We start from the raw sequence: 72089 nt of genomic DNA, 5'->3' as shown, positions 1-72089 counted from the left end.
CAGTCGTCACAAATTACAAGCTGTATTGATAGGCATTTCGAAAATTTCAAAATGTATTTTGGCAACGGAACACAAAAATATGAGAATAAGTATAAACACGATCGGAACTCTAATTCGGGATAGCTGGATCTGCATATTTTTGAAACCACAGGACTGTCTGTGTGTAGTTTTCTTTCTGACAAAGAATTTATAACATCAATCTGTACACACCTATACGCACAAGCTTGGCTCCGATGGAGGGCGCCACCAACGATCAATGTCGGAAATTTATATCAGAGCCAGAAATTCTCAAATCAAACTTTTAAACTGCATCCTACACAAATGAAGATTTATTTGAAGTGAGGGTTCTAAATATCACCGATCTACTTCGCAGTTTTTGTCAAGGAAACATTTTTTTTATTTCTGTATTCATGCACGGGAATTCTGGGATATATTTTACAAATATTCATAATTTCCAACTCTAAAGCATACAATTGTAGGATTCTCTTAGTTTCCAAACACCTTTAACTATCTCCTGATCATTAGGTTATAATGTTTGTGTATGTTTAACCCTTTCACCCCCAGTTCCCTGTATACAGGTCCAACTTTACCATAGAAAACAATGGATTTGGGACAAACCATGGCGGTGAAAGGGTTAAAACGCAGAAGTGTTTACCTACATTTCAAAGATTTAGAGCATCGTTGAAACAAATACGGGATGTTGAGAAAAGTAATGGCAAGAGAGAAATTCATGACGTAAAATGGTCACCACTGAAAGATGTGTAATTTTGTGTTTCTCAATGCTGGTTACTCTTTTACTTGTTTCGAATTGTTTTGATGCAACTCAATTGTATGTATTTGCTTAGCACTTCAGTGGTGTTTCTTTACTTTGTTTCGAAAACAAAAAATGGTAATAGCAATCGATAACCTGACTTCTGTTTATGAGTGGGGTCACTTTGATCAACAAGGCCCAGGAACATGAATTTCATGGGACCTAAAGTCTAAAAGGCAAAGCCGTGAAAATAGTTTATTTTGAGAAAATTTGTGAAGAGATTTGACAAGCTTCAATTCTAATGTTGTTTCTCTGAAACAACATAATCTCGCCTATGGTTGTGCATGCTGTAAATTTTGCATTTACTTCTGTATAATTTGTTTAACAATGGTTGTGACGTTGATTAATCGGTTTTAGGGTGGTATTTTGGTAGTAAGCGGGTTATTGAAGCTTTTGTATTCCTCAGACGGGTTGAAATATTAGCTTCTCATTACCACCTCTGTGACGGTGAATATGAGGCTATCCGTGTGACTGCTGTTCTGTAGACATACAATGAAAGGGCGCCCCCACTCATGAAATATCCGTTCACAGACGCGTCGAACGTCTATGGTTAGATTCAACTGAAAAGTCCATTGTACGATAGCTTGACTAACAGAGAATAAACAAAGTTTCATTCCTATGGAAAAACAGTATCGCAGCATAGTCTGTGACACCCTTCTGATTACCATCCTAAGTTTTGAATCAACGCTTTTATGACCAGAATACAACAGTAGCCCATATTTGCAAATACAGTCCAGACAGGTCAGCACTCGCAAAGTTCAGACTAGATAAAGAAATCTCGATGTTTTTACAATTTTATGAGATGAAACAGTTTACCCAGGACCTTGAAAAGTTGTTTATTCAAGAGTTCCGTACGATTTGCGTGATTCGTAACAGAAGGCTGTGTGCTACATGCTACATGGCATTGTGTCACAGAGATTCCACATAAAGAACTTAAAGTTCCATTAGCTGTATCTTCTTGCGATTTTTCCGTTAGTTTTGATTGAAATGATCACCGGCTCATGTTGAATAGCCTGTCAAAGAACAGAGAATCGCATATTATTCGGAAACATTACGTGCCCTGCAACTAAATAACATGTGATTTTAACAACGAAAATTTCAATTTTTGTCCGGACAGAATACAAACTCTGTTGACACGCGGATTGCAACGTAGGCATTCTTCTGCACCTCGCCAGCCATTACAGCAATTTCAAAATAAATATTCATTACTATGCCCGGCACTTACGTCGTAGTCCATTGGCCGAGCACGTTGCGTAGCCAACGTCTGGCAATCCACGACGCAATGTTGTTTTGATCCCGAAATAAACGTGAACTTGTACATCTTGCGTGATCGCGGCGTCACCATATCTGCGTTCTCGCCAGCACGCTGAGCATGCCAGACGTCAACAAACGAGCTCGGAAGGGCAACACGTTTGAACAAAAATTAGCTGTTTTATGTGGCTATAACATCACTAATCATGTTTGTTTCTTCGTAAAACAACATTTTGCAACAATATGAGCCTCCAACATGGAATTTTCCGAGGTAAAAAATGGTCAAAAGTTACAAATAATGGCCCTTTAACGTGCACTGTAATTTTGCAAAGTTGCACTACTGCTCTTCGTGTACAATGATATGTCAGTTTTACTAGATTATCCAGAAGTTAAAAATCATATTAGATGAAAGAGACTTATCGTCCATGGTCGTACGCTATTTTTCCGTCGAAGTAGCAAACGGCCGTAATACAAAAGCTACACATGCACAACACCTTCATAGCATCAGAACCGTATAATTAAACCAATCTTTAGGAATTCTATTCAAATCCTCCAATATCACATGGCTAAACATTATCAAGCCAACAATATTAAACTTAAATTAATTTCTTTTTTTCCGTATTTTTGCTCTTCGCATCAACTCCAATCTCTTGTTTACACCCTGCCATGTAGGAACACCCAAGTTCAGTATTCACTTTATCAATACAACCGTCACATGTATTTATACACTAGTACTGATATTAATTGCTGGAAATTGCATTTCAGTCCAGCCATAAATTCAAATGTCAGTATTACAAGACCACTGATGCATATTCATACTCAGGCTGTGTCAACATTTAAAGTATTTCAACATGATTTTAAAAATTAGAAGTGCAAGAAACTGACGTTGGTACACAAAAATGTTGACTCAATGAGAAAAACGTAACGTTTTAATACAGCAGCAGTCACATCTTGGTTACTCTTTATGAACGAATGTATTCGCTGTAAAATGACGAAATACTTGTAGTCGAAGAAGAATAGAAGTAAGCATTTCGAAAGTTGTGTTGCAGGACCCCAGAGACAGTACCGCTCTCAGTTTTCATAGTGACCTGCAGTACATGACTATATACAGAACCTTCCGCATGTATTGCTGTAAGAGTTAAAGGGACAGGTCAGGGCTACAGACATCTGTTGGTTTTTTTATTGTGTATACTTGCACACACTGATCTTTATTTGATCGAAAGTTACTGGAAACAATCTTGCATAGACTGAGATAAATGTAAAAGTGGCTGTTCTGTTATTGTTGTTGTTATCATCATCATTATTATTCATTTATTATGATTATTCCAGTGGCATATACATAGGAAGTAGGTGACACGTATTAACTTTGATATTTTTGCAATATTTTTGTTCCGATAAGTTCAGTATATCAACAGGTTCCTTGCCCTACTTTCTATGGCACGTTGATCTCTCCAGTACTCAGCCTACCAACATCTATTTAATAGGTATTGTGCATTTGTATCGTTGAAAAATGACTTTCAATCTGGACTCTAATTCAATTATCACCAATAGCGTTTGCATATACAGGCTTTGTTTGCAAGTTGAATATTTAAGCATTATATCATACCGGTATATTGATGGCTCAAATACAGTGGTCTGATTGGTCGAGACGCGAAAAGAACCGTGGTATATTGGCGATACACCACGGCTGGCATACGCGCGAGCTCTCAGCTTGAACAAAATTCCGTTTTCACTCCAAAATTTCAATATACTTTTATGATATAATAGCAATAAATCACACCCAGCGACGGTATACCACTCGATTTTGACCAGTTCACTTCATATATGCACTCGCTATCGCTCGTGCATATATGTCGTGAATTGGTCAAAATCTCGTGGTATACCGTCGCTGGGTGTGCTTTATTGCGTGGAAATGGATTTTTGCTCAGGCTGAGATATACCACGGTTCTTTTCGCGTCTCGACCAATAAGATCGCTGTATTTGCGTCATCAATATACTGGTATGATATGTTTAAGCATGCTGTAGGGAGATAGCAAGAAACTGTGGTTGATACATTGAATAGCAGTATTGAAAAAATATCAACAGTTGCAGCTTCTGTCTCCTGTCACAAAGACTATTTGTTGTTTTTCTTATGAAAATTCAACGAAATTCATGATACTTTTTAGATTTTTTGAAATAAAAATCATGAAATGCTATTAAATGGAGAAAATTGCCTGACCTTGCCTAAATCAAATGATTTGCATAGATTAGACATTAAAGCACTCGTCATCTCTTGAATTTAAGTTGAAAGGCGCCCTCTAGTTCATTATCCAAACACCTACCTGTTCATTCTCCACACCTTGGCTTCTGTCTCAATCTTTGAAAAAAGTGCATTCGGCGAGACAGACACCCTTGAAGTCCATCGAATTCAATCAGATTGATAAGCCTTCTGCGAGAATCACTTAAAAGTCGATCGAGAACCGACTTGACGAACCAGGGTTTTACTTAAAAAGACGAATATACCCGCAGATGAGTACAAATCATCGATTAATCGTTGTGGCCCACACAACTTGTCCCCGGTCGTTATGGTTTGACTGAACGCTTATCTGTTTTAACATCCATGCATTGGTTTATCTTCTATGTAATCTCAGAGTTGAGAGCACGATATACCCAATGGCATGGCTATAGTTTCCTTCACTTGGTTACCCCACCTTATTTGTTTTATTTCGATAAATGTGTGTGTGAGAGAGAGAGAGAGAGAGAGAGAGAGAGAGGGAGAGAGAGAGAGAGAGAGAGAGAGGGGGGGGGGGGAGGGAGGGAGAGAGAGTGATGGGGGTAGAGGTGGGTGAGTGTGCGTGCATGCATGGAGATATACATGTAGGGACTTCGTACCTCCATGTGCGTGCGAGTTTACCAATCGCCGTATAGAGTGACAAAGCGCCCCCAAGCGATACACTTCTTCAAGCGATGTACGAAGATGAGATCCCCACTTGGTGATGCCTATTACTTTTTCTGCAAATCGAATTTCTTCCGCTAATTTCGTTCAATTTTAGAGTACGATATCTTTTTGTTAGTGACATTTGATAGGTAAATCTTTGGGCAGTATTGTCACTCTTTCAAAGCTTAGGTTTTGGTGTTTTCTTTTAACTTTGCTATTCTTATTTTCGATGCATGCAACCCCCACTTGGAGAAAAAAAAAACTAAGTACACGATTTCCGTTAAAAACACCTGTTGATTGGCAGCGCATTGCAAGTGGTCTTGTTTACTACCCTATATAACCGTTGTCGTCATGAACATTCCACTCGCTCCCATGGGATGTGAAGCCATTGATTCTTAACCCGCCTATCAAAAGATGTCAACACGAGTACACGTGCATCGAGGCGAAAGTAATTCGGTGCTATCAAATCGACTTTACAATGTAACACCCTTCTTCTGTGCCATTCATAATCGGCTTTGCAGTCACAAATTAAGGCCGAAGCTGTAATAGAAAATCGGATCAAAGTGTTGAATTAATTATCGCGTGTCAATTGATCTGAGCCCGAATCACAATCAAACGCTGGCTAATCATAGGGCTCCCCTATCACCTTTTACAAGGGGTTTGATAATGATGAGTTGTTTTTAACCAACCAACTAGATGTAATCTTGTAAAGGGGTGGTAATTGGTCAAGTCGCTGACCGGACAACGGCTAGATAAGGCTCAGGCATGTTTTCTAGAACATCCGATTGTATGACTCATAGAGTTATTTTGTGGGGAGAGAAAGTGACAGAATAGAAAGAGACTGATAAACAGACAAACAGAAAGACAAACAGACAGAAACAGAGATAGAGATATAGACACAGACGTAGTAGGCACAGAGAAACTCGTAGACTGAGATTATATGTCTGTGAGGTAATATACACGTACATGCATATGCTTGATACTAAAACAAGCGAGATAAATGTCTTACCTACACCAAGAAATTTTACTGTTATCATATTCATTCAGGTTGCTTACCCCTTTCTTCATTTTTAAATAAAGCTTTTCGTATTGTTTTCCCCGCATTTTTCAAGTTTTATCACCCATTACATAGACCACGTGACCATTGCGCTCTCTCTCTCTCTCTCTCTCTCTCTCTCTCTCTCTCTCTCTCTCTCTCTCTCTCTCTCTCACACACACATGAATACTGAATACTGAGAAGCTGATATAATAGAACCAAGATGCACTTCATTTGTTTAGTTTGGACTGAAAAGAGACCAGGTAGTTATTTGTTCATTGCTGTTTCGTATTACTGAGAACGATGGTTACGGCGCGAACAGCAAACGCACAATTGGTTCTATTCAAGGAGGGCTTCCTTTCTCTCAATTGTTCTCGCTCGTGCAACGTAGATCGCGCCTCTGTCAATCAACGTGATTGACACATCATCTCGGTTATTTGTGGGATGTCAGTTGGGGTTTTTAGACACGGACAAGATAATTATCCAAGACTTTGAAAAGCCGGGACATCCTTGCTTGGCGACGACACGTAAAGTTCGTTCTTCGGCACATAGAGCGTGAGTTTTAAAAATAGCATTTGCGGAGTTGCCGTGTAACCGTCTTGCCGGCGATTCTCAATTCAAGATCCCAAACAAGAGAGACACAGCTTGGACGTCCATCAGTGATTTTCGACAAGGTTAAATCTAGCCAGATCAAGTCCAAATCATGTTTACAACCAAACCTCACGCCAATGTTGTTTTTGCTGACAATGTAGACGATTGCTCGTGAAAACGTCTCACGTGTTCTAATGTTCCGGTCGGCGCCATCGTCGTCACCTTTTGACACCTGACGATAATATTGGTATTCCAAGCACGTCACACGACACCGTCTTTGACTTCTGTAACCTGCGGTGTTTAAAATCAAACATAGATCTTCCGATATCAAGCTATTAACAGACTTATCAGACCCACTTAAACTATTAATACTTTTATCACTAGATGTCGGTGTGACAAATCATCGACAAAGAATCGCATTTACCGTTTTCATCTGGTCGTCGGCTTTTCTGAAAGAGATTGCCACGAATAACGTTGACCCTTGAATTCTGCCCGGATCGATGGCTATGGCAAAATGTCCGGAAATATTGCGACAAAAAAGTACATCTGTGGAATGAAATACTAGTATTCTTTTTAGCGAAAAATGTTCGGGGTCATCTGCCATAACTCGACAATAGCGCCGTGCTTGTAAAATGCTTGAATTGGGAACCCTTCAATAATTCAGTGTTGGAGAGAGTGTGAAGCATAGAAGGGCGACACTTTTGTTCACGTTGTGATCTCACTCTTTTGAAGAGGAGCGTGCATCAATTTTTTTTGTCAAAAACAAACTTCTTCATCAAAGTGGTTCCTCTGTTTGCCAACAACTTGAAAGTTGCGCCATTTCTCAAGTGAGCGTTGTCTGCGCGGTAACTGGTTGGCGGGAAACCCCGGAATTTGTCACGCACATTAGCAAGTGTTAAATACTGGTAAAATCCAGAAACAAATGTTGGCAACACCTTGGTGACTCAAGTAGTTTGTTGACTTTAATGTTGTTGTTTTAAAAAGTGTGTATGTGGTGTACTTTTGTTTCAGTTTTACGTGAAAAGTCAGTTATATCGTTCTGCACCTTACAACATGCGAATCCAATGATCGGCTAGATCACAATCTCCGACCACGTGGAAGGACCATGGGCAGATGTACCTATCAGCTCTAATTCGCAAAAGAACCGAATTATCAGAGACACTTGATAAAAAGCTTCCAGCTTCATGCTTCGCTTCCTCCCACCATGATTTACACCTATGCTCCCACTATGCTCGTATTACAGAGACGGTAAAAAGGACTGCCCAAGTTTATGTATGCAAATGTTTAAGTTCGCCAAGGTATGTCATTTTCTGGACACGTCAAAAAGCCAAAAATACCACCACTTTTCTCTTACAACCCGCTTTAATCATAATATCTATAACGTATGTCATATTTACAAACGTGGTGGAGTTAGAATGATTAGAGCTGGTAAATGTTAGTGTGTTATCGCTGTCATTACAATATCAATGGTCACGTGAATGAAACCAAATGAATCTGCGATATGACGACTATATCGCTTTAAACCTAAGGGGAATGTGGAATACAGCATTTTGCGCAAGAAACAGAAACCACGGTCCAAATCGTCGTTGAAGTGATTGTCTTTCGCGTAAATAAGTCTATATGCAAAGGAAGTGCTCGCCGGTAAAGTATTATAATGTTACTGGTTTACCATTAATCTTGGTTCATGTCTGTGATTTGTGAATGTTTGAGTGGGGTGAACGCGATGCTTTGTGTTCTGTTTCCATACTTTATTGTGTTATTGTGTATTGTGTTCTGTTTCCATGTGAAACGTGTGAGTAGGATGAACGCGATGAGTGAGGTGAAACTGACTAAATATACTGCGCAGACTCAAACGTAACGCGTTCGATCTCTGGGGAAACCTGACCTGGGCTGCCAAATTTCGAAAAGGGTTTTCATGAAAAAGAAGAGACGCAGGAGAAACTGTTGCAACCATTTATTTTTGAAAAATCACCGACCTGAACCAAGACCCTCCCAGAGAGCTATGCTGAAACCAAGTCTAGTTTCCCATTCAATAAATAAGGGAAGCCTATAGTCTGGGAAAAACTCCTTTATAAAGACAGAGGCGACAGACAGAAGACAACAGCAATCAATTAACGCCCAATTCACGACTGTGTGCCAGAGCAAAAGTCCCTCATTAACACCGACTTGTGTGAATGTGAATGTGAATGGAGTATGTAATTGAAGCATGGATGTTTAACATCCACAATTGATGTAATTTTTAAAAAGAAATCTTTAACGGAGTGATGTAAGCTGGAAATGTTTGATGGTTGCTATATCGCATAACGAGGCGACTTCCACCTTATAGAGCAAATGAATACCGTTCCAGGACAAATTCCATGCACTATGTATATTTGAACAGCGAAATTTAGGTTTCTCGGCTGAAGGATTTCGCGATGCACAACTTAAAACTGCTCATCAACTATAGTAGTGAATATCCTAATTGCAACGATTCATTTACTGTGTCTTTTCAAATAGATAATTATGACTTTCTCCGAATGATAAAAAATCATATGCTTTCATCCCCCACAGCTGTTTAATCCATACTTTCATTTGTTGATGAAAAGAACTCATGCCTGATATCCATTCTGTTGACAAACCTTTCTGATTCATCCAGTGCTTTAACGAAGCAAACGACGGATAATGGGGATGCATGGCTAGAATGTTTATTTAAATATCAAGCAACGTTGATCATCGTTTCAAATGACACTTGACAGAGAACATTGAAACCTCCCGCGTATATATATATATATAGCAAAAGTAGTTTCGTTATCTTAAGGGGAGAACCATTTCGGGGGGGGGAGGAAATGGGTATGGTAGCAATATTTTCCCCGCCACTGAAACAGATTTTTTTCTATTGTCAGTCCTGCATAATTTTTTTCCACATTTGAAAGCGGCAATTTTTTTCGTAATTACCAGTTTTGTTTTGTTTTTGTTTTGTTTTTTTTTTCGGAATGCGATTCTTGAGTAAATTACATGTCACTGGTAAACAACTGCAAAAGCTTAAAATAATAGTAGTACTCTGAGGCTATATGTGAGCACAGGAAAGATGACACTAAATTAGAGGTAAGAGATTGTGTAAAAAAAAGGTTTGTCTCTAATGAATCCTCCATTGAAATTAAATAGTAAAGAACTGGACAAAACGACCAGAGCATCTTCAGAAAATGAACAATCTATTGTCCCCTGTGGTGTAAGAAAGGAGTCACACTTTGAATCCATACGTGTTATTTCAATGTACCAGAGATAACTGGTAAAAAAATCCACGAGGAGCTGACTGAAAACATCTCTATTTACGTTTTATCATGACAATGTATACTGCAAAAACTAAAACTAAATAGTATATTGCAACATAAACCATGAAATTATTTGCCAGCCGTAGCACAAACAAAGCCTTTTATGGAACGAGTTTTGACCTAACTTTTTTTATGTGTTTATATCACGAATAGTCGCAAAAAAAGACATTGGACTTCGTCATGTAGTTTGAAAATGTTGGCGGCGCACCTCCAGAGAATGAGAGAATCAGATTTCCCAAATTTCGTGACAATTATTTTTTCTTTGGTCTGCTATGATCATTTCTTTTCTCAAGACATTATTGGATCATTTTTTTTCTTCTTCTTCTTCTTCACCTGCAGACATTTTTTTTCCGAAAAATCCTCAAGTCCCCTCCCAGAAATCAAATGGTTCTCCCCTGAAGTTCGCCAGAATCACCCCTTTCAATCCTTCAATAAATACACTTGTCAATTTGACCACTGCTGAAATGTTTTAGCTCATAGACCAATATGGTGTGTGGTCAGCTGTTTCCGTGAAAGATTAGGGGTTATTGAATTATTTTTGAGCACTTTCAGTATTCAGTTTACATGCTAAAGTCTGCTGAGTGAGTTAAATGTTTGTAACGGAGTCTGGGACTATGTATGTTGGAAGTGTTTATCCGTTAAATTGTAAAACTGTGTGTATACCACAGTCCATCCATGGCGATGGAGGGACTGTGTGCTAAACCTTTTCACATCTCGTCATCAAACGTAGCAGGGAACTGCCAACTGTTTCACAATCGAGGTCTGGTATCCGCTGAGAAGTCCCACATCTCTGTTGGAAACCAGACACTGATCTCTGACCGACGCTCTTTCCAGGGAATATGTGTGTTCCTGTCGATCTTAGAATTTGTGCGTCAACAACCACAGCGCAAGACGAGAAGACACGAACACAGGTCGCCTGAATAACCCTCCGGAGCAAATTGGCCGGGGGATTGAGGGGAAACGAAACCCAAGCAGCTCCCCCTCAAATATAATTAACAATTTTCTCATTGCTGGTGGCATGAGTAATTGAAGAAAGCTGCGATAATTCATTCGGGTACCGTTATAGTAACGATATACCCTTTGATGCTGGCCGTGTGAGGCCAAACTTTCCCAAACCCGATGCGAAATACCTCATGGCGGCTGCAGCTGCAAGCTAGTTGCACTATAAAATGTCTACCCTTAGGCGATGGAGTGGCGATGAAGCATTTGATAGCGTCTTCGGAACAAAGTTGGTTTCCTTCGCAGCATTCAGCAAGGTCATCGTGTTATTGTTGATCTAACCTTGGTTGACCCGCGCGCCGACCTTCTGAGGTCAGAGGTCAAATGATTATTCGCCTTTTGCTGATAATAAATATTGGACATTACTATCTTACGAGGCTTCTGAGTGTTTACACGGTCTGTAACTTTGCTAGCATCAGAGATATGTTCAGCAAACACAAAAAATCGAGTAAAGGTAGCAGTTAAGTGATTGAGAGGTAAATCAAACGAGGGTTAGGTTTTTAAGGATGCCTTGAGGGTTTTTTTCTTCCAGAACGGGCGTCTTTGAAATTCGGCTATCTGCCTGAAAGCGCTGTGATAGCTTCGTTAGAGGCCTTGTTTTCGTTTTACATTTAATGAGCCATAATTTATTTATTTATTTATTTATTTGTTTGTTTGTTTGTTTGTTTGTTTGTTTATTTATTTATTTGCCTCTACTTGTGTTATTTTGTAGAATGCAGTTTCCTTTTCTACTTTTAAAATCGGAATGCCTTCTGTTCAACACGGCAACACAGCCTGTATATGAAACCTGTAATATTTAAGCAATAACGTACCCCTCCTGGACCATAATCATTGATAGACGAAAGGAAACTTTGCACATCATAATGTGCGAGGCGAAGCCGAGTACAATTGTGGAGTGAAAATTTACTCGAATCCATTATTGGCCGGGAAGGGTACATTATTACAATTATTGTATAGGTTTGGCTATGCATGGGAATTTGTAAACGTTGAAACATCTGGGCCACCATACTTGATAATCTGATAAGTATCAGAAATAATCTGGCGGATCACGTCACAAAATTCACCGATATTGATAAAAAGCTCATATTTAATCGATAATAATTTTGACATCTGCATTGTCTGGAACTAGATAAGAATTTATTTTATCCCCATGTGCCGTGTTTGTAAAGTCAGTAAAACTTATAAATACTTAAGGGATAGGATAGATCTGCCCCAAGTCTGTGGGCGTGTAAATGTGAAAACAGCGTAAATTAAAGGAAATAAACTTCAGCAGACTAAACGCGTCACTGAGTGGTTGGGTGATCACGCAGTTGAAGCAACATACTCTGACAGACTGTCACGTAGCTGCTGCTGCGTAGGAGCGAGGACAGCTAAGCGAGTAGCACCAGTCTATCAGTGGAAGAAGAAAACGTATTTGTTGCATAGAAGGAAAATAATGAAGAAATTATTGAAGTAAGAGATATCGCCTCTTTCAGAGTCACCACTTTTAATAGCTGAACATTCACCATCGATATGAGTCCCCAGTTGTCAGTTCGCATAGGTCTGGCAATATTCATTCCAATTCTGTCGTCTGTCCTTGATTTTCAAATTAACTTTAGTTTTGACATTGTTCAAGAGCAGCGAGAAAGTATACCACCAAGAGAAGACACTAAAACGAGCAGCAGATATTCATCAAAAATAACAACTTTATAATATTTATTCAATTGATACACGGCAAACTATATGAAGACATCGTAATCACGTGACGGGAAATCCTTGACAGGCAGCACGACAACCAAAATTTAAATACAATTGTTAATTTCACGTTATCACGTGATTCAGTGGTAGCTAATGAATGACATGATTACTAAGCAAGACAAAGTAGTTTGTAACAAGACATATTTGATGATATTTGCAAAAAAGTATCATGATTAGATTGTACAAAATTGTCCACTTCCTACACGAACAGTATTCCATGTAGACAAACCGTTCCTAGTGGAAATTGGAATCTGTGCAGCTTGAGATAAAGTGAAATCAATATATTTGCGACTGAATATGCAAAATGAAAACCAATGTACTTCACAGCTACATCAAGTACATGATGATTACACGGGAACCTCACCGTTTTCACGAAATATTCCTGAGTAAAGCGGCACGAACCAGCTAGCGTGGGAGTAGATGTAACAGATATTCTTAAACAATATAGTGAAAAGACGATAGAGGAAAGCCAACAACACTGACATTTAGTCAGATTATCTCAAAATAGTAAATATTTTGTAGTCCAACTTGCTGGTCAGCCCTAACAATCTTTGTAGCAAGCCCACATGTGTGTTAGAAGTCACCCACACAAGATTTCATCTCAAGATTGGTCGCTGTCATTGGCTAGACATTGGTGCAACCATAGATCCTTGAAAAGGAGAATCTGTCGTGCTACCAGAATTAATTCCCTTGGATTTTTCATGGTCAAAACACCGATATCTAGGGATGTGTTTTATCGGAAAGTTAAATATACATTCGTCACTTCGTTTTGTATAATTTGCAAATTTACTTCTTTTGGGGTAATTTGCATATCTGACTCAGGGCTAGTGAAAGGTCGAGTGGGAGTGCGTCACAGATTACCGCAATTATCGATTGTATATTTGTGTTTAACAAAACGAGTGAAGTGCCATATGTGGAACTTGAACTTAGAAGCTCTGCAAGCTATGACCTTAGAAACATTTTCCACTATTTTTTTCTGTTTGTGTGTAAATTAGAGGTTACCGTTCTTGTCGTAAATCGTGTCCAAGTGCCTACTGGCCAGCTTGCCAATGCAACCTGTCTTTAAGCTTATGTAATACAGAACGTTATTTTTGACTCCTAATTTTTTCCGACTAGAATGCACGTGTCAAAAAATATTATGTGCTGTACGCTGTTTGCGATACTTCGTTTAAGTACTTTTAGAGCATTTGCAAAATTTATCATTTCTTCGTCGTGTTATTCAAATTGAAATCACAGTGACTTCTGTAAACGTTTGGATAAACTTGCATATTTGAATCAGGGTCACTGAAAGGTCAAATGGGCGTTCATGTTGATTACGTACCTGAGTTATCAATGACATTTTTGCTTGAAAAGCGATAAGAACAGTAAGTGGATTTCAAATTTCAAATTAAAGATATTTCCATTTTTGCATCATAATCAAAGGATTCACGACAGTGCCTTCAAATGTCGGCAGAATGAACTACCCAGTGAATTCTGCAGATATGTGTAGGGTGTAGTACGAACGTTCCTTTAAACAGAATCACGGCTATTGGAGACAATGAGGTGCCATCACTCAATCATTTTGGACATAACACCCATATAATCTCTTCTACTACCTGGCCGACTGCTTGAGGGCTTATTCAGTTGTTGTTAGGAGACCCCTATAGTGTATATTATCCTATTGGCCCAGACCCCTGCAACCACCTGCTGATATGTGCAATGTTAATTAAGGTTACCATGCAAATTAAGGTCATGACAGCGTAATTAGCAAAACCAAGAGTATAACTGACACAATAGCTGAAATTCTTTGGTTTTTAGTATGTCAATGTATTCGTCAACCCGATGTGTTGTTGGTTTGCCCGAGGCAGGTGCCTTTTGAAGGTTATGCTACCTGCATACCATGGTGAATAGCAGGTAAGGCTGCTGATTGACAAGTGTGATCGGGCGAAATACGCATGCGCGGTCATCAAATGTGGATTACAGCCTTTCTCATCGGAAAAGGGAACAGGGGTTTGGAATTGACACACACATGGTAGCGACGCATGGGAGTTGATGATCCCCACCCATCCCATCCCACCCACACCCCAGACTGGTAACCATGGAAACAATAATAAGCCTCACAAAAACTTACAGAATCAAAATTCATGTTTTAATTCATTTCAGTCGATGGGATACTTGTTGTTACTTACACAAATTCTGTATGTCAGAAGACACCATAATATAAAATACACAATACTTTTATAAAGTCGAAATAATGAAACCACGGAGAAAAAAAGACATTGAACTTTATAATAGAAAATAACATGATTGTATCATTGATTACATAGCACTTACACAAATAGGTACATTGTGGTGTCTCAAGTTCACTTGTATCGGTCAAGTGTACGGAAATGTCAACAGAAAATTATATACATAGCAAATTCTCATCAAGATAAATTTACGAGGTATTAAATAATTGTGTTTCTCTCCGTTAAAACTGCGAATACTTTACAATTTTAACGGGGAAGTTTATTTTCTGGAGAGTATATCTCTGCATTTGAGGGGTACTGATGTCACACCGCGACTCAACTGTGGGGCTGTATCATGGGATGGAAGCGGTTACAGAAACACTTTTATTTTGCGCGGTGTGAGAGGGCGATGGTCGTGTTAGAACAGTTGTTGCATTGAAAGTATCGGCAAAACTAAATAAAATAAATCTTGCATGTCTGCCGATAGACGGCTATGTGGTGTTATTTAGGTCTCAGAAAATTGACCAGTACGTGAGAAGTGCCGGTTTGAGCTGCATTGCTTCATGCCCACTGCCTATACAAAGCATTTGACAACCCAGCCCACGCCACAAACACTCCACAGCCAAATGCCTCAGACTTTGAAATTTTGCTCCCCACTATCCTTTCTCTTTCTCGCTAAAAATAGAGCGATTAAGGTGTCTTTCGTGAAGGGGCCATTGTCTTTGATCAGCTGGCGTGAGCTGCGAGCGATGGCACGACTTAACCTCCGCCAGCTTCTGTAAACAGGCCGATGAAATATTTGTTTTGATAAATACACCTTGTAAAATATATAGGTCTCGGGTCGAGCGAGGCATGGCCCCGTGGTATCGTTAAGATTGAATGGTTTTGAATGCAGTAGCGTGTAGAATATGGGCCTAGCCGACTCGCGGATCAGTAAAGTGTCACACATTAACACCTGTTGGCAAAACAAGGTGGGAAGGATACTTGAATAAACGGTCCTTCTTTAACACGTGTAGAGGTGATACTTTCTCATGGTTGTGAACACGCACAATGTCACAGTGACCTTGAAGTGAAATTTGGACACTAGCGTACGTGGAAAAGCGGATAAAGGCGCAAAAGCTGTAACTGTTCATGTTTTGATCATTATTGTCTCAGGAAACAACAACGCTTTTCTTCAATATTTTTTTCTCCACGGGGTATACGACTGCATGGTCTCGCAACACAGAATCCACTGTGAGCTACATGCAACGTTTACTGTTCACAAATGAATTCTGATTCGAACGAAAGTTCACTTTTCAACAATAGCATTGAATATTTCGAACGTATAGGCTACACGATCTCTGAAGCAGAATACGAAACTGCATTTTCCGAAAACACTGGAGTACATGAAAAGTTACAGCTAATGACGCTTTTACGGCGGAGATCGGATAGAATACAGTTTGTTATACGATGTCATACAAACTACAAATAAATAACACGTAAACATGTCACGTCGCGGATATTGGAGATTAAAGTTCTGTAAGGGCTTTTTGTTTTCGCTTTTGTCCCTTTTGGTGGTTGATAATTACGCGGTTGTCCACTACATAAAACATGTTTTTCAACCCGCAACTCTAAAATTCATGGCTTAAAGATTGTTTGCGGCGCTCCCCTATAAGTCTGTCTGTACACAAATTACCCATTTTTATGCTTTCGATATTTGTCAAGAGGAAGTGACGTCAGACAAGAGTTTCGACAACTGGCGCACCGATGGGCGCATCATCGTCCTGGCTGTGCATAGAACTCAAACCCGTATCAGCGTCCGACTCGTTGTCATAGTTACCCTCCTTGGGGCTGTAGTCATTGTTCACAGTGGTAAAGACGCTCCTGTCTTCCAAGAAGTCCGCGATGTCGACGTCATCGCTGACGTCATCATCGCTGTTTTCGAGCGATCTAAGTTCGCAAGTAAGGCCCTCCAAGTGCTTTCGTTTGCCATCGAGCACGGTTTCTTTGTCCAGGGTCTCGTGCTGCAGCGCTTGCAACTGTTTGCGCTGCTCCTGTCCAACTTGTATACCCTTCTCCAACTCTTGCCGGAGACGGCTCAGTTCCTGCAGCAGACTCTCGTCCGCTTCGCAGTTCGATACCCCCGTGGTGTCCGCACAACTACTGCTACTACCGTCGTCTGAAGAAGAACCCAACCGAAGAGATTCCTCTTCCAACTGCCTCGACAGTTCCTCGATTAACGTCTCCTTGTGCACGAGTTCTTGATCAACCTGTAAGAGCTTCTCACAAGCCGTGATATAGGAGTCCATGTTTTTGCTTTTGTCCGACACTCCGGCCGGACCATCCTCGTCCTCGGCGTCGGTGAGGTAGGACTCCTGCACGTAGTTTTTGCCGTTCTCCTTCTGTCTCTCCACGTGAATTTGCGTTTCGTAGTATTCTATTTCGTCGTCGGTTTGTTGGATTCTCTCCACGAGTTCTTGAATCTTGTGGTCTTGCATGATCACAACGTGGATCAGACTTTCCAACGTTTCCAGCACGTGTTTCGATTCCCGCTCTTCCTTCTGGTGATGGTCCCTGCTTTTGTGCTTCGACCGGTACACCTTGTTCCGGTTCTCGTCTTCGTAGTGCTCCCGCTGGCCGTCGCTCGAGCGTTTCGCCCTGCCGCCGCCGCCGCCACCGTCTCCTCCGCCGCTGTGCTTGGACGACCGCGTTTTCCTGAGTGTGAACTTCACATTGGGCTGTTCATTGCCCCACGCTTTCCAGATTTTGTAAATTTTGGTCCTGGGCGAAAGCGGCCGTTCGCAGTCGCCCCAGCGTTCGTATATTGTGAAGTTCTGCATTTCGTCTTGATCGTAATTCTTGGTGCGCAGGAGTGTCTTCAGGATATCGGAACAGGTCGTTTTCTTGGAGAGCCCAGATACTCGCTTTTCACGACCCTCAATCCAGATAGTCAAATCGGCCATGGTTATTCTGCCAAGCAAAAAGAAGAAAGGGGTTTTTGTCAGTTTTAAACAACCATCTTTAGATTTCTTGCCTCGCAAAGAATTCACAGTAGATCTCAATAGCTTACATCATCAATACTAGCGCTGAGGGAGGGGCGTTCAGACGTTGTATGGGTGTTTATAGATGAGCACAACCATCACAACCATCGTAGTAGTGTAACGATGAGGGGGCGTACATATTATACCAACTCCAAAATAAAAATTGTTAACCTGTGGAACGCGAAAACAAATGAGCACTATTGTTGTGACTACCCCCTCTGGAGACCTAATGGCCAATCCCTTGCTCTATGAAAGTGAGGTTGCTCCACTTTAGTCCAGTCCAATCGAGCGGCTGTCAATGTAGCCGCTTGGTCTAAGCGTCAGCTACTTCGGGTAAAGTACACTTTTGTCCGATTCAGAAACGCAAAAAAAAAACCGCCCAAGGTATGTTCGATGCTGAATTACCATAATCTCTTTGAAGTGTAGACTAAATCGGGGATTTTCGCGCAATTTAGCGAACAAATGCACCACTTGAGACGTGAGCGATAACACCTGAGTGAATTAATTCTCATTGTTCGGAGGGGGGAGTGACACAGCAGACAACACCGCGCGCTTTAGTCCCATGCTCGCTACTGTATCAGAGGTGAGTCCATGCCAGGGGGTACTTGCGGTATGTAAAAAACGGATTTTCGAGGCCACTTGGCTGTCATATTCAGTTCTGTTTCATTGAACTCTAGTAACTGAGTTACTGCGTTCAACTTTGTTTGGACAGTAGCCGCGTCATTCAAAAAAATAATACTCGCAGGAAGGGAACTGACAATTGGACATATCCAGGCTGGGTTTTACAAACACCAAAATGAAAAGCGTTTGACACTCGAAGTTCATTGTGACTGTTTTTGGTGACGTAAATGGCCATTCTATAATAACAACTTCAGAGCATTCAGACGGAATGTGTAGGCTACTTTGACCAACACAAGTACAGGGCTTGATGATCTCACTTGACCATCAGTGAGCCTATGTTGAATGGGCGCTTTCGCATAACACGATGAAACTACAGTCCCACTACCACGGGCACTGTGTTGGAACCGATAGAGAATAAATGATAGATGCGCTCGCTGCGACTGTCAGCAGGTGCGTAGATGTGCCTGGGGTTAAACGCAAAGTAGACTATAAATTACTATGGAAAGGTGAAAAATGACCGCGTCTTGAACGCCAAATCCACAAAAAGTGGCCTAAAATATGAACCAAGTGACAACGTGTCGGGTTTTTTTTCTGAGAATACCTTCGTATACGCTCGCGCGTTCCCGGCCACAGGTCACTAGGTTGTATAAACTTACACATAGTACATATGAGTTAGCCGAAGCGAATATCAGACGATATATGTTTAAGCCATCGCAAAACCGAACCTGCATATCTGAGGAAAGAACGTTGTGATAGAAAAGCACAGCTGATCAAAATGACACGACCGGTTGTTTCACCTTACGGCATGTAGAGCGGCAAAGTTGCGAGAGACAACCCGGGTACAACGCAATCATAGCAGTGACCAACCCATGCATATATATTAAAAATAACAAAACAAATTCGGTTAGCTTATAGTACTGCCGACAGCCGAATTCCATCCGAACTTTACCGAAAATTGGCCATTTACAAACTCAGAAAAGAACTATTCTCTTTAAGTTTGAAGCCACGCTATGAAGTTATCAGGCGAAAGACTTGAGTATAAATATCGTGAAGGCCAAGACGCCCTACAAAAATAAATTTGTGTATACCATTCGTATATTCATTCACCGATGCGCTCGTTCGGTGTGTATGTAAACACACAAAGTATATCTTCAACTTACCACTCCAGCTCGGGTAAATAAACTAACAGCATTGGTTATTTGAATTCTGTGTCGACTAAACTTCGGTCAGGGCAACCTGATTCGGACTGGGATGAACGCAGTGTCTCGGCCGTGTGGACTTTTCAATCTGGCCCGATCAGTACACAAAACGTACTCATTTACGGCTATTGTCGTCGTAAAATGATGTGCTGATGGGAACATTTATTGCTCGTACAAGGAAACCCCGGAGTGGTAAGAAGTAACGTTACGTAACGGGGACAGCAGAATCATTAACCCGGATTGAATGTCAAGTGACCGGCCTACGATTACAAGAGTTCGATATAGTCCTTCAGAACTCTTTAAATTGTATGGTGTTTGGGTAACATCGTGTTTGATAAACACCTAGATATGCTGGTTTGTTGGGACCTGGTGGAGATAAACCACGAAAGCCGCCGTGGACCGTTAATACAGCTTGTGACAAGCACAAACAATGCGAGTAAATTAAGTGATATTGTCGACCAGCGTTGTACGGAATTAACCTCCAATTGACAGCGACCAACTTAATTTTCAAGATTGTAATCTAACACGCTTGCGCTGATACCGACGTCTTTCCATCTGTCGTCGAAGAAATTTGAAGAACTCTAGGGTATTGCAGAAATAGGAGCGCACTGCCCGAAAGATACGCTATGTTGTTCGGAGAATTTGAGCTTGATTCTTAATATTAGGTACCGTTCAGTTTTTACGGCTGGGGGGGGGGGCCGGCAAAATCCAGGGGGGGGGTCATCATAATTTTGGAATCCGCAAAGGGGGGGGGGTCATCGCTTTTTCACTGGTAGGAAAGGGGGGGTCACCACATTTTCAAAATATAATACCAACAATAAAGTTCACTTTATGCCATGGCCATGATCGACCCTCTTTACCGGCGGGCCGCCTTCGGCGGCCCACTACAATAAATATACATTATGTATTACCCATGACCCTCTTAACGGGCAGACGCCTTTGGCGGCCCACTTCAATTAGGTTTACTTCATGCAATGGCCATGATTGACCCTCTTTACCGGCGGGCTGCCTTCGGCGGCCCACTACAATAAATATACATTATGTATTACCCATGACCCTCTTAACGGGCAGACGCCTTTGGCGGCCCACTCCAATTAGGTTTACTTCATGCAATGGCCATGATTGACCCTCTTTACTGGCGGGCCGCCTGCGGCGGCCCACTACAATAAATTGACTTTATGTAATACCCCACGGAAATCTTACCGTAAATTTCCAATTGAAGCCGCGGCTTGCATTAGAAACATTTTTGAGGGACCCCTGGATCACACACTGAATAATGGTAATGGCAACGCGCCTTCAGCGGCCCTGTCCAGTAAAGTCTACTTTATGCAATAGCCATGATCGACCCTCTTTACCGGCTTGCCACCTTTGGTGCCCACTAGAATAAAGTTGACTTTACATAATGGCCCATGACCCTCTTAACCGGAGGGCTGCCTTTGGCGAACCACTCCAATAAAGTTTACTTTACACAATGTCCATGGACATGAGTTGTCTATGGAAATGAAGTTAAAAATTGCCTTACAGTCGTCCTAATTAACAGACGTTTCAATGGATGTGGCTGAGAAGTTTGAGCACTGGCATCGAATAAAGTGCGCCGCGTACCGGAGTTCAAATCCAAACTATGCGGGTAAATTTGACATATGGGTTTTGGTTATTTTTCAGGGGGGGGGGGTCATCAATTTTTTTCGTCTGACAAAGGGGGGTCATCTTTTTTTCACAAAAAATGCAGGGGGGTCTATATTTTTTTGAACACCGGCGACAAGATTTTGCCGCCCCCCCCCCCCAGGCCGTAAAAACTGAACGCTCCCTTAGCGCTGGTAATAAATAATTAACGCAGACGATAAAAACGCCCCGTAAGAGGGCTTATCTGGAAATACGAGTACTCCGTCGATGTAGTTCTCATAAACTATGACGTCAGTAAGATTTCGCGATCGAATTTACAGAACTTGCTCCACCGCGTGCTTCGCAAACACGTGTCTGCGTGCTACCTCGGGAAGGGTTGAGCAATACGCGTGAGAAAGCCGCAGTAAAAACCCTGAATGGCGCCGCGGGGTTGCGTTGTCTGTGTACACTTTAAGTGGAAACATGTGAATGGTCCATGAGGGGCACCAAGCGACAGACCCTTGAAAACCCGAGTATCGTATATCGCGTCACAAGTAGCTAAAATTCATTCGAAACCTAGAGGGGGACACGGCAACGTGGTATGAAAGCTACGTGTATTGATAAATGACTCCAATCACAATCTATCGCCAAGCACGCCAATCATTTTCATTTGAATACCGCTGATATTGGAATCTGTCTGCAGCCCCAGGCATCTACTGTGTCGCCATGTTTTATATGCCCCGGTAAATGAAGTGATACTGTTACAAACAATATTTCTATGGTTCTCCGCTGTTCAAAGTACAGTATCAGCCAAACAGGCCTTGACATTGCGCCGTAAAATTGTTAGGTTTGAAAATTCCCATCACTTGACATGTCCCCATCATCACCCACACAGAAGCTAATTTGGTGATTTTTATCGACAAATGTTCTTTTGTCGTGAATTTTGTGGCATTTTTGATCGCCATAAATACAAAAGCCATCCGATTTATCATGTATACGTTTTGCCGCGTTCCTAGACCCTACCACAACCATCGGGAGTGGTCACGGTAGGGCTGCAGATCAAAGCGACATGGGAAACAAATCACCGTATTTACTTCATCAGTGTGCTAAAGAACGGATAAACACGCACATTTTATGTCCCTGGGCGCTTTCCAAACCAACAACCGCAACAAAACGAATACCAGCACACCAGTGCTAGCGGCATAGTGTTCTCTTGTACAAGATGTGTGTTCGTAATTTTCTTCAAAATCCCGTGAAAAGTTTTGTTAGAATTGACAGCTAGCCTGTATACATCTGTTTCATTTAAGCAATGCATCGATAACCACCAGATTTGTTGTCGGTTGTTTGATGTCGTCTAGTGTTCCGTGCAGAATTTTGCGAATGTGATGTGGAGGCGATACTGCTTTGCGTAGAAACAAAAATCCAAATATCTTCAGTACCGACGAGCAAGAGTCAACGATATTCTCTTACAACGTTCTCGTAATGAACTCAAATATATCACGCTTTTAGAAAAAGAAATGTTGTAAAAATATTTTGACAAAGATAAAAGCGAGTATCATGGATCACGGATGCGCAAGACGATGGCGACTGAGCATGCGTGTGGTCGCGTGCATGTTTCCCATCGAAACACGTTTTCGTAGGTGGGCTACTCGGTTGACGCTCTTGTCAACTGAAATTGAAACATTTTTATTCTAGTGAGACTGTCACATCCTTGAAAATTATACGCTGGATGCAGTACACCATACAGCTCTTCAAGTAATCACTTTCCATCTTATGGAGATAAAATGATGCTGGTCAGGGAGAAGGGAGAGTCGCTGAATTGTTATTTTTTCACAGGAAGCAAAATAACATGAAGTTTAACCTAAATATATAAAAAAATTACAATATAAAAGATTTTGCCATTCGTCTTTCTGTATGTCGATGTGTTTGTGACGCAGAATACGTTGGTACCATGGCACTTGACAAATAGCGCGGCGTGTTCTCACTACCCTGGCGTGTCATCGTATCAGTTTAAGGGCAGTCAAATGTTTAAATGTAGTTCTTGTGCGAATGAAGTCAATTGTTGTACAATCTACCAATATGTCAAACAATGACAAAATTGAATTTGTTCGTGATTCGATTCAATATGTACCTACCAACATATTCATCAATTAATTTCTATTATCTATCTCCGTATATCTGTATCTAATTTATTCTGTTCCTCTTCCACCTCTCTCTGTCTGTCTCGCTCTCTGTCTGTCTGTCCGTCTCTATATATACATATACTATCTTATAGATTATCTTATAGACTCTCTCTCTCTCTCTCTCTCTCTCTCTCTCTCTCTCTCTATATATATATATATATATATATATAATATATATATATATATATATATATATATATATATATATATATATATATATATATATATATATATATATATATATTAGTATAGATAATGTTTAGGTGCACTGGAAAATGATGAAAACCAATGTACCTAGTACCTCAAACTGTTCAAACAAGAAATGGATGCAAGTCAACTAGTAATATCATATTGCATCTGCGGTTCTGCTTCTAAAATAGTGCTATTTGACAGAGTCTCGGCTAACCGTGAAAAAATCCACGTAATTGGCAATTAACCCCTCTAAAATTATTCTAAGTTTAACGTTTTTATTTTTAGGTTTGCTGTCTGAGTAAACATGCCCCGCTACGTGTTCACACGGCGTTGACGCCTAATTAAACTTCAGTTTCCACATTGGTAACGGGTAGGGACCGGGGATGACACGCTCCGTTCCCGGCAGACACACCAAGGTTATGCCGCATCGTTATGCCTACTTTGCGCTTTGCTTGCTATATATAATTAGGGGTCAGGGTGTTCCCCCCTCGGTCGACAGACTTACAAGAAACAGCTGACCACTCGATGTGGGTCGTATCATCACCCTATAATCTAAACTCAGATCAGTGTTCTAGCTAATAGCGGCTGATTTCAGGCGTGAATAGAAACGAGAAGCGTGACCGTGCATTGTAAATCCCGCAATGAAGCACTCACGTGATCGGAACACGAGAATACAGACGCTTTGTCTTACCCTTCAATTGTAAATTTGATTTTTTAACGATGATTTGTTATTACGTTTTCACATCAGATTGTATTAATGACAATTGCTCTAACTCTTAAGGTAGTATGCGCCTCGAAAGTGAAAGACTTAAACTTTTGCTCAAACTTTGCTCAATGAAGCTTTCGACCATCTTACCAAATCAAACATAAAAAACAGAGCTCACCGTCAAAAATTTGGTAACAGAGAGACAAATTGCCGGAGATTTCTCGATATTCGAAATTCAAAATGGCCGCCATCCCTGTGCTAACTCCATGGGGGAAAAATAAATTTTTCGATTTCGGAAAACTAGGACAGTGAAAAGTTTTATTTCACCAAGAGCTTCAAACGAACCCCACAAGTGGTATATCAGAAGAGAATTGGAAAACCTTCAGAGAACGAATATCTGTCTCCGAGGCGTGTTCTACCTTAATAGCTTTTTCATTATTCTTATCAGAGAAAACAAGTTTTAATCGTCTCCATAAGATGTTGACATAGGAAGTAGGCGAGACTTGCAAACGCGAGGCATCGCGTACAATGAACAGTCTTGTTGTTAACAAGACTGCATTTCAATTTCTTACAACTGAATTCGTGTAAGTCAAGCTCTAAATATTGATTTAATACAGCACAACGATTAACAAATTTACATTACTTTTTTATCCAATCGAAGGCGCAAGTCATATATTTTGATCAGTGTATCTGACGGTTTGAGAAAACAGTAAAAATTGCCATCATCGCGCTTATTCTAGCACGTAAGCAAAGTTGATAAAACTGGCAAAATTGTAAAGCAACACGAGTGGTTGGTTCAACAGAGCTCCAAGCTGCCATCGTCAATCGAATCACAGCTTGGACAACACGTGTTAAAGATTACGTTAAAGATTACACTGGGTCTCGATGAGCTCACATCGATACTGGCAGATCGATGGCACTTTCTAATGAAACATTGCTACGTTTACAATTCTGCCGTCTATCAGCGCAGTGACGGGGGACTGTGTTTTCTGTCAAGCCCACGTGATATATGCCTGGCGTGAATGCTATAACAGAAACCAAGTCACAGGAGATAGGGCAGTCTCTGGTACGTGATACACATTACAAACAATCCATCTGAATTCACACACTATGTGATCAGTTAACTTTTCTATTTTATGGAACATCAAAAAAGATTTCAATTGTCCTCTTAAGAAAGTATATTGCCCCATGCAAAATTATATATATATATATATATATATATATATATATATATATATATATATATATATTATCTGTGTATTATAGTATTGAATCGTATAAAAAGAACACGAAGTAATTTTATGTGATCTGTATTACGTATATATATATATACATATATATATATATATATATATATATATTATATATCGAAGTATACAGATATATACGTAATACAGATATATGTGTATATATATATATATATATAATATATATATATATATATATATATATATATATATATATATATATATATTCAGAGTCTTCGCTTTGTTTACGTAACAATATTAACATCTTTCAGAGATATTACCTCTTATATCGAAACCAAGGACGAATTTCCTCCTCGATATGATAAGATAGCTATCTATCGGATTATTAAGTCTGGTTTAGTGGTCATTCACAAAGTCAATATCGATCTCGATCCAGACAAAGTGGGAGTTAGTTATGGTTTCTTTTTTGATCTTAACATTGAGAAAAAAACAGCACAAAATACTAGCTGCCGCGTTTCCAATTCTCTCATTATCCGCCTCCAACCCCTGACGCAGTTTCGTGTCCTATGATGTCGATTATTCTAATTTCAGAAACACGCCGATGATTATTATATAGTTGTTGAGTGTATTGTTAGTTTTCTATATCTACAGTAACACTGAACGCGTTGATAACTTCTAGGTTGGAATACGCTCTGCACAAGAACGCGTAGGTATTAACCTCAATGCAAACAAAATTAATGTATGCATTGGTCCTATCCCTGAGTGCAGTTGAAGTACTTCGATATAAGTTTGGTAAGCCACTTCAACTTTGATACGTGGCGCGCGTTTACTACGTCACGACTTTATCTCATGTTTTGTGTCTTTATGCAATCCAAGCTCTGTCGCTTCCAAGAGATGGAAGCTTCGATAACGCCTAGCGTCCTCGGCGGATTATATCTCGCTGATTCCTCGATGATATCATATATCGGACACAGTATAGCGTCCTTCATGTGCCATGATATCATAAACCTGCTGAAGACTCCCGACAGACGAAAAAACTGACTGAAAACTACCCTGATACGTAAATCAGCGGCGCGCAAAGCTTGATATTTTGTCACAATAAAATGAATGAAACACGCGAGAACGCATCTGCACTGCCAACTTATGATACAGAAGATAATATTTTGTGTAGGACGTTGGACGTCAAGTTCATGAGAGAATGTGTGAATAAACAGCTACAATTTGTAAGAAACAGACGAGATTTTTTAACGCTAAGGGAAAAATACATTTTCAGCAGGTTTGCGTTGTGTTTGATCTTTTTTCAACTTACCGTACTCGATTTACCTGGCAGAGGTTGAGTGTTGCTTGACCGATCTAAATCCGAGCTTAGTTACAACGGAGCAAGACTTGGGTTGCCTGTTAGAGAAGGCCCTTGTGCAGCGTAGAGACAGCGGAAAACGTGGTCGTCCGGCAGATGAAGAACGCAACGGCCCGATACTTGAGGAGCTTGAATTCCCGTATGTAGAGGCCGGGAGGTTAGAAAAGCAACAGACACTCACTGCCAGCAGGTACGGTCATATCCTCTTACAGTCGACAGGACAAATATAAAAGCTGCACTGCGACCAGATCGGTGCGCACGGTCGAATCTGGTTACACCACTGCGAATGGCCAACGCGACCGCCGTGTGGTCACGTGACCGCCGCTTAAAATAGAAAGTCAACAGATCGAATGTTTGACGATTCCAGGTCTTGAATGCTTAAAAAGCAAACAGTTGATTCATTGTTACCGCCTTGATGTAGGTTACCGTCCGATTCGATGGCACAGAGAAATGGAGAATATTTGTGTTGTTCCCTGAAGTTGTTGGACTCCTAAACTTCTGAGCGTGCGCAAACACGACCACATTCTGCCGTTGGTCACTGGTTGCTAAATATTGTAATTCTTATTTATTTTTACGGTTTGTATGCATATATTATGCGTAACAGCGTCCTGAAAATAAGATGAATCGTTGGTGGCCGAAAATATAAGCTTGCCCGACTGAAAAAACGTAAAAGTTTCGAAAAAAGGTACATTGTCTTTACTGTCGGTCTCGCTACCAGTGAATGAACATTCTAGTCTTAGCTGTTTGTCAAAACCAGTCTCTATCTCCTCTCCCTCCCTTTGTTGGCCGACAAAGATTGGAATTTGGCATGGTAGTGAAAGTGCTTCACGACCACACCTTTTCTCAATGACGTAAACGCTGGCGAGAGCACAAATATCCCTGATAGCTGGCCCGCTCGGAGATGCTTCATAGCAAGTTCGACCTCCGCAGGCATTCCGGCCTCTTGTTTTTTCCATTCATTGAGGTGAAATCTGAGCAACTAATGTTGCGCTCAGAAATTTAAACGAGGCTATTAGAATGTTTAGGGGGTTACTTTTGACCGTGACGAGGCCGGGCGAATGAAAAAGAAATTAGGAAAACTATGCATGTACAGGAGGTTGTTCCAATATCTGCCATTTTGTTCAACCGAATGTCTGAATTTGTTTTTTAAGAAAAGCACATTTTCTGATATGCGTAAAAACTAAAGAAGACTTCCCCAGTTATTCTTTTTCTAGAAAGAAACATTTTCAGAGTGTCTTTCCATTGTCTCAAATGCACAAGACTTGCGAGATGATCACTACGACGTCGCTTTGCGTATTGTATGGCTTCAAGACATAACGGGACAGAACTTTGGCCTTGAACTTGTGGTCACTATGGTAATCGATCCATTAAGCAAAGATTTCGGAAATTTCCCGTAAAGAGTCGTAGGTGAGACCAAATCTCTCTCTCTCTCTCTGTCTGTCTCTGTCTCTGTCTCTCTCTCTCTCTCTCTCTCTCTCTCTCTCCACCCTCTCTCTCTCTCTCTCTCTCTCTCTCTCTCTCTCTCTCTCTCTCTCTCTCTCTCTCTCTCTCTCTCTCTCTCTCTCTCTCTCTCTCTCTCTCTCTCTCTCTCTCTCTCTCTCTCTCTCTCTCTAGCCCGCTGCATAGGTAATCTGAATTATCGACTCGTCAGACAGTAAAGCTGTTAATGATATAACAACTTAAACTCTATCTCTGCATGCCGGTGTGAACAAAGTAGTTTTATACTCAAACAAGTTTGGCTGGACAGAGAGACCATACCCCTGTCGCCCCTGACAACCAGTGACACACATTGGAACCATAGGAAAAAAGTCAATAATTGGATATTGAGACGCACCGAAGAATAAAATAAGCGAGTTGATCTAACTGTATACACAATGGTAATAGCCGTATTGCTATACAATATCACTATTAGTAGTTTACCCAGAGATTGGGACACTCCCAGTTGATAAATTAACACAGGCAAACAAGGCGGGAGGTTTCTCCCTTTGACGGAACGATAATATGGCGGTTTTATAAATGAAGTTGGTTGTACTACTTTTTGTCGAAGTAGGCAATTACATGAAATTGCCAGGCATGGAAGCTCAAGTCACATAATACCTTCGGTATGCTCGATGTCACCATTACCGCGCCGGTCTTCAAGTTGCGCGGGAACAGAGCACGACAACTTTGTTATCAAAGCGCGCGGAGGGAAAATAGTTTTCAGAAAGTTGAAGGACGTATGGCGCCAAAACAAAGTCACAAAATTAACATATGATGTAAGTTTTAATCAAATTATTTTGCCATGAGTACTGTCAAAACTTGTAAAGGTGAGTTCGAAGTTGCCCCTTTGAACACAGTCACCTGTATTCTAAAATTCCGCTCTGCGCCTGTGCACCAAATAGACGTGTGTACATGCACACATGTCTATGGAGCGCATACGCGCAGAGCCGAATTTAGAACACAGGTGACTGTGCTTCGAAAATCTCGCAAAAACTTAGCAAAACAGCGATGTCCATCTTCTACGCTTTGGCTACATTGCGATTTGGGTCACGTCACACCGATCTGGACCGATGCCCACGGCGCCAAAGTTTGTCGACATTCCCCGTAGACACAGCCAGTCAGAAAACTGACAAAGTGCGTCTTTCAGCGCCAACGGGCTTTTCTGAACTTTGGTCAGTTGTGTGGAACTAAGGCGGACGCAAAGGTCCTAACTAAAGCGCTCCTTGAACACGTACATCTACCCTGAGGTTTTGAAATAACGACGCCAGGCATCCCTTGAACGGAATGAAAGGAAGCTATTCTTCCTGTGGTTTTATTTTGGGAGACTTGGTGATGGTAATTACCCCAGATTTCAAACTGTTGTCAGTAAAAGGTACTACTTATATACGTGATATGTGAGATAATAGTTTGATAAATTGCGTTGCTAAAAGTCATCGCCGATGGTGCGTCACAATTCAAGCAAATCTTTGTAGCTACGGAAAGATGCGATTTGAACATTTTGAACATTTTTGCGAAAAGTGAAATCACTGTAGACCGCGGCATATTATCGTGTCCATGGATTTTGATTATCGTTTTCCCGCGCACTCCGTCGGAATCAAATCATGTAGGCTTCTTGGGTAAGGTTTCTGGGTGCAAAATTCTTGATAATTGTGCTGGACCGGGAAAACAGCCACCCACAATGAAATCATAAACCCTTGTATTTTGGGCAAGAACTGCTAATTCTTTCGACGATTTTGTCTGAGTAAACAACGACCAAAGTATACGCACACGTAACCGTCGCTTTAAAGCCTCGCTCTGGATTTGACGGTTCATCAAGGCGAGAACAAATTAGGGCAAACTGGATGATCACCACCACATATACACAATACGTCAGACGTGGAAGAGTTATTGAAAGCATAAACAACAACATGGGAAGAGACGTATACGAGACCCACCTCAAGACAGGCTGCAGATCGATACCGTTCTCAGAGGCCCAGTAAAGCAATTCGCTGTCACATAGCGGACAAACTACACCTATTGACAAATATTGACTCAACGAGATTTGTATTAGGGTTGTCCGTTGACACCGAGTGCTTCTTTACCTTCTGCCGTACGCCACTCAATAAATTTTGCTGGATTTCTTACGGTTAAGTGTTCATGAACGGTCACGCTATGTTGCCGAACCGGAGCAGAACCATTCAGCTCCGAGTAATCTATCGTTGCCTCGATGTCGAAGGTGTCTTAAACAATCTGACACGGGTTAGAATTCGAGGTGAAATAAATTGTCATCATTCCAGCCGGCGACATATATTTTCGTCTCGCAGTGGAACTCTTTTTTTTGAAAGAAAACGCGTGGGCGACATAGCTGCGTTTCAACATTTCGCCTTCTCGCACAACACCCGCACTTTGAACAGTTTTGTTGATTTCTTTGAAATTGTTTTTTATCTCGTCGACTCGAACCATCTGACGAGTGAACGCCGAGTGAAAAATTAGCGTTACCAAAGCACGATGGAATTTTCACACACTGGTGTGCCTCAGTGTTTTCACCGCCGTGTCAACCAACTATTACTTGACAAAGCCACGATCAATCAAATGTTCCTTTAAGGGCCGAAATCTAAACGGTAGCACGGTCTGAGCCAGGTGCACCAATTTTTTCTTCCACGCGCCGAATCGTACTGATGCGCTTAACTGCAATAGATAACAAACCGATTCTTTGAACTTTACAAAACCAGGAACATTTCACAAAGTTTACTTATTTGAGTGAACACCTTTTAGGATCCAAGTTGTTTAATTAGTGGTCACTTATCAAACTGAAGTGGACAAGACCACCAAGGTCACATGAGGTCAAACCCCTTTCGTTGATTGATAATCTCACGTGTGTACCGAATGCCTCTTTTATTGGCGCTTCTGTTTTATTTGCAGAGCCGGTAGCGATGAGTGTTCCTCTGAAGCGGGACTGTCAAAATTTAAATCAAGTTCACGTTCGTTGGAATTTTTCCCCCGGGGTACTTCATAAATTCTTGACGAGAGACCTACCCCCCGTTTGCGAGGAAATGCCTTCGGAAATGAATTTTGGGTCCCGCTGTTCGCTAGTTCAAAAGGTTGGGGTGTTGGGGAGCAAGCGTGGGTGTCGAATTAGTCGCTCACTGCGCACGGGTAGCGCGCACATCTCCGTCTTCTCAGGGAGAATGAAAACGATACAAAGCATGAGAGCGGTTGGCGAATCACAAACGACTTTTGGCGGAGACCGATTTCCTGATGGCGTCACTATCTGTTGAATGAGTTCTTATAATTGTTGTTTATATAGCCTTGTAATTGTTTCTCTATTGATTGGAAAAAATCACGGCCCAGTTTCTCGATAAGATAAACGCATAAACAAGACGGTGTTACTAGTAAACGAATTACTGAGCTTGAACGTGTGTTAGATCTTGACGTTAAGGTAGTATGCGCCTCGAAAGTAAAAGACTTAAACTTTTGCTCAATCTTTCCTCAATGAAACTTTTGATCATTCTCTTACCAAAGCAAGAATAATAATCAGGGGTCACCGTACAAATTTGGTGATAGAGAGACAAATTACCTAAGATTTCCCGGTTTTTGAAATTCAAAATGGCCGCCATCCTACTCTACTGTGGGAAAAAATAAAATTTTCGATTTTAAAAAAACTAAGATGGTGAAAAATTTTCTTTCAATAGGAGTTTTAAAATGAGTCCAAACAAGTGGTAGATCAGAAGAGAATTGGCAAAATTTGAAAGCCTGGATATCTGTCCCTGAGGCGCGTTCTACCTTAATACGGGTATATTTTAAGGGACGGGTCTCGAGGGTAAGTGACCTACCGGTCCGATCGAGATTACTGAGATCGAAGTGTGGTTCAGAGATTGAATTTAAATCTGAGATAGACTATAAATTTGGAGAAGCTAAAAGCTCGACATGAAAATAAACAAACATGACACTAGTGACGATTGCAGTATTTTTTCCATTGATTCATATGTCCACACAAATGAATTTAACATTATGAGAAAACACCGTGCACGACAGCAAGTCGTAAGTATGATTTTTGCGGACATGCGAACATTGTCAGGCAAAACATGCAAAATACACGGAATTTCTACAAGTAAATAAAATACCTTCGACGTTTGTTTAAAATTTGTCGAAACTTTGACTATAGTTGTTAAAATATAATTATCCGTTGGTCGCTAAAGTTTGAAAAATAATCTGTAGTCACACTTTGGTAAACATTCTTACATAGGTTGATTTTGATTTCAAACCAATTTATCGAAAAACGTGCAAAAATACAACTAATGCAGATTTTAAATTTTAAAAAGGTGAAGATTTGGAACTTCGAATAGTACAGTGAGGATCGGGAATATGGGTTTCACAGATTGGACGTTACAAGGCACCGAGATATTAAATTTAACACAGAGGCGATTAGGTCAATGAATCTGGCCCATTCAAGCACAACATGTCATATTGTTGAAGTCGAGAAGTGGAAGTTATTTGACACGCAACTTTTTATGTACATTTTGAAAGACAACAGTGTCTCCATAAAACTGTCCATTGTAACGTTTGACCAGGTGCGTGGGAGTACGTAAACAGGACCATAAATAACTGTTTAAGAGGTCGAAAGCGAACACTAAACTTGTTTTTAGACGCCGCTTCGGGATAAGTATCCCCGGAGGTGCAAGAAGTTACTACGAATTTCCTACAAAACACGCGTTGACCGGTAAATGCCAGAACCGCAACGCCTCTCACCACAAAACGGAATGGTTCGTAGACTGAAATGAGAACGCTCTATAAGAGATCAAATGAAAGTGGTTTCCGCCAAACATCAGCACTTTTGGTCGAAGTGGATCGAAATCATACTCCACTCGTCGAAGAAACATTTTGACAACACTGAATAGTTGTTTCATGTCCTGAAACGCATCCAACATTTAGAGTGATGTCAAACTACTAGTACACCGGAGTCATCGCGGTCATTCACCTCAGTATTGCTATGCACCAGTATTACTAGTATTTTGGGGTACTAGTGAATACTCTAAAACACTTTTCATATTTTTCTTTGGAAACACAGAAACGTCCTTGTTTTCCAAGAGCAATGTCACAAATCGTGAAGACAGGCCAAATTCAAAAAAGACACCGATATTTTTTGGCGGGAAAGTGTTCAACTATGAAAATTTACACGACACTGCAATTGCAAGTAGCAAGGGTACATGCAATATTCGGTACATTCCTTGTAGGTTGTAATGGATTGACAAAAGCGGATAAAAATGTAGGTTGTACATTAAATATTGTATGAAAACGTCGTAAATATTGTGCACGCAATTTGTATTGTCAAGAGTTCTGGGTTTGCTTAAGGTAGAGTGCGCCTCGGGGACAGATATTCGGACTCTCAAACTTTAACAATATTATTGACATATACCACTCGTGGGGGCTCATTTTAAATCTTGATGAAGTTTACACTCGCTTAGTTTTGCAAAAATCGGAAATTTTGTTTCACCCACCCCAAAAAAGAGGGGATGGCGGCCATTTTAAATATCAATCATCGGTAAATTTGAGGCAATTGTTTCTCTAGTACCAAAATTTGCACTGTGACCCCGATTTCGATTTTTTTTTATTTTGAAAGAGATTGGTTGAAAGTTTGCTTTTCGAGACGCGAACTACCTTAAACCGGCATCGCACCAAAAAGTGCGCAGATGCATTGTCTCTTCTCAAAAGTAGCGTGGCAGTGGGAAACTGCTCTCAGTTTGAAGATTACCGGTCCCTGTTGTTTACTAGAAGGTCTCAATCGCTTATTTAACTCCGTCCGGTGCACGATGTCACCGTAGAGTTTTTCCCGATAACAGCCTTTAATTACGTAGAATGATGGTCGGATACAAAAGAGAAGGCCCTCATCACCTGGCTGGGGCGGCACCCACTTAGATCACCTCAAAAGCAAACAGGTGGAACCATCTTCGAGATAAGGATTAAAAAGAAACCGCAAATAATTAAAAGAGTAATTGACCCTTGATAACAAATTGACCCCATGCTGTTAATGATGATAATGACCACTTTATAAAACAAACAAAGGGAAGACTTTATCATGTTACTTGTAACGAACGATAGGGAAGTGGATGCTGTCGACGACAACAAAGTTTTGGGCGGGAAAAACAATATTCACTGTATGTTCACCACACTTGTGTTGTTTTTCACCTGCGAACATTTGATCGATGTGATTATATTTACTTTACTTTCACCTCAGCTACTAACTGCTAACAGTGAATAAAACCGACCATGCTGTGTTTGTTGGTGTTTGTAAGTTGATACAGGTGCGATTATTGATCGAAATAACTGTACATATACTTAAACCGGAAATCATCGATCGATCGTCGAAGAATAGCACAAAGAACGACACATCAAAATTGCATCCTGGGTACATACTCACCAAGTATTTTCAGTTTACTGCTGTGCTTCCGATACATTTGAGTTGCAGATGTCAACAATGGATTAAAACATAGCATAATAGCCGACCTGAATGTCCATAACTACTACATATTGCCTTTTTCAACAACATCGAATTCTCCGTCGCTCTCTGTCACTTCTCAGAACAGCGTAATTTACCAAACGACAAACAAAAACTTTGACGTCACAAATTCCCACAGAAAAGCACTTTAGGTCAATGACTTTCCCGCTGAACCAATTCCAAGTACGAAAGTTTATGTCTCAACAAACAGTTTACTGGGCGTTCTTGTTGTCACGTGCTCTCGTAAAATCCCATTCACGGGCATTGATCGGATACAGCGAGACCTGGGGATGACGTCAACCTATTTTAACCTGAATTCAACTGTAGCCCGTAAGCGGCAACCGTGTGTCATATGACGCACGTAAACAAGTGCACAGTGTGATCGGATTTTGAACCGTTATCAGTCCGGGTTATGTCCATAGAGAGGATATTACGATTGACCAATCAGCGAACCTGCCACCGCAACGTCATGAATAATTAACCATGCAAACCTTGGCTCCTACTTTGCAACGAGTTTGGAACTTTTCGGCTTGATTTCGCCCTTTATTTTTAGCACTGGGTAGTTTTTAGATGTAGACGTTACGTACAATGTTCAGTGCGGCCGAGATGGTGACCGACACAAGTGGTTAGTACACTAAAATTACTTATTTGGATGAATTTCCTGGCTGGGTACGGCTCCTAGAAATCAGCATTTGACCCTTGTAAATCTACAGTAAGTTATTTGTCGCCAAATATCGCCTATTTTTGGTCAAATTTCAATTTAACCTTGCCATCTGCAGTATGGAGAATGTTTCAAGCTTTGCAAAGATGGGTCAACTGTTCTAGTCGGTCATCGGAGCACGATGGAGCACGATTTTTTCGATCATCATGCGTTTCCTGGTACGATTGACCCTTCGCTCAGCAAAACGCGCGCAGGATCAATCGCCGAGAAGTTAACCAAAAGCTGGAAAAGAGATCGAAAAACGTCCAATAACTCTTTGTCGAATATGGTCAAGGGTGAATAAACTCAGAAAACTATTCCTGAAGAAATCTTACAATTTTTACCACGGTAGAACGTCGCCAATCGACTGGAGCTAAGATACTTCCGGGTAGCCAACAGTCTCACTCGATCGGTGGATCGGTCAGGCCGTATCGCGATCTGAACAAAGAGAACCCACGTAACCTTTGACCCTTGTTACATATACAGTACGTGATTGGTTCTTGCCTTAATTTCATTACATATATGGTACGCCATTGGCTCTTCCCTACTATCCTCTATATGGACATAACCCGGACTGGTTATCAAAAATCAAACACTGGCTTATTGACAACATTTCACGGAATTCAAAATAACTGTCCACTGCCTTCTAGTACGTGGTCGAAAATACGTACAGTGCAGAAAAATGTCTGTAACATATCGCTAAATTTTTCCTTTGGTTGTACGCTATATATATATCGAGAGCGTGAAATATTAATTGTTGACGACTATGGCAGCTGCATTAAAGCTACACTTTGCTATAAGATTCTCACGCTAAAATATGCTGTAATCGAGAAAATTATGAATTTCTTTTGGCCAGCCTAGCTTACTGATTCCACAGATAGTTCACAATTTCGTCTACGGTTACTACAATTTCCTACTGTACTTGTAAACATTGCATCATGGGTTATTACATTCCGACGCTGCGCTTGCACACAAAACTTTGCGCGCCAATACTTGCCCCACTGCCGGGCAACGCCAATGGCGGGCCAAATGACAAATAGCAGTGATATAGTGCAGCGATAACTCAAGTGAATGACAGCAAATACATGATCACGGTCTTTGTCATGAAGTCATTTAGTAACATAATATATATACTCGCATATCAGTGCCAATCGCCAAGTAGCTGTAGCAACATTTTGGTGGCTCGGCTGGTATTTGACCTTATTGTATATCATGAAAAAAAATCATTAGTAGATTTTCCTTCAACATATTTATCAGATTCCTCCTATAACATGTTCTGTGTAAACAAAGAATGTATGGCTGATTTGAAAGATCTCTTTTGTTCATGACGATGATAAATGGTATTTCATCTCACATTTTCAGCGCCATTTGGAATTGTTTTGGGATCGCAATGCAATTTTTCTGGTAAGTTTAAGACAGCAATATACAACATACGTCAATCACTATTGCCAGAAAGCAACCAACGTTTTAAAGTATCTCGTTGCATCTTTCCATTGAAATCAGGACTTTTGTTTAATAACACTAACTAAAAATGGTAGCAGATATGAGCCTCAAGCTAGGGAACCATTTTATCACAAAATGCACCCGTAATGGACGAAAGCTTACGTGATTAGAAGAATGGATGCTGGAGGGAGGTTGGTGTCAATATGGCGTCAAACGCGTCGCGTACTTACCACGCCCAGTTCAAAGATACAAAGTATCACGCCGCGTTCTGCGACCGATTTGTCCGTGTATATGCCATGAAATGTAACTATATAGAGATGGACTATTCGTACATTGAAGGGAATGGTCAATACTTTGAAATATAGGACGATGAACGACAGATTAAAATCTCATCTTCTGCGTTTGGAAAGAATTTACATGAACAGAAAGTTAACGGTGTGTGACAATATTTTCTCCTACAGGTATAACAAATTTTGGTAGGCAGAACAAATAACACGTATGACGTCACGCTTACCTCACCCCGAAAAGATTGTCTATCCCGTAACACGTTTCGACCTCACTCTGTCAAGCAAGAGGGGAAGCGCACGAACGAATTTTTCTAATTTGATTTTTACAACAAAATTTATTATCTCGATGATGTGTGCCTCGACAAAGAAACCGTGTGGTCAAAATTTACAGCCTCAGCAGTGTTCGGTGAGAGAACAATTCGTACATTCACAATGTTTAAAAACTATTCAAGCAATAGGAAAAATAACTTCGAGTTTGTTAATTATCAAATTAAAATATCGAATCCTAAAAAATATTCGAGGAAACAGGAAGTTGTCGAAACTCTTTAAAACATCATGAAGATGGACTTACAAGAATAATATATGAAAGATTAATGACACTGTATATTTGGAACGTCTTGCTGTTAGAATTTACCCTGTAACTCCTGACTTACAAAAGTCGGTCAATTTTATGCCAAGGTGTAATTCACAGAATACCAAGGCAACAAAAGTGTGACAATTAATATCAAATTCAGATTTCCTTCCTCGGTGTTTACATCTGTACTTGTTGTTTCAATTATGAGTAAACATTTTGACAGTATATTGCAGCTGTGTACAAGGGTTTTTTTTTAGCCATCCCTTTCACAACACGTTTGAAAATTCAAGCCAGCACGTCCGCACTCAAGGAGTGTGTCGACTCCATCGTTGAATTAATACGCTGCGATTGCATCCTAATACTGGATTAGCAGGTTTTTTGATACCCTGCCCACTTGTGACACAGAAAAAAACCAACAAGACTTAAAGTGTGTGGAGAAATCTCCGGATTTAGAAGGGCTTATATTGACATATGAGCCCATAGCGGGCACTCAAATAGTTTGAAAACAGAGATGTTTCATTATAAACAAGAGACGGGATATCCATCAATCTCTCTCAGTCAAATATAATCAAATATAACAACATTAAACACACATAGGTCTCCCAGTATTACGGATTGGTATTTGACCCGCACCTTCCAGGGATACGCAATGAATATTTTCTGCCCTTTTTCTTTTCACTGCAATACTTTGTCGACGGTGTAAGCTAATCCTTTGGGTCAATAATCATGTTGATTTTTAAACAAAAACACTTTCTCGGGGCACATTCCTCTTCGCGGGATAAGAAGTCACACAGACTGTTTTTAAGAGGACAGTTATATTGAAAAATACCGTGAATCGAAAGTTTAGAGATGTTTTATGTCTCTAGGGTGATTTTGAATTTCAACTTTTCGGTTTGGACGTTGATGTATGTGAGTTTCGCCCTTGTACCATATTCGCGCACCTTCACGGTCGGTCTGTTTAAAAAATGGGGACCCCTGTAAGCAAAGTTACGCTTGGCCAACCGTGCACATATACATAACTTGTCTTAATCCGACTAAAGAATTGTCAGAGTTTAGCATGTGAAAGCGGACGGTATCACATAGTGGTATTTCGACTGCCCCGGGAGTCAAAAGGGCAGGCGACGTTCTGGCCCCGACGGTGAGCTTTCAAACGCCGCACGTATCGGGGTGAACGGGGGACGTCGTGTTTGCGGACTCGCCCTAAATATTGAGTAATAACGGACAATACAAGTGCTCGCCAACAAAGAACTCAGCTAGCCGCTGGGTGGGAAAAAACACCGATATAATCACACAGGCTCATTTTCTTCGTCTAGTTTCCAGAGGTGTTCATATTCACAGTCGTTTTGTGTTACCCTATACTGGGATGTAAAACGAGCGGGTCGCTGATTACATTGTCGCAGCCCGTGAAGTCGGGTAACAAAGTGCACCGAGAAAGAAAGAAAGGGCAAAAGAGAGAGAAATCCCATAAACACATGAACAGAGTCAACCGACACCCCTGCCAATACCGGTGAACAATGCACAACAACGTCACACAAGACAGAAGGCCCCGGCGATTGGTTTTGTCAACTCGCCGCCGAGGTTATGACGCAAGTCCCGCTGCTACTGAATTTTGGCAGTGCCATACTCCAGCGTACAGCTGAGTATTTTCGAAAATTTCCAATCGGCCCTCGTCTCCCCAAAATGAGTATGTGTTGCAGTGATTTAGTTGAGAAAATATTTTAAGTTCTCAGTATCTGTGAAGCGAATATTTTTTTAGTTAAAACTACTGAATAACTGGTAACCAAGCATAACGAAAATGTTTGTACAACCCGAAGTACATCAGTGTGCTGTGGGTGGCGATATGCTGAGGCGAAACTTTTACAGCATTTCCCTACAGTAATACATGTAGTTCAATTATTATTTTGTGACCGCTTGTATACACTCTGTGTAGGATACCGATCATGAAAACATTAAAACATTAAACTCCACCGTGTACCCGTACTGTAATGACCACGTTCAAGTGTACTAGTAATATCAGGTTTACCAAAGCTAGAGCTGGTCTGAAAAACAGACCATTTTCATCAGCTTAATCTAGCAATATTCCTCCCACGCCTTTCAATGTATATAGAGATCTGACATCAAAAATCGATACAACAGGACGGAACAAATTTTGGGCATTGTTTAAAGGGACAAAGTCGCCCATTTTTCATGAATTTTGTTTGATACGAGATACTACTGATATTGTTTGACATGTTGAAAGATGCTGATTGAATGGATCACCATGCATATATTCGATCCCGATTTTAGACAAATTTAATGAAACCATGGCGAAAATGAATTAATGGTCATTAATTCACTTTCGTGATGGTTTCATGTATTGTGTCTAAAACCGAGGTCGAATATATGCATGGTCACCCATTCATTCAGTATCTTTCAACATGTCAAACAATATCAGTAGTATCTCGTATCAACCAAAATTCATGAAAAAATGAGCGACTTTGTCCCTTTAATAAGGCTAAACATGAACTTCAGTATGCCGGTTATACTACACGAACGCGCCGAAAGGCCTCTGTTGTAAAAGCGTTGGCCATACAGCATGACTGTAATAATGTGTACACTTAGAGTGGAACGCATCTCGGGGACAGATATTCGGACTCTCAAATTTCTACAATTCATTTCTGATATACCACTTGTGGGGATTCATTTTAATTAAACACTCTTGGAGAAAGGAAAAAAATTAGCCGTCTAAGCTTAATTTTTTCGAAAATTAAACATTTTTATTTTTCTCCTTGGAGTTCCTCACAGACCCGGATCATGGCGGCCATTTTGAATGTCAAATACCGGTAAATGTCAGGTAATTTATTTCTCTGGTATACCAAACTTTGCACAGTGACCCCTGATTTTTATTCTCGATTTGATAAGAGTATGGTTGAAGAAAGTTTGAGTAAATAAAGTTTAAATCTCACATTTTCGAGGCGCATCCTACCTTAGAGCGGCCGGACAACTCGCCCATAACTGAACGGAATGACCCTGATTGTAATATGAACACAGGCTGTTGGCAATAAAACAAGGCAACAAATTTAAAGAAATTCAAGCCAAAAATCCAAACCATAGGAATGAGTCTCAAAAACAACGTCAAACTTCTGAGAACAAACTTCTACTTCCTCTGGTGTACAGGGAAACGCGGATATGTAAGATCTCTGCCGACAACGTTGTTGTGAACGACGTTGACGTGGAAATTTCCCGTTGACGCAAGTACTGTGCGTTGCTGACAGTTTTCAGTAAAAGAAAACAATTGGGATAGTGGCAGTTGTTGTTGAGTAAATTCGCCATTTACGACCCTATAAACGTGGAAAAGAGAGTATACATACCTTAACAGGTAGCTATTCTCATGAACAAAGGCTAGTCCAAGGAGCGAATACTTCAAGTTAACTGTGGCGGGTTTTTTCGCGAACTGCTATTACGTTGTTGGTTTCTAATTACTCATGAAACTTTTGGACTCACTGAGCTGACTGGATCGGGCGAACAACCGCACACGTGAGGGTTATTCAGACGCCGGCTTGAGGTGACTGTTGTTCCCTACGCAAGTACGCACTGTGTGTAAATGTTGCGGTTAGTGTACCGCAAATTTGATGATGACTTGAAAATGGTGCAATCGGTAGGCTGTGAATCGCTTTTTCTTAAACAGAGGCACGTCAGAGCACCATCCGTGACATTTCGGCACCACAGTTGAAAACTTCCTGCGTGCATGTGTCACGCGCACCGCCGACTAGAACGCCCAACACAACCCACCCCTACTTTATACGACATATATGGTCCAGTTGTCATAGCGACGGAAATATGGCGCAATTTACCTGTTCTAGTAGGCATGAATGACTGTATTCTTTCTCGTTAGAGCAATTAAAGTGGAATAGTCGTTTTGCTCAGAAACCAGAGGCACTGGAAACGATGTCGGCGTTACAGATGAGAAAGAGGTGCTCCCGCGACGAACAGGTACAACGCGGGCAACTGCGCAGCCTGTATGTCCACGGCGTTGAGCACATACCGGTGACTCGAGTTACTTGCCGCTCTTCATACAACGTCGAACGCGCCAGTGTCGGTTCGAAGTCGAAATCCGAGACCTAAAATATCTCTCCTCTGACCCCAATAACTGTACCAACCCTAATCGATACTAATCTACGACGAGATCTTGTCAGCGACCTCCCCATTGTTTCACTGCGAATCGATATACGCAAAATAGTGCACAAGTAACGAATTCATTCCTATGGTCCTACATCATGTTTCCCCTCATGCTCGTTGCACGCCCATGATCCCCAGATCTGGACGGTTTGCGGAATTCACACCGAGGCGCGCTTTTAACGTGTACCAAGTATGTTTATCTTAACAGTTGACAAACGCGTATGAATCGGTTGCTCGCTAAAAATCTCAGGCAGAATTTACGTCACAGCATACCAGAAATTTTACGGATGCTGTTTATTTTCGCATAGCCTTGCCAATTTGATCTTTAACACGAACAGTGGTAGGGTGTTTTACCTTTGAACATTAAGCGTAAAAAAGTGTTAACTTTGAAGAGCGAATGTAATACCCGAGAATTATTATATATGGATCGGGCGTCTAAAATTCTGCAAAACTATTTTGACTCATACTTATGCAAAAAGACGTAGCTAACAGCCGTTTGAACACACTTTATAACCGCAAAACTGATATAAGCTTATATTGAATTCCTTTAAAGCAGGGTACAGTAAACGGATATCGGATGTGGGTTGGAACAAAATTAGCTGGATAAGTGACATCCGGGTACCGCGGATCAATAAACCTCCACATCGAATGGTGTCCAACTACGGAAGCATGCAAATACCACAAATGTCTTTCTGTTTGTGATTCACATAAATACATACGCCCGTCATGTAAAGCGGTTTGTATATTGATTCGTGATTCGCATGGGTTGGAAAAACGCCACGCTTCCTTACTCAGCTCGCGTTTAGAATTATCAACAAGTGAATTTGTTTTGTTTTCAGGTGAATGGAATCGTAGGCTTTCAAAAAACTGAATATCCACCGCGATGGGTATCAAAAGCAAACTCCGTGTGACTAAACGTTATTTGCCTTTCCAGTTAAAATGCACGTGATACTACGATTTTAAGGAGAAAAACAAGGTAGTTATTCTGCATGTTGTCTCTTTCAAACCGAAAAATTTGTCACGCAATAAGAGAACCCCCCTCCCGCCAATCGAGAAATTAGCATAACCTTGCAAAAAAGGAGATTTTAAATCGTGTGTGTTACGTGTTCTTGTTCAAGTTATTCTCGTTTGACACATCGTACCTTCAATCTTTTTGCTCCAGAAAGATAGATATGTATCATAGGATAGCACATGGGTATGGACACTTCAAAATTCTTCATATTCTTGGCGGGAATCACATTTTGCCTGATGGAAATGTACTAGTACAGTGTCGTGCTCAACTTTTTCCTCTCCTTTTGTTCACTGTCGCAGGCGCTATTTCCTTTGCCGGGGCTATGAACTGCTATGCAGTTCCGAGCGATTTGTTTTGTAATGATTCGCCGAAAGGGTTGTTTCTGGTCAGTGACTCCTGGCAAGATAGTCATCGTTTGGCCACTATAATATGAAAGCGCCAACCTCAGTAATAGATCCGAAGTTGAGAAGCCTTTCTTGAGAAGTTGACCTTGAAAGTGCCAGGCGGTCTCAAATTATATCACGCTGACCATTACAGAAGTATATCGCGGCGTAAAAGTCGTCGGTACGGCCACGCCATATGATAACGGCTACGGAAAATTTCGTGTTTGTTGGGAATTTTCTCTTCTGTATTGATTTATCACGAAACTTGTAATTTGAACTTAGAATCGAGACTTATTATAACCGAGGGTTGTTTTTATTCAAAATGTCTCATATAACAGTCCATTGCTAATCAATGTAGCTATTCGATTCCCCAAAGTGATGTCTTAGTGGCGACGAGTGAGCCTTCTCCGATGAGAAAATCAAAACATTATAATCTGAGGTATTTTTTCATTAACCGGTTCAGGTAAACAAATTAAGAAAGCCCGCATACTTTCAGAATTGTTACCATTCCTGCGAAAGACGTTGCTTTTCATCGGCTTCTCCCTCCCATCCTCCCCAAACGGATACCCAAGAACAGCGGATTTGTCTTCAGATACGCTTATACAACGGCAGTATTCCTGATTGATTGACGGTTGCTGTGTATGGAGGTCACGGGACTCATAGTGCCGTCTTGCTTGTTTACGTTTCTAACGCCAACTTCAAGGTGACTGGAAAAATGGATGCTTCGGAGAAATGTTGCCTTTTCAAAACGATGGTTTTGTTGGGAGGCAAAGTTACCTACTCAATTTTCGGCCGCGTTAGCGCTCTATCAGCATATCAATCTATATGGCCTATAGAGGGCGTTTGTTCGTGTCCATTCGAGCGGATATCGTTTAGCTGTGCCAAGGCGCAAGGCACTTTTGTTATCGAGTCTCACAAGGTTCTAGTTAAGCCGTCATATTGGAGTAACAGCGTTAGCAGTACGCGAAGAATTTCATCGACCTCGCTAAAGGATTTTTTCTCTCCTCATTCAGGGTGCATTTTCCGGCGACTCAATTCAACTCAAATTCAACTGTTCAATTGCTGTTCAATCAGACAACTTGATGAACAAGTTGACGTTCATTAGCCTTCCAAATTAGCAGTAGTTTTTTTTTTTGACAAGTTTTACGAGCAACCTTGTTAACGGGCAGACAAAAACCTCGTCACGTAGCGAGAAAATTTGACAGATTCTTCGCTCCATTAACTCCGAAGTCACCATGACCGCCATCGTTGTGGAAACCTAAGCGCGTCGGAACATCGATCATCGATGAATTCTCGACAGACATGCTGGGCGTCATGGAAGCTACGTCCTAGATCTGCACACGCTGACGGCGGTCAAATTAGCGTAGAACATTTTGTATGATTGTCTCTGCGATCAAGAAATTGAGTACTGCAAATCAGCCATCGTATTTGTTCAGTAGTCATTCCTTCCAATCTCGCATATGACACTTGTCTTACCAGTCTTCAACTTTCTGCACCTTACGATGTTGTTATACCTATGTATATCTTATCATAGTCTACATCACAGAGGGCCTATTGTATAAAACGACCCTGCGATGCGACAAAACAGTTGTCTTTACGCGGCTATGCGCTAACGTACTATTCTCAGCCTACGGCGTTGTTTTGAAAATTTGAGTTGTTCTCTACACAAATACCCCGCCTACTTGTTTCTAACGTTGCGATTTGTTTAACTTGTTCTCATATTTTCTCCTGCCTCTACTGTCATATGGAGGTCCGGATTTTCACAATTCCCCCTTGGTGTGATTCCGTTGTTGCCTATGACCTTGGTAGTTTCGCTTTTACTATCGAAAAGTTTTTGTCACAACGTGAAGGGTCAAAATCCTTGTTAAATACTGACCAGATCTGAACCACTTCACCAACGCTCTTCTATTGTTGCCCAATGCCTTACCCTGGCGCGATATAACGCGCGAACAAGACCGCAAACCGCAAGGACGAAAACAAAACTCCCCCAAGCGTCACTTATGACAAGAGAGTTTACCATCCTTTGTGCGCGCTGATTGTGTGTGGAGTTTACCTGCTCATTCCGAGCAAATGACTTCTGCGTCCGGACCGGTCTCAAGCCAGCCGTTCAGAATTCTCCCTGGAAACCAAGAAACGTTCGTGTTTTGATAGGATGTCCCCGAGGCGCCATTTCCCCTATAATAGACCACATTTTCCACTTAAAAGTCACCTAACCGTTACATCAACATAAAAGCTGATAATATCTCCGGTAAACAGTATTCACTTTGCTAAATTTGTTTTCCTAGTACCTTGTGAAATTCGCAAAAGCGTGCGCGGACATCTGCGTCACGGTAGCTCAGCTACAGTACGCTGTTACACAATCGCCATTGCCATGCCACAGCCACTGTGCTACACATTAATCAGTCAACATAACTTTGTCCGTGGTCACTCCACAAAACACGGTGCAGGAGCCCCGGCCAAACTATGGTAGAGCGGCCTGGTATTTTGAAAAATTGGAAGTCGATTTGGGAAACAGAAATTGTACAAGGATAAACTTACCGCCTTTAACAGCGAAAAAGCCAAAACTTATGCATGCTCCCGGACTTCGAACAAAATCATCGAACACATATTGGGCAAAAAACTATCGCTGGACCAAAGCCTGTTGTGTAGCTGATCGATTGTCTATAGCCATTCACACCCCCTCCTTGCACCAACCATTGTCTAAGTTAATTGAACGTTCACACCACATTAATTCATGAAATGGGAGTTTTCCTACTTACTGAGAGATTCACGCGCCTTTTCATTAACTGCAGCCGCCGAGAGCGAGAGAGCCACCATGCTCCGGGTGCACCTGTTAACGTCTCGAGGGAAATTGATTTTGATGCGAGACGAAGAGGCGACTTCGACAACGCTTTGATTCCTAGTCCACGGGTAACCCTGGATGAATGAAGCGATGTGAAGTAGAGCTCTCAGACAGAGCTTGCCGTGTCACGATAAGATAGCCAGTGAACAAAGAGGGAAAACTCGCTGAAAGGGTACCACTGTCACGATGACAATGCAGCGCTGTCAATTATTCGAGTACGCTAGGTCATAGGTCAAGAAAAGAACCACTGCTCTGACAGCGGAGTGTAAACAACCTTTCCATGTTTGAGTAAATGGAGTGAAATGAAAATATCCCCCGAAGGACCATTAGACAATTTCGAATTTGACCTTGAAGAATTGTGGAAAAACACCGATGTGACAGGTAATCCAGAGCGTTAACCTCCAACGAACTTTTTTTTTCAAAAACTGAGCACTTATTTTGACGCCCCGAAAGTTAACTTACAAATGAGGGGCTTTGGGCTAATTGAAAGTGCCTTAGTTAAAAACAGGAAGTGCCTGGAAGAGCCTGGATCTATATTGTATATTATTGAGGAAGTTCTTTTTGGCCCAAAAACAAAGTGACGTCATCTTCCAGGGCAAACGTGTTGGAGTTGTGTTTCGAAATTAACGACCGTGTGTTTTCTTGCAGAATTCCGGCAGCTAGGGCACGAACGACCGCTTATGTAAATTGTGTGTCATAGTGCGGGGGGAAAAGAACATTGCATCACATTTTAATAGATCATTGACCAGGCTTGTCTCATCATCGACCAAACAACGGGGGAAAACCAGCATTATGTGTATGGAAGAGGATGGCACTCGATTAACAAAGGATGAAAAGCGAAATGCGCAACCGATAAAAAAATGGTGAATTGAATGGAGCCTATGCACGTCAGAACGCAGACTTTTTTTTGGTTGTTGTTACTATCCATTGGTGATTCGGTATTGAAATGTCCCTTTTTCCCCCTACAATAAGCAGATTCCAGTCATCAGATATCAGAATGAACGGGCTAATCTGCTCTATCTTAACTCGACCTTCACGGGACAGGTGACAACCGCCATTGTTGCGGCATCAACCGTGTGACGTTTAGGAGTCTCTCGGACACGCCACTTGTCATCGTCTGCTTTGTTTGTGGTTTTCACATCGGGATGTGAAATTGTTGCCGATGACACGTTGCCTGGAAAAGCCATTAACAGAATGATACCTAAAGTTATACACCCCGTCGGTTTAAAAGCCATTACAGCTAAACCCCAGACAAAAACAAATGTCAAGCATTCTTTTTTTAAAAGTGCGACCTCTGCAATGAAAAATGATGAATGACCAGCTCTACCTTGATTATTGTAAACAAGTCGATGCCTGCATTTGCAAAGAAAAATTAACATTTTAATGAACTTGTCAGAGTCGATATTCAATCAAATTTAAAGTGTGGAAGTTTATTCATTCAAGACGAACGGTTCATTAGTAAGGTAGGTGGTTAAAGTAACGCTAAAAGGTTGCAAAAGTGGTAAAAAGTAAAACAATTTCCGATGCAAATTTTATGAAAGCAGTATGTCTGAATTCTCTCGTCCACTTCGTATAGAACATTATGAAGCTGCTCCTCTGTCAACAATCGGGCTAGAATTGGTAGCAACACAATACAGTTTCAAAATTTTGAGGACAGAAACAACATTCACACAATTCAACACAGCATACGGTTGGTGATATGAGGTAGACAGGTGTTGAAACAAAAATGGCGCCACAACTCCGCTAGAAAGTTCGAATGAACGACACTTTTGTGGCGGGCTTTAAATTCGACTAAATGATGGTTTCAAGCAACATTGTATGTAGTTAGTAAGGCATGACCAACACGCACTGCCACGTTCTCTAACTCACTAACAGTTGGTTTGGTTGGGACCTATCTGTGTATTTAGATGGGCAAGAAACCAGGCCCTTCTGGTTCAACAAATTGCAATTTCATTGTATGTAAAGGTGGTCATGCGAAAGATAGTCACCGCCCTGCACTTCACCTCTACTTTAATAGTGTGTTCAATAAACATGAAAGCTTACTTCCTCATTTACTGAATAAACCCCCGAAAGTTAATGAATTCCAAGAGCAGTTTTCTTTGAAGCTGCTTTCGATCAAACTCACATCAATATTTGAAATTGTTTACAGTTTGAAACTAGGGCACTTCGCGCCTCGAATTTGAAAGACTCAAAACTTTTGCACAAGCTTTCCTGAAGGAAGTATTGAAAAATTCCCTGTCAAAATGAAGAATAAAAATTAAGGGTCAATGCGAAAATGTGGTACTAGAGAGCTTGAACAAATTACCCAATATTTTCCGACACTTGAAATTTGAAAATGGCCGCCATCCCTGCTCCCACAAGTGGTGGGAAAAAACGTATGGTAAAAGTTATAGATTACAAATATCTGTCCCCGAAGCGCATTCTACTTTAACACTCGAAAAAGATCAGAGACAGTAACACCCTCCCTCTACTGTCTATGGCTAGACAAAGATTAGCAAGATGTAAACAATCAGAATAGTGCTGATCTAAAGCCATCGCCGAAATATCTATAAGATGAAAATTTCTGAGTCGAGCCATTTATTTAGCTGGTGCAGGTTTACATATGTTTTTTGTAAAATCAGAAATAGAAACTCGTCCGTTTAGATTTTATATTTGAGCAATCTGAATGACGAATGTTACACCTGCCCTTCCTCTTGAACATTTTTTGACACCCAACTGGTTTAGCAGAATAACTGTGTACGATAACTGATGTTTTTGGCCTTGCAGCAAAAAAACTAAACTTCCAGGGTCGCACTTGACGCAATAAATCACTTCATATGTGGCACATACATATGTTGACGAGAAGGACGTGTGCGTTGCATGCAAACTGTTCAAATTGTGTCCGGCTCAGCAACCAATCGCCGTCCATCAGACGATCAATCACTGCTGTATTGTCTGTGGAGGGTAACTGTTAACGCTATGCAAACACTTTGCGACACCAAAGTCACCCCTGCTACCGTCTGATTGATTGAAAATTATCCTCAAGCTAGATTAGGTAAGATAAGATTAGATTGGATTACACTAAGCTTCCAACAACTGATAATGCCCTGTGTATTTTGTCTGTCAATTATTTGAACAGAAGCGGTAAAATTTACGCGCCATAGTTGCAACAATTGTATTAAAATTTTATTGTTCCAGACAGAGGAGTCACCAAAAGTTGTCTGCAAACCACGAGAAGGGAAGTTCGCGATCGTCCATAGCTGAGTAAATATTTATCCTGATATTTTCAAAGCGACTTCGCTTTTCATTTTTTGACGAGTGATTTTTGTTTATTTGATATCGTACGTGTTTTCCCCACCCAAAGTTGGCACAGTGACACGATTTGATCACTGGGTCCAGGACGTGACCATTGTGTTATGACAACTACCAGCTCTGATATCAAAAATCCTTCTTTGAAACGTGGCAAGTTGCGACCTTTTGACCCTCGAACAGCCTTCTAAGACAGGCTTAAAGTAAATCAACTCATATAACCGTACCTTCTCGAATATTCCTGGTATTAAACGCGAATCACGTGTCTTCGTTGGTGTTGCAGCGCCAGGCGCCATGAAAATCATCTGTCGCATGTTTTCCTTAAAAACTTCGAGGCTGTACAGCAAGATCCATGGAATTTCTTGTTTTGTCAGGAAGAATAGTTCTTCTTTAGCCCACACAGAATTTCCTTCGTTTTCCTCCTTATTCAGTTGGGTTTATATTTATACCGGATACTCAACTGCATTGCTACCTAAATCAAAATATCTTCCATGGTGCATGTTGGCTTATCTACCCGTGAGTCCTTAGCATCTGCCGCAGACATGTATTAACAAGACTGTAATAACCAAGCCAGCCCAGTCATCAAACGGTATCCCCTATTCTATCTTTTGAAAGTTACTGCCGCACTGTCAAAGAAACCAATTGCAAGGTGTTACCATAAGATGCACTGTTTCTAAAGACGTATTATCTGTTATATCCGAAGCCTATAAATTGGGCCGTCTCTAACGTGTGATTTAGTCGAGTATACATGCCATTGTCGTAATGCGATATTAAAATGCGACAGAAATCGGCCCCTCTTGAGGAGGAGACGATGTTGCCTTGAACGTGTTGACGCAACATTGGGACACCAAGTCCTCAAAGAGAGAATGTTAATTTGTGGGAGCATAAAAGTCGCAGACGGACAGGACACACAGACATATAGCAAACGTACGTAGGTGAAAAACGTGAAACACATCGCCAGAGAAAAGTATCGTCGAGTTACATGAGTGAACATGTGCTCCAGACGGACACCAAAGCGTTTTGACAGACTTATAGGCACATACATATTGTCAGGTAAATGGAAATAGAAGCGGGAACGTCACAAGACACTGAAGACAATTACTGAACAGAGACGAAAGGTGGATTGAAATGAAAATGACAAATATTCGAAATCTTTAGTAAGAAAAACTGACTCTTGCAACAAACAGGAAGAACTTCAAAGTCAATTAAAATATGCAAATTAAAAGTCAAGAAACGTCATCAAACTCTAAATCTGAGAGATGAGGTGGCGCTAGTCTCATCCGTGAGTTGAAAATAAAAATGTTTCCTCAAAAGGAAATCCATCATGTGTTCAATGCAGTTAAACTGTCGACAAACGCTGCATCTACAACAACTTCGTAAAACGAATGCAAAATAAAAGAAACAGCTCAGCTGAACCAAATCTTACCGTATTCATTATTCAAACGGGGAACCATACTTTACGTCTCATTAAGATATATAGAGAGCGCCTGGGTGACAGATATCCGGACTCTTAAATTTTAAATTACTTCGATGGAGTAATGCTACTTGTGGCCAAGTATAGAAATGAACGCGGCTTGTTGTGAACATGAAGTTTACTCCGTCTTGTTTTTGGTGAAATTGAAAATTTGATTTTTGCCAATACTGGTATAGTTATGTAAGGATAGCGGCCATTTTGAATTTCAAATATCGACGAAGGGACCAAGGTTTCAACAATTTGTTTTTCTAGTACAAAAATTTGCATTACGGCAACCCTTGATTTCCTTTTGACAGAATGGATCAAAATTTCCTTGATGATGAAAAGTTGACAAAAAGTTTCTCAGGCACGTACCAGGCTGGGCTGGTTCTGCCGATGATATAAAGTGGAACTAACGGCCTTCACACGGTCTCTCCAACGAGACATGCATCTACCGTTGCCTCAGGGTAAAAGGCACAGACCCAGCTAATGCATTTTACGTGTGCGGCATGGACATAAATTGCCTGAAAAGACAAAGGAGTTTCTTGAATAGGCGTGAGAATAAAAACCGGTAGGATACTTCCTATCTTGGGAACTCGCGCTATTTCAGGCCAGGGTAGCAACCGAACCTTACATTCGGTGATATCCATCATCAAAACCTAAGGTAAGACGTGAAAGGGATACTTAAAACAGCCGCCGGCTATTGCACTTAATACGAGGATATGTCCGGACGTATCTGATAGCTGAATGCCAAGCCCCCTTGGGAAACTGAAAAACTGTTTTAAGTTGTCATTGGCTGTTAAAACAGTACAATTTAAGCGTAATTGGTGGTCGTGTAAAATGTTTATCCTCATCAAAATTTATTACGCTTCTGAAAGATATACCGGTCACGGTGTAAATCTGTCGATCTGGGCCGCAGCCCCGTGGTCTCCACCTAGCAACCATTTCTACAACAACCGACAGACCCTCTGAAGCGGAATAAAAGGGGCTGCGTACCGCAGGATCATTTTTGTTAGCTCGCACAATGCTTTCGCAAAGTAAGGAAAATTTGTGCTGCAGTGCCGAGCTACCGTTGCTACGCAAAACAGGCACAAGGATGTAGCGATCCATCGGGCAAAAGTAATTATTTTTTTGTTTTACGTCCCCCAAGCGTAGATTTTTGGAGGTTTACATTTGAAAAACGTACGATGTATTTGACGATTAGGGCTTGTTTTCTGCCTACAAAGGTTTTTTTTCACACATTTACATGCTTAAAACACCTGGATACTTGCAGAATGTTACATTGTACAGTAAATTATAAAGAACTTTCTGCTTTGATTCATTGATAAAAATCATTAAAGGGGAACAATTAAGCAACTATAAAAATTGCGTGTGTAATTTTTGTGTGTATGGAATCGCTTACCCACATACCTTTAAATATTAAAACTTTGAGTGTACGCGTAACGAAGAATTTTTGGGAGGGGTGTGCATGTGACCAGGCCACCTCGGGGGGGGGGGAGGGGTACTTTCCAGAGATTGAATCAAACAATACAAATGGCGTCATATCTAGCCACGAACAAACTATTGTCGAAAAAGTAACAATCAAAAAACACACCATTTGAAATCGATGATATATGAACAAAGCCGCCGTTGGCAATTTAATCCGTTGCTGTGTGCGGCTCTAGATTTTACATTTTTTACAGATCAAATAAAGTTTAATCAGCCGGTAAAAGACTATTCCTCAGCCTTGAGAAAACCGTGGAGGACGACTAGCTATTTGATTATCAACAAAGCTCGACTTAGAGTGCTCATGTGAAGTATTTGTCTGGTTTTTATGCACTCTGAAGGATGTCAACGTGGGTAGACGATTGTTTGCCGGTACAATCGCACAGCGGGGATCCTTGAGAATGCCTGTATATGACGGCCATTTCGGCGGGTAACACACGTGTCGTCAAATGCGTCGCCAACTTCACCTGTCCTGACCGATCCCTGGAACTGTTTGTCAGAATCTTTCATCTAAATAAACAAGGATTCAATGCCTTAAACGAATTCGTCATCGCTTCGTGCAAAATTTCCTTCAGAATATCTATATAAGAGTTTCTCGTTGGCCTGTTCTCTGACTCGTCAGTCTTGGTGACCTTAAATTACCTATGCCCCTTCGTTGGAAGTTGCTCGGCCCCCGTTGGACTTGACCTTGGGCCGATTCAACTCGAATTAATGAAATCAAAATATTGGCATGACATACAATCGAATTCATCGTGAACAGACGTTCCAAGGTCAAGAGCGTGGATACGATGTGTATTTCAGCAGTTGGGGAAAAAACAAATACTACTCGACGGCAAGTGTTCAAAGTTTCACCGATGTTTGGCGAACACAAAACACAAGCAAGGTCGGTAAAGATGCGAACATTATTTGTTCAACACTCGCACACATGCAAGCGGTTTATTTAATCTTCGGACAATAGCGGTATTATTTTGTTGACTCGCTGCGGAAGCTGACAGCTCAATACTTGATTTTTTAATCTTCAACTTATGAAAGGGACAATCACTCTAACCATTAATGATATTGTCACTTTGTTCCGTGAACAAGTATATATCTTCTTTCCATTAGATCATGTTGAAAATACAGAATACTAGCCATGCAAACACAAAGCACTGCTTTCAATATGAAATACGATGGCCGACAAACGAACTCTTCTCCGGACTAAAATAACTAACGCTGAACATCACAGATACAGACACAGACACAGACACACATACACACGCACATATACATACATACACACAGCCTGTGTTGACAACTTGAACTCCGGGGATTTCAACATGATTTTATGAGTAGTGCGAGAAACGTGAGTTTCAAAACTGAACAAGAATAACAAAAAATAAATCAAGAGTCGCTGCGCATGAAGCCCAGCCTACGTTTGATGTCCTGTTATTTCTTAACGTGGATGTTTATGACGTTTAAATGAACTTTGTGAACGGTTTTTGATTTTTATTATCTTCTGGGTAATTGTTCGTCAAATGCACCCGCAGCCATTTAAGTTTTTATTAACTAGATGTATAAGAACATATCGGAGTGACCTTGGACCCCGCCCAAACATTAACCTTATAATTCAAAACAATACACAGAACTTTAAAATAATACGAGTGTCGAGGGACATTTTTCAGGAAGTCTCAGAGACAGAATTTCCTCAGAGATGGCTAATACCCGAACTATTTGAAAAATATAAAGTTCTCAAATTTCATGACGATTATCGAGTTCCCTCCTTCACCACGGAGACTTGTTCAAAACCAGATCACAGAACACAGCCGAATAACACTATTTCCTTTTTAGATAATCAATATGGGAACGGATACGAGGGATTTTTAAAAACACAACGCCTGGTTTAGTTTTATAGTGTTTACATTTACCAAACAAAAGACTGACACGCTACGAATGGGGACAGTTATAAATTTTGCGAGAACGCGTGCTACCACATATGATCAATAGACGACAATCAATTAGTAAAATATCAACATGGCGTAAATAATTCATGTATACGGGCTCTTGTTGTGAGAACGACATCATTTTTTACCGTCCCTGCAATAAAGAGCCATTCACTGAGTCTGCAAGCATGAAATATTGTGAATGCAATCGAAATTAGTTTTTCCCAAAGCCTCTTTTTATGAGATCCGGGACCACCTGTTGCTCCCCTCCACAACAATGGCGGTAGTAGCGTGGACTGAAAGGAATTGATGCGGTGAAAAAAAAAGATAAATATTGAATTTGTTTCAATTTTTGCTCTCGATATCACGTGGACACACCGATGATTGAGTAGGTATCGAGATTTAGTATTTCATTGGCTTGATGACCATGGTAAAGGGCGATATGATTGACTACAGCGCTTGCTCACACAACACGCTCTTAGCTTGTATATGTACATGTATATTAGTCACCCGCTGACGTCGTAACTAATGATTATGCAATTATTACAAGCCGTAACTAATAATTATACACAATGAGATGGAATCCTTCAACAGATATTGTACTCACCTTCAATCGACTTATAGTCGGTGAGTTCCGATTTAAAGTTTCTCTTCCTATGACCGACGCTGAAACAACCGTTTGCCCATTCGTCGAACTCGCCCCAGTTTTTTCCACTCTCTCTCTAACGCATGCGCACTACTCAGTCGGCCAATCTCTCGAAATAATTGGTTGTGAGAACATCGTCACGTTTCGTTTCACAATCTCAATAATAAATTAAAAAAGTCGATACATCATCGGTCACACAAGTCGTCCCTCTAATGGAAGTCAATAGATTATGTCGAGCGAATCCCCCTGCTATATTATTATTCTAAAATCGGTGCACATCGCTCCATTCTTGCTGTCAGTTGGCCACGCATACATCTGCATTCTGTGAATACTGTTACTTAAGCGAACTTGTGGGCGAGTGTGCGGAAGACCAAACTTTCTGAGGGCACCCACAGAAATTAGGATACATTCGACGGCGGCCGGGGGAGGTTGAGGGTGGTGAAGCGAATACAGTGATGCGATGCAGTCTGTGGAAAGTTTCAATATTTCTAGTCGATGGAAACATTTTCATTCCACTGCAAATGTTTGACTTAATCGAATTGGTGTCAAACACCAACTAAGTCCATTTAGTTTTGGTAAAATCTTTCTGCGCATGGGTGATAAATTCCTCAATAACCCTTAGCTATACCGTCAATATGGGACCGAGTTCAATATACTGTAGAGCGAGCCACGCTTCATCCGAGCGCTAGTGAGCGGCTCTGTACGTCTGGTAAAGAAAAAGAAGATGAATCGCATTACGCCATGCGCATGGACAAAATTTGTATACGACACGGTTGCCATGGCACGTTTAGTAAATGTCAATTTTTTTTTCTTCACGGCTTCAGTATTGCGAACCCAGTCCAGTTTCGAATTAATTTTATGTTTTCACGTGACAGGCTCCCTTTTACAAGGATAGGTTCCACCAAAGCTTATTACACTAATTCCAAAGAGCTGTACACGTCAGTTTGTAATAGCGCTGTTCACGGTTACAGGTTTGTTACTAAATATAGCTGTACGCGCGCGACATCGCACACGCAGCTTGAAATGCGGACAAATTTTATCAATGTTGCATACGTGGCCGTTTTTGCAGTTAGTACTCAGAGTCGTTAATATGTTTTTTAGTATTCATTGTTACACTAGCAGTCACCCACTGAGATGTATTTTCGTCGTTCTTGCATGCGTAATTTTCAAAAGCGTTATCTGAAAATGCGGACAAATATTTATTTTTGAATATTAATAAGAGAACAGTGACGTAAACTGTGAACGGCCCTATTCCGTCACTCACAACCATTGATATTGACAGTACACGGCGTAGTACATCCTTCACATATAATAGTAGTTTCCCGCCCAATGTGGACACCGCTCTGTGGACGGTGTTTGTAAGGCACGTGACATGAGAAACAAATATCAGTCCTACGACGGCTTCCCTGATATTTAAACTCACATCTTCGGTACTCTGGAGTATTAAGATACGCCGTTCCACTGATTTTTCATATACAGGGTTAAATTTTGATAAGTTGTAAAACATTTTGTGTTCATGACACCGTATGAGCAAGCTTTGGCCCTCTCCCTTGTTAACCTGCATCCTTCATATCTACAAATATTGTATCGCTAATTAAAAACGTTGAGTAAATAGCATTGGCATATGCATGTGACTTACATAAATACATTATCTACATAACGAAAATCCTTGGTGTTTTTATATCCATTCACAGGGCTGTGTGCCTATTTATTGATTTTCTTTTTCTTATTTTTTCAAGTTTTATTACCCATTCTTTTGACGGCGTGATGGCTGGACCTATTGTGCTCTCTCTCTCTCTCTCTCTCTCTCTCTCTCTCTCTCTCTCTCTCTCTCTCTCTCTCTCTCTCTCTCTCTCTCTCTCTCATCGACATCATTCTCAAAATACCAATTGTCTAGAAGGAGGTCATCTTTAAATATGTCATAAATCATTCACCCACGCAGAAAAATGGTAATTTAGTTGACCTCTTTAATTTAAACGACATAACATATCTAGGTTAAAATGATCGACGGTCATTCGGGCTCCCCTCTGATCTTTTTCTTTTTTGGCCTATGACCTACGCACCCCTTTCTCCGAATCGATCATTTTTTTCAGCTCGCCATGTCCGGTAGATAGCGGGCAGATGTTTTACTACATCAGCTGACAAGAGTGTGTGCAAATGTTTGCCTGGCATGTAGTTCAATACATCTTTGTTTCAAGGGGCGGCCACGATTGGCCCCCTTCTTTAGAAACACGAGGCCATTACTATTATTTTGATGGGGAGTTTTTATAAAGATCTTTTCATGCAGTTTCTGTGTGCCTCGTAAAATTTACACAACGGGCGAATACAAACAGTATCCTTTTTGTTATTGGATGAGAAGAGAAGGTCGGCATGAAGTTATACTCTAACAGCGGTCGTTCAAGTTTGGCTTGGACATTTCGGAAGAAGTTTGAATATCATACCTCGCCATGAACTCTTCTTTTGTTAAAAATTCCACTGTTTATCAGTTTCAAGTCCATGTTAATATTTGGGGGAGCTTTGCGAATCCAGAGAGCAATGCTGACATTGTATGACACAACTTTCGCCCTGAAGGATTTTATTTTCTGTCTTTGATCCCCTACTAAGATCTAATGGTTGATTCCCACAACGTAATATCGTCTGATCAAATTCTAACGGTGAAACAATAGCGCACTGTGGAACACAGCACAGGTTTACAACAAGAGCGGCGTTGTGTAGGTCAGGTAATCTCCTCAATATTTGCTGCATGAATGTTGAAAGGATAATAACTGATGTTCATTATTTTCGTTGCAAACTAAATCTACCCATTATTCTTTTCCCCCAAAGTGCGCTGAAATACAAAGCAATAAGCCTTACATCAACACAGCATTGTATACCAGGCTAAATGATATTGTTGACATTTGAATTATGATCCGGATCAAAGTTTCACTTACCAATGCTAGCGTTCAACAGATCACACACACCGCCAGTATCGGCAAGCTGAGAACTAATAATTGCATTATGATTTTAGGAGTAGGACGATACATTTTATTTACTGATAGACACAAATCTCTTGGAAAATGCAACAAAAATGTCAGCTAAATAGAGCTTATAATCCACAAAAATGCTGCACCGTTTTGAGTAGGTCCGATTTTGCAGCGTCTTTCATGGAGATACAATTGTTTGATCGATGAGACAACACCTTTTTCTGTATCCGGAACCTCAAAATATACCTTTATCGGAAATTTAGTGATTTCAGGTTCTTTGTTTCGCGCATACACAAATGTGTGAAACTTGCTTTTCAAAGAAGAAATATCTAAATGCATTTATTTTTGCCCAGGAAAAAAAGGCATCTGACGGAAAAATATTGTTTCTGTCTGTTTCGATAAATAATCCCTGTCCTAAATTCAGAAATAAGTACCTTGAAACGAAGACGAACAAAAGAGGGAGCACTCAGCCGTTTCGTCAGAGTTCAAAGTTCACGCGAACCCTGGAGGGTGCCGAACGTCTGAACACTGAACAATGTACTGTCACAAACTTTCACGGTCACAGTTTCTAGAAGACGACGGAACAACGGTTCCCATGGAGATAAAGGAGCACTTCCTTTCTTTCTACACGACGTCTTTGAACTTGAGTGGTACGCGAGTATTTAATGACCAAGCCATCTCAAGGTCATACTTAATCTTCCCACGACACACTGTGAGAGAGACAGGAATCGCTTACCTAGCATACTTGTAATTTATAGTACCGACCCACTACTTTTGACAAAGACATGTAATTGTGTTTCTTAACCCTTTGGCTGCTGTAATTTTCCCACCACAATATAATGCAACATTTTACCAATTTTTGTGAACTTTTTCTGTAAGTTTCTTCATAATTTTAGACCAAATGGATATCACATTTTATCGACTACAGTTTTTTATCAAAATTTTGGCAAAAATCAGAAAAAAATTGACAGTGGAATGTTTTATAAAGGTGACAAAAAATAAACTGGTGCTTAAATATGCTGAGATTGGGCTAGACCACGGTCCCTCCACAAACGTGGCTAGACCAATGTCGATATAGCTGGAAGTTGCGAGGTAGCTGAACTCAAAATGCGCTTCCCACGTGCATGTACTTGAGTATAAGACTGTGTCCATCTTTCCAACTTCAAGGGCCTGGAACTGTAACTGTTGAGGATTTTTCACTATTTTTATTTTTTTAAATGTCAACGACAGTTTCTTGTCCTACTCCTCATAGCATGTTGAGATACACAGTAACTCTGTAAAAAAATCACTGAAAGCTACAGCGCCATGAGCAGTAACTTTTGATAAATTTTCAAAGTATTTTTTTATCCTGTTGCTAAAATATAATTGCTTGTTTTCAGTAATCACAAAACCATGTTGAAATATGTAGTATTCTACTTTGCAATACAGAATATGTGTGAACTATCAAATGTTACCCCAGGCAAAGTAAAGGTCAGTCCGGGCTGAAATTCATTTCTCAGCACACGTTTAATCACTGCTTTTTGTACAGTAACACAATTCACCATCAAAAGTTACAACTGTTGTCCCAGTAACGTGATCATTTTGCCGCCCGAGATAACCGGGGCCCACCTGCTTTGTATGCCATATCTAATTAAAATCGTCTTCATTCTGTTTGCGTGTTCCCGCCTCGATTGTCATCATTGTCGCTGATGTTCTCACGACGATAAAATGTCGCGCTCAGCTCCTTCAGTGAAGTCGCTTCCAGTTTCACCCTAAAGTTTCCCAGACAAATGGGTTTGCAGTCACTGTGTCTCGTGAACACGACTTTCCTTTTCTCTCTCACGCCGTTCTAATGACCCAGTGCCATCGAGTATCGCTGCCCCATAGAATTCCCAATACTGGTTTCAAATAGATGCATGACCGACACTTCAAAATGTCAATTGTCCGAGGAGGAGGGGTCCCATCAATACACAGCACCTAGATTATTTTATTCAAGCTAACGCTACACGTGCAACTTGATCGACGAATCTTTCCCCAGACCATTCATCAACAACGACAACAAAAGATAGGCAACTCTGAAAGACAATAAATCTGCAGTGCTGAGAGCCCTTAGTCGGGCAATGCCTCTCTGTGAAAGTTTTGGTTTCAGAGAGAGAATTTACGAGAGCGATACAGACCCCATCATGGCTGCCACTTTGTGTGACGTCATAGATTTTATTGACGTAGAGTACAAAAACCAAGAAACAAGCCCTAACTTCATGAAAACCTACTCGCCGAACACGTTTCCAGACCATCCGCCTGGATAGTAGGTTTTTGCAGTTGTTTAAGGCCAAGCGCGTGTGCAATGAGGGGGAACGCAGAGTCACTCGACAATTGAATCTTTTCTTGAGTGAAGTCATAGAAATTGTCGCTGGCTTCAAATTAACTTTCTCTCATTCGGTAGCCAGACATGCTGAGCCTGGGAAACACGCCGAGCTATTTTAATATGCGGCGCACTACGCCCAGTGGGGAGAAGTGGTATGCAAGCCCACATGTCTTTTATTAAATTTTCACGCCATATTAGCAGAAATTCAAATAACGCAAACAAAACGAGGACACAGCGAATCGCGTTTCAAAGCGCGACTTCGCCATTGTGCGGCGGCTGAATACACTGTGATATGATTTCACGCTTAATCTGAGAAATTAGGAACACCTGGGAGGTATTTGGCACACGTCATTCCTGTAGTTGACAATATTCCCGGGTGAAAAAAAGATATAGTTCTGGTATCTCGCTAAATCAAATTTAAACAACCCGAAAAACATTCAACAAAAGCGAGGGGATAAAAAGCCACATATAAGTGGACGTATTTGAAAAAATAAAACTTCAAGTGTACGTGCACGATAAAGGTTTCGGGGCGAAACTTAGCCACTAGGGTCTGCGCTAAAGTACGATGACTTTGATCGCTATACGGATAGAAGGCACGGTCGAAGAGTTCTTATACAGACAGTCTCGCCGACAGTACTTGGAAGAGAGGACAGAAAAAACTAACGTGTATTGTGAGTTTGTATAGACTGACACTAGAATGGCAGGCGATGAGTACAAAGCAATGGGCTTACCCAATACACACTTATGGATGATTTAACACAGCAAAGCCAAAAAGGCCATTGCGAAACAACGGCAGTAGGGAAGCCCTTGCCAAAAAAAAGAAAGATTATTTAAATGCAGTCACACTTACCACAGTCGACACAGTTTGTAGCGAATTATCTCACTTAAGAAATTCGGGTACCTCTGTCGAGTCAAAGCGATGGGGAAACTACTTAATAAGTCAAAAATTTTGGCAGAGAACAATAGGAAATAAGCACTGGAAATCCTCCCATTAATCCGGTGGGAGTGACGTTTACTGATAGATCACAACAAGGTCGAAGGCTATACGCTGTATTACAGTACAGCCATATATACTACCCAGAGGACGAGACGAAACATGAACATGTGAATATGATATGTGAGCAGGCTCACAATAAAGCCAGACGTCCATGTACTGTCTACGGTCGTCCTCAAACTGTACCAACATTGAAAGAGATTAAATTTCGGTTCCGTGGGCCATATCGTTTTTAAAGAGAATTTTTTCGACCACTCTCGAGTGAGTAAACCAACATTCGAGTAGATCGGACGGGTTGTAACACCACATGTCCATGTGTTGCAGGCAAAGATAGTTCCCACGCCTTCGTCGGTGTCCGATTCGAATCGCCGTCGTGGTTTGCTGCAATACTGCAATCGAGAGGGAAACGTCATACCGACGATTGGCTCGTCCAGGGTGATTTGATAGTCCCTCGACCATAGCGATCGATTTCACCCAAAACTGTAATATTTGCAAATTGAGATTGCACAGCCAGAGCCATTTCCAGCAAGCAACAGAAACGCCTGATGTTCATGTTTTTTTTTCACATGAAATGAACTATTTGCATTCTAGGCGAGTGAACAAAGAGTCAGTGCTAACAAGACAAAACAACAAACAAAAACACGACTCACCCTCCGTAGAGCATTCTATGTTTACCAACTAGTCAATATTGGTAAATTTTGTCTCATAAATGAAATATACGCTCTGAGAAAAAAGATACGACTTACTTGTATTGCCTATAGACAAACGTGTTAATCGTTTATATGAACAACAAAACACTTAAGTAAAGTTTGCTGTACCTACCGAGCACGCTCATCGGAGGGTTCCTTGTTTCAAGCTCCTGTGAGCCCCCATGGCCGCGCTGCTGTTCTCGTAATAAAACCCCTTGTAGTGGCTTTAATGAGTCTGTCCACACGGGGCGAGTTTTCCCACAAACTTTGTATGCGTGGTTGTCGGTTATCGCGGTGTAACTTGGTAACTGGGTAGAAAGCAGAAAGGTGTTTCCCACCGCAGCGCGTTTCTTTCAAGTGTGTGTGTATACGTGTTTGAAACATGCGAAGTTATTGTGCACTGGGCTTTTTCAATTGGCTGCGTAACTTGCATGAAAACATACAAGTCTTAGTGAAACTAATACAGTTAACAAAATATTCGACGAACAGCCATCCTACCCACCCCCGCCCCACACATACATAAACAGTTTGCTTCTATTTGATACAAAAATATGCCGGGGAGTTTCCCTTTATACATCACAATTCAGGTTTTATTCCATTTTGTATAATGTAGACACTTCGTATCAGTGTATTTAAGTCTCTTCTGTGCCATAACGACTTCTCTGTGATTGCATGCGAAAGAAAGTTTGAGACATCGATCCCCTCTCTGTCTTTCATCAAGATTCAGTCGATAGAAAAAGAATTGCCCAGAATATATTAAATTTGATATTGCTCATTATTGAGAATACCTTTAATAAATGAAATCCTTATAGAATATGGCACCAGTAACATGCAATATCTAAATTCTGTTAACTGTATTAAAGCACAGCGACCTACAACGACTTCAAGATACCTCGTTGGATAGCCCACTTTGTCTTCGATGGTTGTTCATCCCAAACAGCATGTTATAACCTCTGTGAGATGACACCGAGACCCCTGGTGACAAATACAGCCCAGTTTCTGAAGAGAATCAGCGAGGTGTTTTCTCAGTCCGAGGCGACGCGGTCCTTTGTCATCGTTTACTTTTGCAACTCCATGCCAGTGTATGTTGGGCTGGGGTGACGGTGTTGACCCTTGCGGCATAAATCAAGTGACTCAGTTTTAGCCCCCGTCACCTCTTGGCAAAGAGGACAGCTACTTTAGTCGTGCCTTCAGGGCAACTTGCCATGGACCAGAACCAAAAAAGGGATAAAAAGGCCCAAAATACATATTCAAGAGACTATAATAGCGCGACTCCGAAACTTTATGCCAGGGGAGGAGGGTAACGAAGGATATTCCCCGGCAAAAATAAACCTGTCTTGCTGGGGTTCTTCATGACAAGACAATGTACGTCATCGAACATTGTTATGACACTGACGGAAGACAGACAAAATGAAAACAACTTTTAAGTAGTATTAGTACCATGTAATGAGGGTTACGAACACTTATTTTCGTTTATTTTTCCAGCTACTGTGCAGTTTTTGTTATTCTTCGGTGAAGCATACCGGAACATCTGTTAACGTTGTTCAGATACCGTTGTTGACGACAAGTGAATTTGGAGGGAATTATACAGAAAAATCTTTCTTTTGATATCTTTTACATCAAAGATACCTTCTCCAAATCATCCATGAACTTGAATAAAAAATCAAAGGGCGATAATACGACTATATGACGGCACCATTATATGTGCAGTTTTTTAGTGTCGAGTAGAAGCTTGAAGTTCATTAACATATATTTTCTGGACGATTATCAAGATACCTGACATTGTATTTTACCACTTTCTTTACTTTTTTCCATATGTGAACACGACGGCAAGTATTTCTATTAAGTTATGTTCCAGCAGCAACCAACATTCCCAATCTGTCCAGGGGTGATACGTTTGACCAAATATTGTCCAAAAATAGCAAACCTTGTCGGCCATGATGCATCGGGCCGATTTAATTAAATTCTTTGTTTTTCGTCACCCCCCCCCCCCCGCAAGCGTAGATAGATATTTGGAGGTTTCATGATAAAAACAGCGTCTTTGAGTAGAACTTCACCGCTTAGCTTTTCTGCGTACAAATCTTTGATCAAAAATTTTACAAAATATACTTAAAACACCTGCATGCATATGCATGCATGCACAATGTCGCACCATAGTGTAAATTATGGAGGTGAAGAAGACGTTCCTGCTTCGATTCTTGAATGTGTACTCATTATTACATGGAAACAATTAAGTAAAATACAAAACTCACACGTGTAAAATTTGTGTGTGTGTATTTCTGAACCGCCTTCACGCTCGCTTACCTTTAAAATGTGGAGTGGTCGCAAAACAAATAATTTCATTACTCCAGCTTTGGTAGCTTCACTTTACGTTAAATTATCTGACCGAATCGGCGGTAACAATACATATAAACAATCACTTGTCTTGTCTCTGTTTTCGGACACACACTCCCTTCTGATACAATATTTCCATCAACAGTAAGCAGGATCACAATTCCCAAAAGTCAAAAATTGACACACCGACTGTTGGGGAGAAAAATTCATGACCTTTGGTGAAACAGTTGTTCCGTGTTCGTGAACAGAATTTTGGCCATGGCACATGTGGAGTTGACAACCCAAGGGGAAAAGTAGACGTTTTGAAAGTTTCACTCTTTGTGCCTTATGTATTTATTCTCAGACAATTGTTATAACAAACGCGTGGTATTGTCACATATCAAAACAAACCCTGTCCAATAGTGGCATGTAACTACGTCATTTTGGCAATACATGCATGCATGCATCAATGCATCCATCAATCCACACACAAACACACACCTACACACACACACACACCACATACATACATGCATACATACATACATACATACACATACATACATACATACATACATACACATACATACATACATACATACATACATACATACATACATACATACATACATACATACATACATACATACATACATACATACATATATACATACATACATACATACATACATACATACATACATACATTCTCTTGGAGAAGGTAATGGAAAAACAAGCAGGTCAGATGAGTCGGTCATCCGAAAAACATACCAAACTTATTGTTGTGTAAAATCCCACGTGATGACATGACGCCGTGACGTCAAATAACGGTGAGTCATTCGACGCAAAAACAGGTTGTAAATTTTTGTGTTTGTATGGAGTCAAGAGGCATTGCGACTAAATGGCAACAGACCATCGAAGACATGAACTAGAAAGATTAATGATGTAATAGTTTGCCCTCGAAGCAAAATTAAGGCCAAGAAATGAGGGGAAACACTGAAAATAATGACCACCTGATTAAATGCAAGTGTGTAGGACGTCGGCGTCGACTTGAAGTCAAAGTACGTGAGTAAAACCATAACGAGCAACAAGTGGGCGAAAGAATGAAATATGTAATATTGTAACGGTCTGTTTGCTTGTTTTGTATCCGTGGATGGCCATCGTAAACAGCTGTGAGTGGGTGGCTGTAGTTGTTTGTTTTCCCTGAGTGTGAATGGGGACTGGTGCCATCTTTTTGATAATAGTTGGGTTATATATATGCTGTCATTCTTACAGATGTACGAGGAAAACCATTCTAAGAGAAATACGACGCCAGTGTTCGGCGAAAAAATCAGCCGTGTCACCAAACGACATTCTAATGTAGAGTCGATAAGGAAATATAAATTTGAAATCATGGGACAGTTGTCTAAATTTTATTGATGATTAAGGAGAGGACAGTATAATCTGAATTCTGTTCTGTGTTTCCCCTCCCGACTGCTTCAATCTCAGGGGAATTGGGCGGGTAAGTACATGGTGGGGGTTAACCCCCCCCCCCATCGCCCGTCCCGTCTCCCACGTTTCTTCCGCTTGGGATTCATTAGGAGTTAAGCAACTTATTTGTCAGAGACCATGTCCTCCCGTGTCCAACTTAAACAATCTCATAAGGAAATGAAACCTCGGTAATTGCCACGACGCTGTCTTGTGGAGTAATAACAGAGCCATGCACCTCCTTGCCTCACCTGTGCTAGGGCAGGCGCCCTGGGTGGTAGCAGTGTGGTCACGTGACTTACACACCCGACTAACTCCTGTAAGAGGGGCATTAGTGATGAGGAAAAAAGTCGACGACGCTAAAAAACCAAACACCCCAGGCGAGTTGATCTCTTTGCGCAAGTTTCGTCGTGCTGTCGTCTAAATTACTTTTCCTTACACAATGGGTGTTGTTCGGCAAAAGTAAAGAAGAAATGGAAACAACGGACCAGCACAATCTCTTGCACAAACTAATCTTGTTATGACAATGGAGGTGGTATCTGCTCGTATCGCCTCTGCCCGGCGGTGGAATGCTTCGAGGGAGGGGTGGTAAAATTTTTATAAAAAGAATTCTTGCTAAATTAGGACAACGCGACAAGGACATTCTGATATATTTTTTCAATTTGTTATAGAAAACATCTCATCTAGAAGACAGTCCTTAAGGCGTGTAGAGAGTTTATTTGAATGGAACGTTATCTTATTTTAAACTCTCGTCATGGTGGTCTCCTGACAGTTTGATGTCAATCTGAGTGGTGTAACCGAACAGTAAGTTGTGACACGCATTCTCTAAAATATGACGAAAGCACTTCCCCAATGCAACTTATTTTGTCGCATGCAGGTACTGTGTATGACTTTTGCAATAATATCGCGTGTTACGAATGGTGGGCCGCTTTGTATAAGTTAATTTTTTTTTAAAATCGATGGAACGATAAATAATTGTCCTAAAAATTGTATATCGAATGGTGGGCCGCTTTGTATAAGTTAATTTTTTTTAAAATCGATGGAACGAATAAATAATTGTCCTAAAAATTGTATGTCGCGAAATTTTTTAGGCGGGAAATTTGCAACTTTTTTACTGCGCAAACTCCGATGCGTTCACGCGATGGAAACAAGCGGCCATATGATTGCGACGGAATAATAAGTCACGCATATCCTTTAGTTGCTGGTATAAAAATTGTCTAAAATATTCTATCTTACTCTTTATCTTTAACTGAAAAGATGTTTATCAAAGTGTGATTGGCAGGGGCCTTCAGCGTAATAACAGCGCGACAATTGTCTACAGTGAGTCTTTCACATTGCTTGTCTTACCCAAGGATTATCCGCGAATTCAAACCAAACGATGCGTGTGCTGCCCTATTCTTCGACAGAGACACAAACACCTCTTGCGTTAAGCTGTTGTGTTTTCCACGTATTTGATGTATCGCAGTGCAATGAAAGCTCAGCCTGACATTTTGATAATGTGCAACTCCGCACAAAAGTTATAAAAGCTGGTTTGCGGCGAGGGAAATTGTGTGTTATTTTAATGCCTTTTTGCAGCCTTTTCCGCATACTTGACTCTGATTATTGCGACGCAAAGTATTATGTGACTAGTTTGAGTTACCTATGATCTTCTTCTTCGACGGAAGCGGTTTTTACTTAATAGTTTGTCTACCGCAGAATTAGAACCCGATCGCTGTGTTTTCACGGTGTCCACAAATTCAAACATGTTTGGCAAGACGCGGTTTTGTGGCAATTTCTGTGGCCGACTGTTCTCGCCTCACACCCGTCTGTGTGTCTGTCTTGCAAGATCGTTTGCACGCCCACTAGCGCGTTCTCTGTGAACATCTTACGTATGTCAGTTCAGAATGTCTGCCCTTCTCCATGCCCTAGTCTGTCCTGCCATTTTGTCTAAGCTCTTTTTTAACTTGTGAATTAGCTGTCTTTGGTAAGATTTAGAGTTACTTTATTGTCCATGAGGGACGGTTGACAGTCTCTCAAGTCGATCTTTTTCAGTATTTCTTTCTCTCGGACACTGTCGGTTCTGTTTCTATTTCACTGTCTCCCCGTCTCTGTGTTGTTTTTATTTCAGTTATGCATCAGATATCCTCGAGGAAAACTATTGAATTTTATTCTAGGTCAGGGTGGTGCATGCATAGAGCGTAAAACAACCTCTGATCTCCTGGTGACAATTTTACTTCGATCCTTGACGCGTTTTGGAAAGCGGGTGATTTTATTTCAATGGTGGGAGGTGCGCATCATTCACCTCGAGGGCAGATGTTGCAATTAATAAGCACACCTTGAGGTAAAAGCAAGTGACAAACTGACCCTATTTTGAGTCACAACCAAAGATCTATATGCGTTGTTTAAGTCCATTCAACAATTCCCGGTATATATTTGGTGATGAAACGCCTAGTACACGACGAAATTAACGTTGAAACTTTTAGCGTGTTAACAATTTTAGTCGTCTGCCTGATGACGTCAGAACCTTATCACATGCGCAAATTCCTCGGTCACCTAATTTCTGAAGATTGAATGCAGCAGTCGCGTCGCATGAACTGTCGCTGTCCCATAGGCACCTTGTGTAAACACCGTTGACGCAATCGGCGTAAACTACAGGCGTGACCATAGACAGTGAGGTCGAGTTAGATGGTCTTTGAAAACAGGTACCCGATATCAAAGGCGCTTAGTTCATTTGCTATAGAGAGTCAGGCGTTAAATTTATGCGTCTCCCGGATCCCGAGAGGCGCGTACACATTTATTTTGTATCAATGGCGCGGCTTCCTCAGTGGGCGAGACTTACTGAGTCGACGATTGTGAAATTAACTTATCAATTTGGGGCGAAAATACGCACTGTTTGTGTTATTGTACGCTTTAATTTGTTCACTGAAACCACAAAAGTATCATTAGTTGGTCAAAACGGAGTTGGTTCTGGTCAACGCGCGCATAACTTTAAAGCCTTCGCGTCAACCATAAGCTGTCACGATAATATTGATGATACCACCGCCTTCGGCTCGTGTATCATCGATATTACTCATATTGTGAACACCATTCCTTAGCGGGCAATAAATTGTAATTGATATCATGTGTTATTATTTAAATATTATAGCAAAAACAGTGCACTATAAGCCCTCGGGCAGGTGACCGTTTGCCTTAAGTCAAGAATATGTTCTGCCGTTCTTGAAATCCAAGAAATTTCATATGCTAAATTTGACTGCAGAAGGATCAGGCTTCATTGATTGTCCCAGATTTTCTCTTCACGACAGACATGTAAACGACAGCAGTATTTTGCATATTTGTTTGAACTGGGTCAAGTGTTGCTTCATTCATACAAAAAAAGAGCTGTGCCACAGAAATACCGCATATGAACTACGTTAGATCCTAACGCCAAACTTGATGGCCAGAGGTCTCCTTACGACAGAAATCAGTCCGCGATCGAGAATAGAATGTGCCTCGGGGACTGATAGTCTGACTCTCAAATGTCTGCATTTCCTTTCCGAGCTACCACTTGTGGAGGCTCATTTTAAAGCTCTTGGTGCAAGAAAAACTTTCACCGTCTTGGTTTTTCGAAAATCCAAAATTTAATTTTCCCCCAGGGATGGTGGCCATTTTGAATTTCAAATATCGCAAAAATGTTGGGTAATTTGTTTCGCTAGTTCTAAACTTTGCACGGTGACCCCGATTTTTATTGTTGATTTGGTAAGAGAATGGTTGAAAGTTTCATTGAGGAAAGTTTGAGCAAAAGTTTAAATCTTTCACTTTCGAGGCGCATACTACCTTAAACGAAAACACATTTAATTTGCTACAGCATTTTAAGCGCCTCACCCAATACGTGTTATTGTAACGACTACAAGTGCAGTTCAATATGTCCTCCAACAACACTCTGTTTATTTTGAACTTTGTAAATATTTAATATACATTACAATACACTTGTACAAACGTTATTTTCTGAGAGAGGATTGAAGAGTGTAGGTACGTTCGAAGGAGCCGACGTACACTTCATGGGCTGTGAGCGAATTCCGTTGAAATTGCTAATATGATTGATGCAGCGTGCATACATCTCAGTGTTTTTCTGTTCTGAGTTTCAACAAGGACATTGATACTGCCTCATGGCAAGCACAAAGCAATGATTTTAGCACAAGTCACAAACATTTATCCCGACCCCTTTTCACGATCCCATTTAAATGTTTGTATGCAGTGTGTTCCCTCGAGATTCATTACCTTGACTTGACAGTGAAATGAGTTCGTTTAACTTCTGCAAGACTACGACCACTTTGTAAACTCACATGACTCCGTACGCATTCAATTCAAACGATGTCCCCTGGGAGAAAAACTTATGAAACCTGTTTATTTCTTTCGAGGCTAGGGCAGAAAGACCTGCGCAATGGCATTCGATAGATCTCAACCAGTGCATCTGCTCTGTGCTTTCAGTTCTGATATAAAAGCAGCAGCACTTTTGTCGGTTTTGAAAACCTGGTCATGATAGGATCCGCCGAAGAGAGAAGCGAGGTTTCCATTGGTCAAATCGTAACAACGGCCAGACTGGTTGCCGGGAATGTTAAAAACACGCGAACAATACCGACCACTTACCATCTGACGAGTCATTATAATTGGTGATTTACGGGTTGGTTCTATCTTGTATGTCTTCAAGGTAGTTCACGCCTCCAAATTTAAAGACTGTGACTTTTGCTCAAATTTTCCGTAAGGGAAATTTAACCTGATTCCTTTCAAAATCAAGAATACAAATAAGGGGTTAACGTGGAAATTTAGTACTAGAGAAACTTACAACCTAACATTTACCGATATTTGAAAATCAAAATGGCCGCCATCCCTGCGTTAACTCTATCGGGAAAACTATATTTTCAATTTTCACAAACAATACTTACGCCATTAGCTTCAAAAGTAGCTCCTAAAATTGGTAGTGAATCACCTGGTAAAAGTTTGAGAATCCGAATATCTGTCCCCTGGCGCATTCACTACCTTTAATACGGTGGCACTGCTGCTTTAATGCCCAACACATAACGGTTTCCCCGCCATAGTGTGGTGTCAACTGACGTGGAATATATTGCTGCTGCATGCTGTCCCAATTTCATAAGCACCAAATCGTTCTCAGATCTGACAAAAAGATAAATGATAAAAATATGCTGAACTGTAACTACGAAGTTTTTTAAAACAACTACAATACAAGCAGTATGCGTATTATCGCTAAAATCTCAGACTTTTCCGTAGCGTGGCTCAAGGAACAAAAAATCAGAGGTAAAAATGATGTGTTCTGTTGAGAAAATAAATGACTTATAACTATTACTTTAAAGTTTCCAATATTTGAAATTTTAAATGATCCCCAATCTCGGAGCAAATTTACTTTTATTTTCATTTTTAAAAACGATCAGTGCAATATTTCCTTACGAACTTTCAGAATGAATTCCCAAACGCTTTCATGCGGCAAACAAGGAAAGAAACGGAGGGCTTCCATTTTTGGTCCCAGAGAACTATTTCGCCTAAAACAACTAGCAATGGTTTTGATATTAATCATACAAGCTTTTTAAGTCTGCAGATATCTGTAAGCCAGAGCCCAACCTGGTGTTAGATAAGTCATGTGTGACTTGTACCGATAGTCTAGTTTGATTAACATCCCTCTAAATCTGCCCCTGCCTCTCTTAATCTTCTTAATATCGGGAAAAAAGATGGTGAGTGATGTCTCGCGAGGTGATTTCTTTATGTCAATCATGCAATCGCGTTCATCTGATTCACAAGAGAAAATGCTAAATATAAACCTCGCCAATATGTTACCTATACTCCTGATTGGGAGTGAGACACAAGCGTTCTAACAACACCGTTTCAGACACTGTCCCACCTTCAGAAGGAACAAAACACAGCTAACCGTGAAAGGTTATGAAAACACCGTGTTCAGAGAAATGGTAAGACGGTGAAGAGCACGGATTCCCAAAGCAAAAGTAGCATTATAGTACATACAAATTATTCAAATATACTTTTTTCGGCCTTCTTCTGCTCTTTCTGCATTGCAATGGTCACACGGAGACTTTTGACCAAATTCGAAGTGCCCACGCACAGCGACTGCTTAAGGTAGCACGTGCTTCCAAATTGACAGACTTAAAACTTCAAAATTGTCCAAACTTTCCGTAACAAACTTATAATCCATTCCTTTTCGAAATCAAGAATAAAAATTAGGGGATCGCCTTGCGAAAATGTTG

The 72089-nt window shown here is 40.9% G+C and overlaps 1 protein-coding gene and 1 long non-coding RNA gene across 17 annotated transcripts; one reads left to right on the top strand and one right to left on the bottom strand.

Annotated features, from left to right (window-relative positions):
• Positions 1–14759: 14759 nt before the first annotated feature.
• On the bottom strand, positions 14760–62481 carry LOC139133678 (ras association domain-containing protein 10-like). 16 transcript variants are annotated; one of them, XM_070700461.1, is made up of 2 exons: positions 62216–62481; positions 14760–17809 (listed from the first exon to the last, which is right to left on the bottom strand). In XM_070700461.1, exon 2 carries the CDS (start codon positions 17800–17802, stop codon positions 16576–16578), a length of 1227 nt encoding a protein of 408 aa, XP_070556562.1. In that variant the 5' UTR covers positions 17803–17809; positions 62216–62481; the 3' UTR covers positions 14760–16575. The 16 variants fall into 16 exon arrangements, with proteins under 16 accessions (XP_070556562.1, XP_070556615.1, XP_070556603.1 ...); XM_070700514.1 differs by lacking the exon at positions 62216–62481 and adding an exon at positions 61250–61528; XM_070700502.1 differs by lacking the exon at positions 62216–62481 and adding an exon at positions 55054–55164.
• LOC139133771 (uncharacterized) lies at positions 35393–47734 on the top strand. The gene is made up of 4 exons (XR_011552639.1): positions 35393–35527; positions 36965–37006; positions 46252–46682; positions 46950–47734. It is a non-coding gene; the product is annotated as an uncharacterized lncRNA (long non-coding RNA).
• Positions 62482–72089: the final 9608 nt, after the last annotated feature.

The sequence above is a fragment of the Ptychodera flava genome, chromosome 1 (assembly GCF_041260155.1).
Source record: "Ptychodera flava strain L36383 chromosome 1, AS_Pfla_20210202, whole genome shotgun sequence".
NCBI lineage: Eukaryota > Metazoa > Hemichordata > Enteropneusta > Ptychoderidae > Ptychodera > Ptychodera flava.
Note: the sequence above shows the minus strand (reverse complement) of the source record. Positions and strands in the feature narration are given on the sequence as shown.